We start from the raw sequence: 72089 nt of genomic DNA on the forward strand, positions 1-72089 counted from the left end.
GTAGTCGCGTGTTCACTATATTCCTTGAAAAGACAGTAAAAACGTAAGAAGTAATAATACGAAATATTTTCCAATAAGTTTGTGTAACGTTTTGAAGACCCTGCATATTTGAAAGTGAGACACGTTGACAGGACTTTTCAAACGCACCGAACAAATAAAATAATACGTTATATGGTTTTAAACAATCTGAATTTTTCCGCCGCAGAAATGAAAATCCAATAGTGGTTCTTCTTAAAGTCCATTAATCTTAGGCTTTGCTGAGTCTTTTTTATTTTATTCCCCACTTTGCTTTCTTACATCAACGTTTCCCCAAGCAACTTACTAACTTTCACTTTGCTTAGACATTATAGTTAATACCTCTGCCTCTAGCTTTTTTCGAAAAATGTTTCTAAGTTATTGTTACCTTCGTTGTACTAACTGGAACACCGTTCAAAGAAAGAAAATTGCTGCAAACTTATTTTTTCATAGACGCTATGGGACATTAAAATTATTAACCCTGTATTCTTAAACAAAAAACATGTTAGATAATTTCAGCAGCCTTTGCTACTTCCTTCAGTAACTTCTTGAAATGCTACACTAGACTTAGCAGTTCAAGAAGCTACCGAGAAAAATAGGAGAGATCACTGAAATCGTCTTACAAAAAACTTAGTATTTTTTTTTCACGAATATGAGATTGGTAACTTCAATTTTGTAAATTCACTTCGAATTGTCTCTTTTCAATATTAAAACCAGACTAACCCAGGAACTACGGAAGACGTTTTGTTTTCGTAACTATGGAAGACGTCTTTTCTAAACCAACCTGGATTTTAATTCGTACAAGATTTAGCTGTGATTTTTTTTTAGTAATAAAAGGCACTGAATTTTAATAGAAGCACCAAACTTAAATTAAACATATCATATACAGACACTCCTTTACTGTTCAGAAACGTTGGTACAAATTGCAGATTCATTTTGCCAACAAAAAATATTTTTTTAAAGCAATTCATTTGTTAATTTTATTATAGATATAGCTGTGAAAAAATCTTATTGTAGTCAACGATGTAGAACAGCAAATAAATAAGTATAGGCTATACGCTTTATTTTTTAAAAGAGTCTACCAAACATTTGCTCAATGAGACTGGGAAGAATATTAAGAAACTTCTGTTAGGATGATCGGACGCAGGACATCCCAATAGCAAAGCGAAATCTCAAATGTGTCTCCCGTGTACATCCAGTGGTGATTAATCAGTGAATTGTAACTTAAGAACTCGAAGACTACTACCTGAAGGTATACTGTTCACTACCACCAAATATTGGTGCACTTGAACTATTTCCAAAACATATAATTTTTTACTCTATCCAGAGATGAATATTGCAATTCTAGTTTCGCCAGTTTTATAATTAGTAAAAGTTATAGAGAGTGAACGGCATAGTAAAACATTATTATGTCATGCATCTTCTTTAGAAGATAACTTTAGAAGTAATTAAGCTATTTGAGTACAATGGTCGGGAGTGCTTTAGCATCGCAATGTCTCTTAATCAAGGCAAGGGGCACTTTTCGTTGTTAATAAGCACATATATAGTCTTTTTTGCAGGCAATTGTACACGATGTTTAAAATATATAGTTAGACATTTTTCATTTTAACACTCCTTTTAAATATAAATATTAGTTATTGTAAAGTAAATGGAATAGTACACTTACTACTAATTAGTGATGCACGCAATCGAGGTTTCGGGGTTTTAACCCATTCCCTTGAGCAAGATATGAATAAATATACATTCACTATATTAAGATATGTAATACACACACCTTAAATTATATGAACTTGGAAGTTAGAACCCCCTCTTTACGAACTTGTGCGTACGCCACTGCCTTTAACAATAATATGGAAGTGTAGAAATTAAAATTAAACTAATTTATGACTTGATTTATTAGATATAAAACTAAAAATTTATATAAAAATATACATTTAAGAATCAACATTTCCAAATATACTTTTTACAATTGTAATATTACTTGAGCTTTTCACAAATGAGATTCAAATAACTCGAAATTTTAGGTTAAATCTGCGACTACTTACTACTGACATTAATAGCTATTGAGTTAGGTAACTTTTGTATCAAAATTAATTGGACATTTCAACAGAATATGATCATATTATTTTTGGGTACAACAAAGTATAGAAATCGATTTATGAATATAGTCAACTCGTTTATGTATGTAGTAACAAAACATTTTGAAAGCAGGTGATAACTATGGAAATATTACTAGAAAAGTTTATTTTGGAGTATCAAAATATATAAAAGATAAATTGGCATCTAAAAGCCATTTGAGGAATCAATCTGTATACAATTCATTAAAAGTAATTTCTAAAACATATATATACATATCACAATTATATGAAACAGGAGTATGAAATGTTGGACAACTCTGTGTCACACATTTGGTTTTTACATATAATTACTCCTTGAAAGGTCATTTCTAATATATTTTGTTGCAACATAATTATACTAATGATTAAAATACTAAATTTAAAGTGCGTGTTTCCAAATTGATTCATAATGTTACATATTATACTAGTTAACATAAAATTTGATTATTTTTTATTTTGGATAAATTATAAGTTAATGATAATCATGACAAACATCAGGAAAAGACCTTTCATGTATTCGTGTGACTGCACACATTTTAAACGTTTCAAGGAATGAGAATTTCCCAGTAAGACAAACCACAATTTTAAGTAACTCTTTTACAAATATATTACATGTTAAATCTTTAACCAAATGTAATTTGTGACTTGTAACAGATTTGTAGTCAAATTTATCAATGTTTGCCTTTCTCAATATATAAGAAACAAAGTCAGAAGAATAGTAGACAATTATATCAATGTTAATATGATTTCGATATGATTACATGCTTTTAACCTAATTTTCACATAAATATCACAGTATATTCTTATAAGTATAAAATCTTTTATCACAGTACTAAAATAGGAAAGTCGAATTAGAAATCTATTGATTTGGTGCTAAAGTAACCACTGGATGTGAAAGAGTTTAATTACTAAGTTAAAGACTAAGGCACTATTGTCTGAGGTCCAACAAATAAATCGTCAATTAGTTCATTCGTTTTTAACATTAACATCATCTAGAATTTTGTAATAAAATTTAAGCTTAAAAAAAACCAGAAAACTGTTCTAGGGATCACAAATTAAACCCTAACTATTCGTGTGACTGCTTCTATAACCTAGAACATAGTGTATTAAAATTTGATTATATAGTAAAGCTATTCAATAGTAAGTAATTGTGAGTCGATTATGTCCGTAAACTAATGTTATATAATGATCAACTTCATTTACTTCAGTTGGCGATTATATTTAAGGCACTTCATATTTCAAAATAGATTTAACTTACGTAATTTTACATAATGCTTCAAATGTCTATATTTCCTGTACAGAGTTAGAAAACCAAACAAATGAATGCTTTCTTTATGGACTACAGTGAAAATTTTAATGTTACTATTACTACTACTGAATCGACAATAAACATGTAAGGATTATTAAATTCTGCAGGAAATTCCATAAATAAAGATAAAATAAGACAAATAAATTATTAGTTAAAAATCTGATCAAACTGAGGATATACCGCAAAATCAAATAGACAAGAACATGCACTTAAATTTAGATATCACCCAAATAGTTAGCTTTCAATTTACAAAAAATATTACTAACAATGTACTGTCTTTTATTTTAGTCTATTGATTTATAGCTATCACTAGATGATTCTGACAGTTCTTGTTGGACATATCCACCAAATAATTCCGCTTCTCTTCTGTTGTTTTCAGGAGGTAATTGCGATTCTGTTTTGATATTTTCATTACATGCTTGTGGTCGTCTTACTGTGACATTTTCAGCATATAATCCTTGTTCTCTTCTGATATTTTCATTACACGCTTGGGGTTGTCTCATTGTGATGCTTTCAGCACATAATTCTTGTTCTCTTCTGATATTTTCATTACGTGATTGGGGTCGTCTTGCTGTCATATTTCCAACGTATAATTCTTGATTTCCTCTAATTTCTTCTTCTTCACTAACTGATTGCATGTATTTTATTATACTTTCCATAGATATCTGTCCTCTTCTTCTGACAGTATCACCAGCCAATTGAGATTGTCCTGCTACGAAATTTGCAACGAACTCTGGTCCTCTTCGTTTATCAATTGATGGCTGTCGTCTATTATATTCAAAAGCTGATTTTGGTCTTCGCTTGAAAATTTCATCAGATAATTCTGACTCTCTTTGCCTGTTCATTTCATCAACTGATTGTTGTCGTCTTAGTGTGATACGAACATCTGGTTCCCTTTCCCTTTGCTTGTTATATTCAAAAGCTGATTTTGGTCTCTGTGTATTTTCATCAGACAATTCTGGTTCATTTTGTCTGTTCATATCACCGCATGATTGTTGTCGTCTTCGTGTGATATGTAAGTTTGATATCGTTTCCTCTCGTCTGCTAGATTCAAAAGCTAATTCTGATCTTCGTATATATTCATCAGATAAATCTGGTCTACTTTGTCTGTTCATTTCATCATATGATTGCTGTCGTCTTCGTACGATACGTACTCCCTTGAACTGAGTTTTCCCCCGTCTTCTAAACTCAAGAGTTGATTTTGATCGTGTGATATTTTCATAAGATAATTCTGGCTCTCTTTCTCTGTACATTTCACCAACTGATTGTTGTCGTCTTCGTGTGATACGTACGTCTGATTTTGTATTTTTTCTTCTGCTAGATTCAAACCCAAATTTTGGTCTCCATACATCTTCATAAGATAATTCTGGCCCACTTTGTCTTCTCATTCCATCATATGATTGTTGTCGTCTACGTATGATACGTACTCCTTTGAACTGAGTTTCCCCCCGGCTTCTAAACTCAAGAGTTGATTTTGATCTTCGTGTGATATTTTCATCAGATAATTCTGGCTCTCTTTGTCTGTTTATTTTATCAACTGATTGTTGTCGTCTTCGTGTGACACGTACATCTAAGTCTGTTCCATTTTCTCTGTTATATTCAAAAGCTGAGTTTGATCTTCGTGTGATATTTCCATCAGATAAATCTGGCTCTCTTTCTCTGTTCATTTCATCAACTGATTGTTGTCGTCTTCGTGTGACACGTACATCTGAGTCCGTTCCCTTTTCTCTGTTATATTCAAAAGCTGACCTTGATCTTCGTGCGATATTTCCATCAGATAAATCTGGCTGTCTTTCTCTGTTCATTTCATCAACTGATTGTTGTCGTCTTCGTGTGACACGTACATCTGAGTCTGTTCCCTTTTCTCTGTTATATTCAAAAGCTGACCTTGATCTTCGTGTGATATTTCCATCAGATAAATCTGGCTCTCTTTGTCTGTTCATTTCATCAACTGATTGTTGTCGTCTTCGTGTGACACGTACATCTGAGTCTGTTCCCTTTTCTCTGTTATATTCAAAAGCTGACCTTGATCTTCGTGTGATATTTCCATCAGATAATTCTGGCTCTCTCTGTCTGTTCATTTCATCAACTGATTGTTGTAGTCTTTGTGTGATAGGTACAAATGATTCTGTTCCCTTTTCTCTGTTATATTCAAAAGCTGACCTTGATCTTCGTGTGATATTTCCATCAGATAATTCTGGCTCTCTCTGTCTGTTCATTTCATCAACTGATTGTTGTAGTCTTTGTGTGATAGGTACAAATGATTCTGTTCCCTTTTCTCTGTTATATTCAAAAGCTGACCTTGATCTTCGTGTGATATTTCCATCAGATAATTCTGGCTCTCTCTGTCTGTTCATTTCATCAACTGATTGTTGTAGTCTTTGTGTGATAGGTACAAATGATTCTGTTCCCTTTTCTCTGTTATATTCAAAAGCTGACCTTGATCTTCGTGTGATATTTCCATCAGATAAATCTGGCTCTCTTTGTCTGTTCATTTCATCAACTGATTGTTGTCGTCTTCGTGTGACACGTACATCTGAGTCTGTTCCCTTTTCTCTGCTATATTCAAAAGCTGACCTTGATCTTCGTGTGATATTTCCATCAGATAAATCTGGCTCTCTTTGTCTGTTCATTTCATCAACTGATTGTTGTAGTCTTTGTGTGATAGGTACAAATGATTCTGTTCCCTTTTCTCTGTTATATTCAAAAGCTGACCTTGATCTTCGTGTGATATTTCCATCAGATAAATCTGGCTCTCTTTGTCTGTTCATTTCATCAACTGATTGTTGTAGTCTTCGTGTGACACGTACATCTGAGCCTGTTCCCTTTTCTCTGTTATATTCAAAAGCTGACCTTGATCTTCGTGTGATATTTCCATCAGATAATTCTGGCTCTCTCTGTCTGTTCATTTCATCAACTGATTGTTGTAGTCTTTGTGTGATAGGTACAAATGATTCTTTTCCCTTTTCTCTGTTATATTCAAAAGCTGACCTTGATCTTCGTGTGATATTTCCATCAGATAAATCTGGCTGTCTTTCTCTGTTCATTTCATCAATTGATTGTTGTCGTCTTCGTGTGACACGTTCATCTGAGTCTGTTCCCTTTTCTCTTTTATATTCAAAAGCTGACCTTGATCTTCGTGTGATATTTCCATCAGATAATTCTGGCTCTCTTTGTCTGTTCATTTCATCAGCTGAGAGTAATATTCTTACTATATCATCATTAGATGATTGTAGTTCTCTTCCACAGCTTTCACCATATGATTTGGGCAGACCTGTTACGATATTTTCATCAGGCATTTGTGTTTCTTGTCTTCTATTGTTTACGTTAGGAGATTGTATCTGTCTTCTTATGATATTTTTATTATCTAATTTTGTCTCTCTCCCCTCACTATTTTCATCAGGCGATTGCGATCGTCTTGTTATGAAAGTTTTAGTATATGATTCTGGTTCACTTTTATCAAAATATTGTGGTCTTATAAAGTTTTCAGTATTTAATTTTGGTTCTTTTCCCTTGGCAATTTCCCCAGGCAATAGAATTCGTCTTTGTACGATATTTTCGGTATATAACACCCGTTCTTTACTTCTGGTATATTCAACAGATGCTTGAGGTTCTTCCACTGTGCTAGTTTTAGCAGATACTTGTAGGTTTTCTCTCATTTCATTTCCACGAGGAGACGAAATTTTTGTTCTTCTGGAAATTTTATCCCATGACTGGTATTGTGTTTCCAAGCCATCTCCACTGAATTCTGGGTTTCGACGAAGATTCATTTTGATCTTTTGTATACACCTTATGACTTCATCAGCATGAGAAACATCTAATGAGTTTCGTCCGCAAACAGGTTTATTTTCAGCATTCTTTTTCTTAAGAGGAGCCAAAATTCTGGCACGTCTCTCGGCTGCCGCTTGGTGGTACTGAAGCACCTCTCTGTGTCTTCTCATTCCTTCTAACCTCGCAATGTTTGTTCTATCATCCATTTTCTTCAAAAATCCATCCGTATTGGACATTTTTACCTCTGGATTGCCTGTACTTGGTTCTTTCATTACCAGATACCGCTGCCTCTTCTTACCCATCAGTCTTAGAGTGCCATTTTTAAAAAACGGAAATTCGTGAATGGTCTCTAACTTGTCACAGCGTGGACGAGTGAAATCTTGCTCAAGATACACTGCTGCTGTCTCTGGATAGTTATATTCTTGGGGAATATCAATGTACTTGGTAGTACATTCACCACAGCTCAGACCCGACGGGCAAGCACAGGCTTCTTCCTTCTTGTGATCTCTGAAAGAAAGGACACAAAAAGATTATGGGATTTAATACATTTTCAGGCACAAACATATATAAGGAATTGCAAGATTTTAACTTTACAAATGAGAACAAGTCAAAACACTCTGTCAATGAGTTACTAGAATAATATTGAGGTAAAAGTTGCAAATATCAAGAATCTGTACAGTAAGATCTCTCGTAACTGACAATCAATTAACTGGGAATACCAAACAACAGCACTTTTGAATATTTGTATCTAAATTCAAACTTTCTGGTCTATGAAATATTAAAATTATGCAGTTAGTTCGCATTCTTGCAACACCGACGAATTCCTTATCAATTCGCTTTGGGAATCCAAGTCCCGAATGCTTCACACAACAGCTTTCTCTAAGAGAATTATTGTTAAGAAATAGATCACTTGAGCCCTTTGGCGCACTACTCGGATGGTACTCGCGCCAACAAACTTCACTCGCAAATAGATCCGCGTATGTCGTCATACTGAGTTTGCATAATGACATTTTAAAATCTTTGTTGACGTGATGCTGCTATGACTACTCCAGCAAAACATAAGAGAAATGTTCTCACACTTAAATTAAAACTTGAATTGCTGGAGAAAATGGAGAGGGGAGTCAGAAGATCCAAATTGATGGAGGAATAAAATATTGGAAGTTGAACTTTGTACGATATAAAGAAAGAGGATGGTCAACTCTCGCAATTCATTACGCAGAGAAAATCTACGAAAACTATAGAAAGTAAGAAAACTGACATCAATCTCAGTGTGAAGAAGTGGGTAATGCATTGCACGTGTAAAGGTGTCACGACATATAAGCAAGTAAGTTCTGGAAATATATTCTGTATATCAAATTATCTGGTAAAATTTTGTATCTAGAAACAGCCAAGTCCTGTTGTTACTTGTTACAAGAGATCTTACTTTATATGAAAAGTCATTGTGATGCTTTAATCTGGCAGCTCTACATCTCATTTCAAGTTAACGTGATCCAACTAACGGGGGATCTGTCCAGTCAGAGTTCTTCCTTGTCGCAGAACCATGCAGTTCTTTGAGTTTTAACTTACACCATGATAGATTTTAAGCCGATTAATAAAGAACAGAAGATCCGCTTAGAGTTAATGAATGTTCCCTCAAATTCATACTAATATACAGTAGAGTTCATAAATATTTGATAGGAAAATATAACAATGGTGGTTTTGAGCTCTACATTCCAAATTTCGCATTCAATACAAATTAATCATTAAACAGACCAGAGAGAGCTTAGAAGTGGAACTTTGGTTGTCGTTGTATTAGTAGCTAAAATCCGTGTAATTCGGTTTAATCAAAAAGAATTGATTCAGAACTAGTGACAAGTCTTAGAGACGCAGGAAACCATTTGGAACATTCGGAACATCACGTACAGCTACAAGTCCTTCTTTTTCGACTATGGCTTTAGAAAAGTTTCCAACCACTTTGGGCATCTTCAACAAGTGAAGGAAACTTGCATTGTGCTTTATTCGAGTCTGTATTAAACTCTTGCGATGTATAAGTAACTTGAGCACTTACAGAGTTTTCCTTCCTTACAGATCGTATACATTTATTTTTTTCAAGGAATATATATATACACAGTGGCGGATGGCGCTTGAATTGACACACACAAAAAGGCGGTGCACCAATACGTTACGAAACTGCGACTTGCCAGTTCCGTGCTCTGTGGCCGTACGGTTAGCGTATTGGTTTGTGGAGTCAGAGGTTCTGAATTCGATCCCCGTTCAAGGCAATTGTTTTTTCTTTTATTTCCCCAAATAAATTCCATATGTTTTAACTTCAATTAGTACTTTTTTGAAGTTACATAGAATACAACTTTCGATAATTGTTTTGCAAACTAGCTTTATGAAATAGTTCTTAGTAATAGGGCTATTAGGGTTATTTACAACAAAAATAAACCATTTTTGTTGCCGTTTGTATTTTTTTTTTTTTTTTTTGCAAATTAATAAATATGGACAAATACATTATTTTTATCGAAGTTAAAATGTATGAATTCATTATATGGGTATAAAAAATTCACACAAAAAATGTTACGCTGCGCTGGAATCGAACTCATGACCTCTTCTTCCGCAGTCCCGTACGCTAACCATTTGGCCGCATAGTTCGATACTGTGAGGCCACATTTTCATAATGTTTTGCCGCCTCCAATTTTTTTGTGTGTCGATTCAATTGCCATTCGTGAAGACACTGTTTTCAATTTTGGGTCAAATTACTGTTACTTTTTCTGGAGAATCCAAATGTGTAATAAAACATGGGGGTTTTCATTTAAAATTTTAAAGTTACCCCCCGTACCCCCAAAGAGGATGGGGTAGGGGGTTGCGTTTGGCATCATTGGATAGCTTTTTCAAAACTGTTTAACACGTGTTATTTTTGTTTTTCTGATCTGTATATTTCGCGAGATATTGGATCGTTCCGGGACTTTTTCCGCACCCTGTATATATATATTAAATTTATCATGTAAGTTTTCTGGTTTGGTCAGAATTTTATTTTTTACTTTACACATATATCAGGATCAGTGTTTTCTTAGATTTATGACTTTTGTGTAGCAAACTGCTAAACATTTAAATTTGTATAGCAATTTATAAGTTTTTTAATAGCATTTTCAGTAACGATGGATAATAATTATTTTGCGAGGGTCGTTCAACTCAACACGGCACTTTTTCTTTCCAGATTTAAATGGACGCCTAGGCTGGAGGTTTTGTATGCAGTAGAAACTGGCACCTGTATCCTATTACTGGTAGACGGCGCTCATTTCCCGCGCTTCTGGATAGACCATCATTCAAGATGGCAGACAACAGTATGAACGTCTACGTGGAACAGCGTGCTGTGATGAAGTTTTTAGTGAACGGGGTCATAAAACCTGCTGAAATTCTCCAAGACTTCAGGCTCAGTATGCTGATGAGATATTCAGTCGCAGTAAGACATTTGAATGGTGTAAGCGCTTCAAAGATGGCCGTTTCTCTATTACTGACGATCCCGGTCGTGGTGGATCACAGCCCATGGTAGTCATTCCTGAGAACATTCAGCGCGTGGAGCAGCTCATCCTGGATAAGCGCTGAGATAAGTGTGTAACTGTAACTGGAGGTTATGTGGAAAAATAAATCCACTTTCCTCACTTTGAAATTTGTTCTTCTATTTGTTTTTAAAAAAGTCCCGGATTGACGTGAACGACCCTTGTATACGGAAACGAAGTAATAAAAATAATTTTTTTTTTCTGTGTCATAAGCGAGTATGATAATGGAGGCATAATTATCTCAATCCAGAATAGGAAAGCGTAGCAAAATGACTATATATTTCTAGGCCAATGTTATGAAACAACTAAGAAAAGGTAAAGTCGCTCTAGCTCCGCTATAGCTATAATCACACATACAGAGGGAGACATGAGGGAAACATACACACAGTTAGTAAAAAAGGTTAACAAAATAGGACTGAAAACTAACATACAGAAAACAAAGTATATGATAATAACACCGCACCCAACAGAAAGAAACGAAAAATCAATAATAGAAGGTAAAGAATTGAAAAAAGCAGACAACTTACATATTTAGGCCTAACAATCACAGATAAGAACTCCATAAAAAACACAGTTAAGGAAAGAATTCAACTAGCAACAAAAGATACCATGAGAACATGAACCTGCTAAAACGTAAAAGCATAAGCAGAGGAACAAAAATGAGAATATAAAAAACGTTAATAAGACCGGTAGTAACATATGGCTCGGAAACACGGCCACTGGAAAAAGAAATTGAAAAAAATCTTAGAACTTTTGAAAGAAGAATAGTAAGGAAAATCAAGGACCAATTAAAGAACAAGAGACCTGGAGAATTAGAACTAACGAAGAGATAAACGACTTAATAAAGAATCAGAATATAGTTAGGTTTATAAAATCGAATCGACTAAGGTGGCTTGAGCATGTAATAAGAATGGAAAGCGATCGAATACCATACAAAATAATGAAAGAAAGTCTTTACTCCAGCAAAAGAAAAGGAAGGCCAAAAACCAGATGGCTGGATGGAGTAGAAAGTAATCTGGAAAAATTGAAGCTCCGAGGATGGAGAGGAAAATTAGAGATCGGAAAGAGTGGAGGCAAATAGTGGAAGAGCCCAAAGCCCACCCAGGGCTGTAGCACCAAGTGGTAAGGTAAGGTAAGGTAGGCTCCAACTCCGCAACAGCTCAAGCTGTGTAAATGGGTGCATTATCATCCTGCAAAATGGCACCATTGCGGGAAACATGTGATCATATTTAATTACAAGATAAGTAGTTTACGGAAATGAATGAGTACATTGCCAATGACACAGACACGCATATATATTGAGACAAACAAAAAAAAAAAAAAACTGCCACTCTTTGTTTAAAAAATTGAACTTCCACACTATTTAGATGCGGAGATTACCAAATAAGATAGTGGCAGACATTTTATCGGTAGAAAGTAAACCTTGTTTTACTAATAGTTCATGATTTAACTTTTCATCGTTTTATAACCTTCCTCTATCAGCCAGTTCACTACATACACACAAGATAAACGCTCTAGTTATTTGTGAAAAAAGGAAAGAAAAAAACACATATTTTAAATATTCTACAGTAAAGTTGTGTTATGTTGCAGATAAAATAGATATACTAGTTTCAATTTAATACTTATCACGTATAGTAATAAAATACTAAAAAATACAGTATAATAAAATAATAAAACACATATTGAATAAAAAGCCTTATAATACCATTAAAATGTTCTTTATTTTTAGATTTTAATTACCTGTGCTCCAGCATTTGATTGACCAGGGTTTCGTGGTTAAGGTTTGACTCCCTTATTAAATCTCAGAAAGAAGTAACTTGCCGTTATTGAGGTTTCTTTTTAATAATTGATTCAGTTCTGTGTATGGAATGGATTTATGATAGGGGTAAAACGTCAATCGCCAACAGATTTCAGCACATTTCCCTGAGTTTTCCCATGTATTTTTTACGGGATTATAGTATTTCCAACAGCTAATTTCAGAAAGTAGATGTTAAAATTTTACTAAAGAACGAACTGAATTAATAATTAATATATAATCTATGCACTTAATTTATTTTTAGTTTCATTCATTAAGAAGAAAATTTAATTATTAGAAGCATGTTACTAAGGAATCGAGCAAAGTTATTTCAATAATAAATTAGAAACATGCTACATCTGCTTGCTATTGACACTGCCTTGCACTCATCTCAAGACTCATATAGCACCGGTCTTTAGATTACCTGGTGTCAACCTTTGCAGACCGTGAAATTCAGAGATAAAGAAGTTTCGGATCAGAAATAAAAAAAAAGCTGCTTTAGATATTCAAACTTTTCTCTCGGAATTGTTAAATAGTCCTACAAGCAAATCAGTGCATGGTGGAAGAATGGAGGTTCTGTTTAATCGACACAGGATCTAATTAGCAGGATTGGTAAACCAGTCAAAACTGGCAGATAGAAACCAGTGATTAAGGTAACACTGTTACAGTCACATAATCGTCAATACGACACCGAAGCTTGGGCCACGGTGGCTCAGTGGTAGAGCGCTCACCTCTGGTGCGTGGGGTCTTTGGTTTAATCTCATCTCGCGTCAAGTGAACTTTGGTGGAGAAACACAGTTTGCGTGGTTTTCTCGGGGTTTTCCCACTTTCTTCATTACAGCATTTCGTTCATTCTTACCATCACCGTCTTCCCTAGCCTTGGTGCATATGTGAGACATTAAACTAGAAAATTCAGTCATTATTACGAAACTGAAATTAGTAATTAGCATAATGATGACAAGTATAAACTACAATAATTCTTGTAGACAAAAATTAAGGATTCGTAAGTTTTATGCTGGTTATGCTGGTTACGCTAAAGGAGATGGATTTTAATCATTAGGATACTTTTAAACATACTATATTTGATTTTCCTTTATACGTACAGACGACACTAGAAATTTACTCCTCCCCTCTTCTACGTGTACTTCACCTAATACTTAGGAATTGATTGACTAACTTTACTACAGTTCTCAGTTATACCTAAAGAATAGCACTCTTTGTTTCAAATTTAAATTGGTCAATTCATTTTGAAATTGTTAACAAAACAAGACATAGAACGCAAAACGTTCTTCATATGCCTTTACTATCAGTATCAGTGGAATAATGTATTTTTCGAAGCAACACTAAATTTTTTTGTGGGGACTAAACGACTATTCTTTCCCCGATAAAAGCTATTCCCTGTAAGTGCACTTACAGAACTAATACTTGTACTCAATAATTAATTTTTATTTTCCAGATTGTATGAGAATATTATTCTTGGCAATAATCTTGATATATCTCTACGAGGGATGTTAATTAAAGATTTTCCCTGATCTGCTTACCGAGATAAACGAAATTGATACAGACATAATCCTTCTGTATATAGGAACCTCCAATAGCCACACACTTTTCCCATTACCTTATATATTTGTGGAGATCTTGTTTGTAAAAGTTCGTACAATCTTAAATCAGATGGTGCAAGGTCAGGAGTGTACGTGGCATGGGGAACGATTTCACACCTGCAAGATTGTACTTCTGTCTGGTCAACATCGAGTTGTAAACTGGAGCGTTCTTAATGGATACAGACATCTTTGGTCAGCATTCCACGTCTCTTAGTTTTGATGGAATCTTGTAATTTCTGCAGCAGTAAAGCATAGTATGTCCCTTAATTGTGGTATCCTTCGCCAGGAAATCCATCATTACTACTCCATGCTGGTTTCAAAAAATTGTCACCATAACCTTGCCGCTGAGGGTTGGATACGAACTTCTTTGGAGTTGATGAGTAAGTATGCTTCTATTGCTTTGACTGGGCGGTAGTCTCTGGGTCACAGTGATAAATATTAACCTGTCCTCGTTTCCGTGGACAAGGGTCAAAAGTTTCTGCGAGGAAGTGATTCGTTTCAGATCTTTAAAAGGTGTCCTTAGCCGGGAACCAATCGGAAGACACTTATGCATTGGCAAGTATTTATAGATTTTTCCCACAGATCCCACCGTTATCTTGAGATCTTCGTTATACGGCGATCCTCCAAGATGGCGGCTTCCATTGACCAATGGTATCTTTTTCAATGGCAGACTAGGGTTGCACTGTATTGTGAGTCGTTTCTACGTAAGTTCGAGCACAGTTGAACTGATGATGCCAGTGATTCCAACTCCATATAATAGAGTTTCCTCTCCATAAATCTCTTTCATCTCATCAAATGTTTCCTTTGATGTGCGGCTTCACCGTTCAGGAATCAATTTTACTTTTCTTTACATTTTCTTTCACTTAAGTGTCTATAGCGTGAAGTTAAATGAAGAAATTTTTATCATGACTTAAGAAGATATGTATGAGTACACATGTAAAATTTCAACATTCTACATCAACTATAGCTAGGTGAGGGAAAATTTTTAATAAACATCTTACGTACACAAAACCAGTATAGAGCCCATGAAAGAATCAATTGCAAATCGTATTACCATACTTATAGTGATTTGTGTTTTTAATAATGGACAAAATTTATGAAAGAAAATTTTGGAGTAATGCAGAAATTAGTAATATCGTAAATGCTATTGATGTATATACAGCGCAGTAATAAAGTTATATTATATAAGAGTAACATTCAATTTTTGTTAATGAGAGTGTTGAAAATAGTATCCCATTCCTTGTCTAAAGTCTTCCTTTCAGTATTAAGTTTTGGTTTTTTTTTGTTCCAAAAACGTTTCTTTCAATCGTTTATCTTGCACAGTATAAATCCTTGCTATCCTAAACACTATTTTTGTTTTTCTTGTAAATATGTGGATAACCCCCAAAATACTTTTTTTTTCGTCATCTCACGAATTTGTTAGATGTTCTCTCAGTCTGGTACCGACACTCATTTCTTTTAGTGATGAGTTTGAATACTTACACAAAAACGTTGTTCGCTTGTGTTTCAGATTCGGTTGTTGACCGCAGTGGGTGGAGAAAATGTGGAACAGTGTGCTAGAAATGCTCTGAGGAAATTGATGACGGACGAAGCAGCTCTGAGAGTTAACATAACTGACAGTAACGCCAAGTTTTCCTTTGGAAAATCTTTGTTGGCTGAAATTCTTCGAGGTAAGCAAAAAAAAAAAAAAAAAGTCTTAAACCATTGTCACATTTTAGTATTAATTACGTCTAGTGTCTGTTAGCAGGTCCTACTGTTGATGGAAGGTAACAAAGAGATTTTTAACTAGCTTCTGCTCTGTCGTACAACAGAGGCGGGGGGGGGGGGTGAAACTCCCTGTAGAGGGGTAAAAATATAGAAAAACGAGCATTTTTATTAAAAACTACTTTAATGGATTGTTCTCTGTTATAAGAGCCTTATAAATGTGCAAATATAAATTGAAGATTCCGGGATATTGGTTGGGAAGGGGGGGGGGGGGGTTCGGACAAGATGAAGGCAGAAAATGAAAGGGAGTTGCTCGAACAATGGATTTTGATGAATCTTAACAACACTTTCAAAGGTTTATCGCGAGGTCTACTTTTCGAAGAACCTTAATACTAGTAATAGTAACTCGTGTAACGGAATGAGCTTAGAAGCCTGCTTCAATGCCAGCTGTTAGCAACTATAAGGTCAACACTGCGTGTCACTGTCTGATGGCAAGCGAGCGTACCCATGATAGTGTTTACAGTCGGGGGAAAATGGGAATTCTCCGAATATACAAGAAAGTTCGGGAGAATGGTTTATTACTGGTTTAGGCTATGAAAAATTACTTTTTGATGTTGAATGAAGAGTTCGTGGTTGGCAATATATAAATTATTTCCAGAAAAGGTGCATTGCATTTCCTAACACAATACCTGTAGATTGGTACCAATTCTCTTTCTTGTACGTTGTGTTTCGGATACCCTTTATTAGAATACATGGATGAAAGTTTGTAATTGTTTGTGTGTTTTCACATAGGACATAAAATAACTACTATAAAGGTTCTTCGAACAGTAGACCTCATGATAAACCTCTTATGACATAAAAAAATCCATTTAAATCGTTTTTAATATTTTTTTCTTTTTTTTTTTTTTACCCCCTTCTCCTTGTCCGATTTTCTTCTCCAACGAACTTGTACCTAACATAGTTTTGTGAGCATTGATGAAAATATCCTGCAGTATTTTCGAGATTTTACTTTAGCTTTAGTTCCCTTTCAGGGACATTTTCGAGGAGAAAAATAGTAATTGGTTTCTCGAGTTCAAGAAGTACAGCATGGGTAAAAGCATTAAAAGAGCTTTGAAATATGCTTCATCTACCTATTGTACCTATATTAAATCTCTCCTTGATAGTCATCGGTAAGTTCTTTGGACCACTTTTAGCCAATTGCATTTCTGGTATTATTTTGTCTGAAAAGCTCACTGGAAAGAGAACGAAAATAAAAATGAATACTAGAAAGTGATTATCTTTTACTGTTAGTTAGTCAATACTAATATTTTACAGTGCGCCATTTTTGCTCCACTTTTGTACTTCTAAATCAAATTCTCTGCATTTTCCAGATGTTGTCGCCGCAAACTTCCCAGGGTATAATGTCACAACACACCGAATTATACACATTAGCCAAAGGTGGTTAAAAGGTGCGGTGGACAGGAACGGAGGAAGGGAAAGAAGACGTCAGGTATACTTAAGCAGTATATTTTCTAACTCTTTAGGCTGTAAAACATGCATAGCTCAGAGCAGTAAAATTAGTTACTGGCCTAGTATTTTTAAAACTAGTAACATTTGTCTTATTTTATTCACCGTTTGGCTCTAAGCTTAGAGTTCTTGTTCACGCTGCATTACATTTAAGCTCTCTGTTCAAATGTTTGTATATAGGAAAAGAGTACTTACGAATATACACACGAAGATATTGGAGCAAGCTTTCGGTATAAGAAACCAGAATCATGCAGACGAAAACCCTTAGGACGTAGAGCCTCAGTTGAGAAGTTCCTTGTACTCTCACCGGGAATGGAACACATGTCGCTCGATTAGCTGTCGGTCACTTTACCGACTAGATTACTTGTTAGCCCAAGGTCAGAAAACAGAGATTATAAATTGCTTTATTATTATTTTTTTAAAATAAAGAAGCTTTTTTGGGGAAGAATTTAAATGTTGGTAACTTAATTTTTTCCTTTGCAAATTTACTGGCTTATAATGTCAATCTTTTTTTTTTTTTCAAAAACTGCTCTATTCAAAGAAAAAAAACAGCTTTTGGCACAAGACCGCAAAGGATAGGTAGATTTCTTTCTAGCATGTATTTTATTGATGCGCGACCTATTGCACGGACTTCTCTTGATAGATTGAAATATACAAATACTGAGAAAATATCTTCTTCCCTCGCGTCACAGTTTCCCGAGTGGAGAAACCTCGGTGGTCGTGTGGTTAGACGCGTTCGGTTGCTGTCCCCTGGCTGTGGGGCTCGTGGGTTCGATTCTCGCCTTGGGCTTGGGTGTTGCCTAGTGTCGTGGTTGTTCTTGTGGAATGTATTAAGCGGAAATCAGTAATCGGTAATCACAAATCAGTATATGTGGTATGAGTGTGTAAGAAAGGTCGGCGTGAATATTAAAAAAAAAAAAGTGGTCTAAGGCATAGGTTGAGTAATGCAAGGGTCACTAGTTCGATCCTCGTTCACGGGAAGATCGCTTTTTCTTTTTTTTATTTTGCTTCTTTGAACGGCCGCCACTTTGAAATTTTCTAACGGTTCGTTCTGATTTTCACACACATCTAGTATATTGTTAACCTCGACATTTTGTTCAAATATGGTGCAGATCGGTTCATAATTGTAAAAATTATGAATTTTTCGAAAGTTCAAATGGCCGCCGTTTTCAAATGTTTCATCCGATCATTGTGGCTAACGAACTCATTAATACGACCAATTTTTGTGCCAAGTTTGGTTTCAATCCGTGAAAAATTACGGCAGCTAGAGCATTTACAATAAACGTTATATATATGATCGGCAAAATATATAGAAATTTTCCGGAAGTGCCGACATGAGAGTCTCTGCAATAGGCAATTTATAAGAAACTACCTAAAAATCAGGGGAAGGGGAGGGGGTACAAAGAAAACTTTCCCTAGTACAAACTAAGAAATTCTTCAAATATCTTTTTTTATGTGTCTCAGACTTTCTAGAACATGCTTAAGGAAGCTCATGTGCACAATTTCTCCTAGTGTGTAGTAAGAAAAGCTTTCTTTTCATCTTCCTGAAAAGTTTCGTTTTTGGGCAATGGTTATTACTATTATTATTATTATTTTAATGCTACGTCCTGGAGGAAGGAGTTACGTAAAGGATTAAAATATTATGATGATGATATGATGCTGATACCGAAAGGTAGCTACATTTCCTTTGCGAGCATATTCATAACAGCTATTTCCCCTATTTGATTTACCAATTTGCCTTTAGACACCTTTCGTTTTTCTGTATGTACATATATGCAATTTTAGAAACAGTTTAAAATTTTCCTGTGGTAATAATTGTCCAGCAGTTAGTAAGCGCAGACAACAAAGAAGTATGTATTAAATGAGTCAACGAGACAGATACACGGGTTTGTATCTTTTTTTTCACAGAATACCTTCTAATTTTTCAATACCGTAGGGATAGTCTGAATCCTGGTTAGCCCTCGGTAGTTCAATGTATTGTTGGTATTCGTGACCAATCATGCAGGATGTAGAAGAAAGATAGATTAACTCTGTATCTGTCATCACTATTTATATGTACTGGGATATTTTCCTAAGAATAACATAATTTTAATATAATTTTAATTCGGTGTATAATAGTAAATCACAGCCATTTTCGATCCACTACTGGATGATGCCTCTCCCCAGAGGGAGGAATTGGTTTACTGCTCCCACGCTAACCAGACGGGTTGGGAGAGGAGAGCCGAAGCTTTCACTGTGATCGTCACTATCTTCATTCATAACAGCTCCCCAATTGCGTTACGATGCTGGGTGGGCACCGTTCCAGACCCACGCCTTGGAAACCATCGCAGCGCCTGGTATCGAACCCGGGAACCCTAAGTCCGTAGTCAGCGACGCTAACCACTAGACCACTTTCTGAGAGAAAAAGAGATTCTCACCATTCGGTTTATTTGATAATATATTTTTAGTAGTTTTACTGCTTAAGCACCAGGTTGTAATTGAAAACTAAAAATGTACTGTTTCCTGAGAAAATGGCTTCTAATCTTGCTAAATGTCTAAGTTTCTCAGAGCTTTACTTAGTTTCATCAAATCAGTGTTGAAACACTATCTTTACATTTTTTTCTTAATACTACATTCTTAATCATTGCAGAGGAAAAATAGCCTTTTCTGAAGTTCCCATGCACGATAGAACTGTACAAACCTCAGTCGTGTTCTTAAAGGTTGTAAAGCAATTTCAGAAATATCCAACAAACATTTAATAATACTATTTTAGCCCTAACTACTTTCCAACACTTAAAACTGTAACAATACATTTCTGATACAAAAATGACAATTTGATTGCGAAAATAAGACAAGTAAATTCAGCATTGTTAATAAAATTAACTTTTGCAGCAACTCCAGTAAAATCTTATGATTTAGCACCAGTGACACCATGATTTGAAAGGGCCCATGGTGTAACAAATGAGGGCACTTATCCAATTTGCCAACCCTTTTTAACATTATTTTTCATTTCTTCGTGATTGAGATTTTACAAGTGTTAGTTTTTATCCCGATGTGGACTCCCATCTTTCCGTATACGTATACGTCCATGTAACGGCATTCTATCCTATTTGTTCTAGAGTCTGCAGCACTTGCTGCCAGTGCTGCTGGCTTAAGTGTGGGTTTCAGACTTGTTTGGATCAACTTTTATTCCCTTAGATGATTTAAAGAAAAAGTTCTAATACACAGAAATTACAAATAACTGGTCTTGCACGAAATTTGTTGCTAAACTATCCTTAATGAAATCTAGAGTTAATGTGTAATAGAAGCATTTATATTTCTTTTACAAAAAAAAAAAAAACTCCTATTGAGTACAGATGCCTAAAAGTCACCACCGTGTTTTATCTTCAACTGCATACAAAAGAATAAAGAGAGAGGTCAACCGACAGTTTGAAGATATAGTGGCAAATGTTGAACTCTCTAGGAATAATGAATAAGACAGTACCATTGTTTGTGACAAAGATGATTTTCATTCCGTACAAGAAAACAGCACATGTACATCAGCACGTGAAGTCAGTGTTAGTGACATCGTGAAGTCGTCTTATTTTGGCATATTTAAAGTAAGAGAGCTTTCAAAACTTTCAGTGTTTCAGGTTGAGAATAATGTAAAGAAATGTGTTCTTTTGCCTACAGACTGCAACAGCTTTGTATGCATTCCAATGTGTCATGAAATGTAAATGTAAAGGTATTATTGACAATTGGACTTTAAGGTGTTGTCATCATTGCGTAACGCACACAAAAATAGCTTAATTGTACTGAAATACTATAGTGGATGGATGTACTTTGCTCACAATATGTACAGATTTACGTGTCTAGAATGCGCATTTTTTTTTCTAAGATAGCGAGATGCGTGCTATATACAGAGTGATTCGAACAGCGTTGTCCTAACGCGTTTTTTTTTCTACATTCCATATGTTTAACATGCAGATTTCGACATGTTTTACTACAGATGACATGTACCATTGGTTTAGATCTGCTTTTGTCTCGACGTTTGCTTAAAATTATGTTTAATTCCGGTTAATACTAAATCTTAACATTATTCAATTTCGTGTGGGGTTATTTCTCTTTCTCGCGTTCATACACTACTCTGAACATCGTTTTTAACATTTGGACTATAGTTTTGAATTTTGGCATTACACAGGAAATTACAAAAAGCATTATACGTTCTTAAAACAAATGGAAAGCACTGGTATTTTAAACAATGCTGCGCGATATATATTCAAGATACAATTTGTTTTTCCGACTTTACCGTAGCACAGCCAGATAGGCATATGCATGCATATGCACGTTCTGCACCCGTAAATCTTGTATTATTTTTTCAGTCGTAAAGGGCCCTGCCCTTTTCTTATGGAAAATGGATCTCGATCAATTTATTATTTCTAACTGTGCCACTGTTCCCACCCACCTGGAAAGCGGGAAAAGTCAGGGAATTCACCTTATTCGTGAAAAGTCCTGGAAAAGTCAGGGAATTCCATGAAAATCTGACAAAACCTGAAAAAGTCAGGGAATTTCAATATGAGTTTATAACTTTCAAATCTAATTTTTAACGTTTTATAATGCTAAGCAGGAATTCCTTCTGGTTCATCGCAAGACGAGCCAGTAGTTTAACATTTTTTTAAATGATGTTACGGCGTTTAAACGACGAATATAAATGTACATGCATAGTATACCTCTGGTCCGAAGAAATAAAGTTGCTTTTTTACATTATCTGTAACCCTGGAAATTTATAAATTGTGTCCTGGAAAACCTGCAAAAGTCAGGGAATTCGTGCTTGCCAAATCAGTGGAAACCCTGTATGCACAAACGAAAGGTCTTGATGTGTAGGTAAAAAGTCTCTATGGGCACAAATCTCTAACAATTATATTTCTCGAGTTATGTGGGTTTAAAGTCACGCGATGTCATGAAAACCGCGTGATACATTATTCGTCAAAAAACTACTTCGGAGGTTACAGAGCCAGTTAGTCAATGACATCAAAGCTAGCAGAAACTCATAATGGCATTGGCTAACTGGCTTTCGATCCCCTCGAAACTGCATTTTCGCGAATAATGCATCACGCGGATTGTCGAAGTAGCTTGTAGTTCACGATGCGATCACAGACGTTGCGCAGTCCCTCGTCTGTGGCCGTATTGTGAACTACAAGCACTTAGACAATGGTCAGTCCACTCATGGGCACATTACAGTTTTATTTCACGCGGTTTTCATGACATCACGTAACTGTAAACCCATATAACTCGAGAAATATAATATTTAGAAATTCGTGCCCATGGAGTCTTTTTATCTACACTTCAAGGCCTTTCGTTTGCGCATAGCTAGAAATAATTTGACCGAGAGCCATTTTCCATAAGAAAAGGACGGGATCCTTAGAATTATATTTTTCTTGTGATATAGCTTGAAAATATTGACCATTTGCACTTTTCTTTAGATTTCCTCTTGTTTTTGTGTTTATAAATAAGCGTTTGTTTGAACAAAGTGAGATTTTAGTTTTAATTACTTTCTTTGGTTCTTTCCAGATTTTATGCCTTCGTATATTTAATTTAAAGTTCATTATTAACTTCTGTAACACTCGTAGTGATGCACAATCAATGCATTATTTTCTAATAAGGCTAGTTCAATTTGCCACACAAATGGAGGTGAGAACTCGTGGTTCGTAAGTGCAGGATCTCTCATAATTTATATTTACAGTTTGTGCACTTTAGTCTCTACAGTCAAACATTCCAGCAAGTAATAGCTTACCAACATGTATATCTTAAATCTAAAATCGAATGATGTGTGTCACGATTGAAAAGGGTTTATTTTTTAACTCTGCTTGGCAACACGTCTTAATTCTTATCTCCTTGATGTATTTTTTACACTTATTTGTTGCTTCAACCAAGATCAGTTCAAGAAGTTTAATTGTTGAAACTTTGCATTCAAAAATAAGAGAGCAGAAGTAAAAGAAAAAAAAATAAATAAAAGCAAAATATAACCTTGTGGAATTCACCATGTTTGACAATTTTAGCATTCTCGGTTGACATTTTTATCGACAGCGACGAATTATATTTTAGAGTAAAAAATACATTCGGGAGATAGAAAGATGCCGGAGCGACGGAGGAACTCCTATATAGGTTCATTTTTGTCTTTATTGGATCTTTTTAATTGGTGTCCATCAATTCCCCAATATCCTGAATAGCATAAATAATAATTGAATTATATTTTGCTTCAAATTATGTGAAATTCTTTGTTTATCGTTAATAATTGTCAAAACTCCTTCGTCAGTTTGTTGTTCACGTCCTCGTCCCACTTGCCATTTGTCCGCCTCCTTAATTTTCCACCAATTAGCAGATCCTTTTTCTGCCAACATGGAACACCGTATTTAGCCCAAAAATTGCCTGATGTGATTGAATTATTGTAACCATATTAATTACTTAGAATAAAAATAAGTAATTGCTTGTTCTTGAAGTAATGGGTATTCAAATGCACTTTCTCCCATTTTTATTCATAGAGATTTTGACTCAAAATCTGCAGAAACGGAATGAAGCAATTGATATTCCTGCAGATTTTGAGCCAAGGCTGTGAAACCTCTATAAATAAAAATGAGAGAAAGTGCATTTGAATACCCATTACTTCAAGAACAAGCAATTAGTTCTTTTTATTCTAAGCTATGGTTACAATAATTCAATCACATCAGGCAATTTTTGGGCTACTAAATACGGTGTTCCATGTTGGCAGAAAAAGGATCTGCTAATTGGTGGAACACAGACGTTTCGTCGCGGCGGGACCGCCGATTTCTGTCACTGATGGGCCACCCAACAGTAAAATTGGAAAAACGGAAACCGGGCCGCCCGCGAGCGTCGCCACTGACCCACCAATTTCTAGCGACGCGTCGCTGGTGGGCCATCCAACTGTAACATAACAAAAATATATAAGCGGGCCGCTGGCGATTATCGCGGCGGGACCACCGATTTCTGTAGCTGGTGGGCCACCCACCAGTAAAATTGGAAAAACGGCCACTGGGTAGTACGCGAGCGTCGCTTCCGGGCCACCACTTCTTAGCGACGTGTCGCAGGCAGCCCGTCAGTGGCCCACCTGCGTTTACGGCATGGGGATACTAAAGGGCATAATCGTGAGACGTTAAACAAATATTTCACTTTTTCATTTAATGGAAAACTCAGGATAAAATATGGTAAAAATAACAACAAAAAAAAAAAATAACATTACTACCTTATAAACCTACTCAAATGAAGCCATGAACATTGTATACAACTTACACGCACTTAACTGTAAAATTCTGAGCTAATCTAGTGAAACGCGAGACTATGCTTTCGGCTCTCTACATCTCTGTAGTAGAAGTGTTGCAGAGGTGTGCTTCACGCAAGGCATGTGCTTTTATACCATATTACTTGTTTCTCCACCATCTTCGTTAATGCGTATACGCGCCGTCGCTGGCGCGCCTGCTCCCTACGGACGCAACCCCTCGCTATCACACGTGTCACCAAGCTGCGCTCCTGTCCAAACTCGGTGTGATAGCATTCGTACTTTTTACTGCCCGCTTAGCACAAGTTGGTGTTTTAAAGCAGGTTGTGTTTATACTGAGCCCTCCTAATCATATTCTGCACCCAGTAATGCAATAGATATCTTACGAAATCTTTTCTAAGATACTAAGAGTGAATTTCATACTCAGAGTTCATGAACGTAAGTGTGCTCACCCAAAATAGGATAATACCTTAAACAAAATTTAACATAACGTCACCTAACATATCAGCCAAAAATAGCAATGACTTTGGCAGGCGATTTGTAATTTCTGATCAGTTATTTCCTCTTATTAGCTGACGTGGCTTAACGGAATAAATGCCTAGTAAATACTTCTTCCTATACTACTTTGCCACACAAGGGGATATTTATATTAATGAAATATGAACTTTTCTTAGCAGAAAATGCACTTTTACTGTTATAAAAAGTGTTTTTCAACGGAAGAATTGCATTAATCGGGGTAGATTGGCTTTAGGAGAGCCGTGTATAACTACGGCATAAAAACTGCAGTGCATAAAACACGAATTAACTTTAAAATACAAAGCAAATTATGATAGATGACCGCTAAAAATGATGAATGCTATCTAACCAAGTCAGGGCAGGAGCGCAGCTGGGATGACTTGGCAGTAGCCCGGCTGTGCGTTCGTAGGGAGGAGGTGCGTCAGCCAACGGCAATTACACACAAAAAGGAGAATAATGGAAAACCACTTTATATGACATAGAAACAGATGCCTTGAGTGTGGCGCAGCTTTGCGATACTTCCATGATCATTTTGTACATTGGCTACACATAATACTTGGTGCCGATTAAGAATAATCCAACAATTTTTTTTTTTTAAAAAAAGCGTCTTACTTTCACTTTTCTTGCCTAAATAACTCCCTGAGACTTTCGACTGATATTTTCCTAGCGCATACCCACATAATTTCGTACAGGTTAATAATATGCGCGTAAGCTGATAAACCATGGAAATGGACACCTGCTATATTATTATGCGCAATTATTTCATCGCGAAATTCACTCAGTGTCTTAGAAGTGGTTTCTTAGGATAAGAGTTGCATCCATGGCGCAGATTTACTTTAAGTGCACTTCCCATTATGATATAAATACGCTTCTGGACGTAGGCCATAACGACTGTCTAAAAACAACCACCTTGTGCTAGGTAGCCATTAAATGCGAGAATTGCATCTAACCGAATCAGGGCAGGAGCGTAACAGGGGATCCCACGATAAGTGCGGGAATGCGTTCTCGGGAAGGAGGTGCGCCAGCGACAAAGGGTATGCGCATAACTAGCATAGTGCAAAAAAAAAAAAAAAAAATTAATATCTCATAAAATCACATAGAGAAATTCAAATACTTCCACACTTGTAGCTCTATATTGTAAACATAAAACATACTTTTCCTGCATCGTGCAGCAATACCACGCCGGTGAAAATTAGTATGTTACACAATTATACTTGATATGCATTCATTTTTTTTAACCCTAGTATAGCCCTCGTAATGCTTTCACACTTGTAAACATGGAGTTAAATTCTAAAGTTGGTTGTCCCGTTCTAGGTAAATTTTGAAAATGTACCGGGAAGAAATGGATAATTTGCTCTTTTGTGCGTTTGATAATAGGTTTATGTAAGGAGAGTGAAACTTGTGTTTATTTTTCTTATAAGCAGCTATAAACATGAAACTATTTGGCAAGCGGAGGGAACTACTTCTCACAAGGTTACAGCATAGTTGGATTATTTTTAACATGGCTGCAGGTGTAGGGAGACTCTCCAGTTAGTATTCTTACGCAGAGACAAGAAATTACAGTCTATTAATTTTAACAAATAGCTCCAAAGTTTCCTAACCCTAAGCTAACCCGATCCTACCCTACCCTACTTATCCTTATCTTAGTCTACTCTAACTTACCCAACTTCATTATACCCTACTAAAGCGCTCATAATAATTCAAGATTTTTAAATTTTCGTAGCTGTTATTATGTTTATTGTCGAAAAGCAGGCGGGCACCAACTTCGGAATAAATGAATAAACATGAATTTTATTCCTATATTATGAAAAATTCCTCCGACAGTGGAATTAAATATTTTACGCAATCCTACTTCATGTACATACCGATATTTTAACCATAAAACTATCACTTTTTATGACGGACTAATCTTAATCAGTCCCCTTATTATACAGGTAAGAAGTAATACCTCGATATATTTTGATTACTTCTACGATGCCATTGTGAAATAGTGTAACAATTCTTCCATGGATTTTACATATTTATGTCCCAATAAAATGGGACAGCATCCAACATTTTGCCCAATTTCACCACATTTCGTTTAGATGCAACTTCCCTTTTATTGCTTTCTACTCTACATTTCTGTATTTCCCTCCATTACTGCAGCGTATACGTCCTAGGTTAGTTAGTAACACATTGGTTTGAAACACTGCCAGATTATGCTCCACTGCCTGTTTACCTAATATCGCATAAGTATACGAACTCATAAATAGTGCACAATTTGACTTCGTTTTTTGCTAATTAGTCACCCTACACTGATAAACTTTATTGTCTTTTGTATTACTCTTATTCTGTTTCGTCTTATTCCGTTCATTTATCCGCAAATTTTGAATTTTGAGGCCGCCATCTGCGGCATTTAACCCCTTGATTCATATCAACTATGAACACTTATTTTCAATACATATTAAAATTACTGAAAATTATTCATTTGAGATTGATATTTGGTAATTCCTAGTTTTACGTCACACGTTTATGCGTTGTACGGTAAAGAAGACGGATGATTAATTATTGTGAATGGATTGGTGGAATAAGAATGTGGGGGAAGCGTAAGAACATCGTGAAAATCGTCAATATGTTGTCTTCTGTTTACCACAAACTCACTAGTGTGAGATTCAACCGGTACTGCACTAGAAGTGAGTGCTGTAACATTTAGTCACACTGCCTACAAACTAATGTTTTGAACACAAGCATGACAAAAGAGGAAAATAAATTTAAAACATCGCACAAAGTAAATCTCAGGTTAACTTTACAATGCCCTCCCCAGTTCATATCTTTAAGTATACGCAGGGACGAAAAATTACACTATTAATTTTAACAAAATGGGTTCAAATTTCCCTAACCCTAAGCTAATCCGACCGACCCTACTCTAATATACCGTACCTTTTCAAGGGGTCCTACTTATCGATGCGCAGCTGGAGTGTGTATTGTAAAGTTTCCCCTAAATTTCTAAACGTAAACAATAAAATAACAAGTAGAACAGAAAAAATTGTACACTAGCTTCGTACTCACATAACGCTATGAAAAATAATATAGCCTAAGAGCTTAAATCGACATTTATATTGTTGCCACAACGACTAAAAATACCTTTGCCTCTTGTCAAATATTCAAATAAACTTTCTATCATGGCTTTCAGGTAGATTTAATTAGAATGCTAAACTTCGATTAAGCATACCTCATAAATTTTGCAAATCAGTAATATTTTCAAAATGGCTACCTACGATTTGAGTACATATATAATATTTTAAATTTTGTTCATATATTTATATTCTCCTAAGCATATATTTTTCATCTGCATAAAACAAAACTCAAAAAATATTTTGGAATTATTTAATGTTATCACGACGTTCCAATATTGTCCATAATTATAAAACAAATGGGTTGCCATCGTCAAATCACAGTCATCTTCCCTAATGAATTTTACCGATATTTCAAAATGACCTATCTAAGTGTATTTTGTAATAATCTCTTTTAAAAATTCATAAAAATGATCACAACAACATTATTTAATAATTGTTTGCAAATAAATTTACCTTCCGCTCATTTTACTCAATAAATCTGCAAATTAAAGTCTGCTTTTATTCCATACGTCATGCGCCTAGCATTCCAACACTCAAACCCAAAATCAAAATAAACAAGCGTTGCCATGGCAACCAATATGTCAAAGTTCAAAGATTCATGGGTTCGAGATTTTGTTAGCTGTATATGTTTTAGTAATAAATAATGAAACTAGGCTTTGAGAAAAGCTATGAAGGGAGGAAATTGATCTAATTTCATTATTTATATTGAATTTACGTCAATAACTACGCCATTTTTGTAGAATTACAGAAAATATTACACTTTATTTTTTTTTAAAACGTAACAGTCATTTTAATGAGGGAATGTTGGGTTAAATTCCACTGGTGAGAGCCAAAAAATAAAATTGACATAATTATACGAACCTGAAATACAGTGGCGGTTCTAGGACAGAGCCGGGGGGCCTGGTCCCCCAGTTTTTTGAGTGAAAATAATAATTGAAGTTATTATTTATATATTTTTAAAAGTTTATAGTAAACTCATGCTATACCTATCATCAGTGGCGTATTTAGGGGAGGGCTATCGGGCTCAAGACTACCGAAATAAATTTGTTTTATGAATAACTTCGTTAAAGTTTGTCGGCACCTAAGAGGAAAAATATAAGTGTTTATTCACGTGTTGTGCATAGCCCCCCGAAATAAAATCCTAAATACACCACTGCGTATCATAGTCTGTGTTCTAGGCCCCCCACAGTTTTTTATTGGAAATATTTTACTATTGAAAGACACTACTTTTGTCCAGTAATACATTATGAATGCAAACGTACTTAATGAAAATGATTGGATTGGTTTGAATTTTGAGTTTAGCATCCCCTTCAGCAACGAGGCTATATGAGACGTGGACCTAGAGCTTAATGTGGGATCCGAACAGTGCCGGATCTAGAAGGTAAAAACTGGGGGGCAACCAGAATCTAGATTATCATAAGTATATCATTATAAATAATAGCTTAAATTATTTGTTTCACTCAAAAATCTGGGGGCCCCGAGCTACAATCGCCTCTGCATTCGAACCACATGAATTCCCGTCGCGAATCAAATCCGGGTCTCAGCGATCTGCAAATTTTGCTAAGACCAATACAAAATGAGGCTCCAGAAACATGCAGAAAGAAAACACGAGTGTCGGCCCCTACGAGGAGTACGACGCTAAAGTAGGAAAGAGGGGAGCTTTCCCGGTGGCATAATTTCCCCTCCCCGAACGCCCCGATATATGTTATTTTCGATATACAAAAAAAAAAAAAAAAAAAAAAAAATGATGATCCCCAAAAATGTATCTACTCTTCCATTTGCCCTCACAAAATTAAAGATGTCGTCAATGGCTTAGGTGCATGCTTTAATTGAGAAAAGTTTCTCACTATACCAAACTAAAAGTGAAATTATCTGTTGACCGAAAACTAAAGTGTGTCAGAAAGAACATTCCAGTACGCTTTAAGTGAGTATAGTAAAATTATGAGATGTTCTGCTTGTTTTATTGTAGATTCTCTTAAAATCAATTCAGTCCTAATTTTATTTATGCCATTTTCAGTTCAATTCTGTATGTAATTGAGCTACTTTCTCAAAGCATTTGCTGGCAACATTGTAAGAACATTAGTGGCAACGTTGCCAGGTTCATTGATTTGTCTCTAAATTCACAAAATGCTGTAAAAAGGAATTATTAACTTGCTCTATTTTGAACATTGGGTGTTAAATATGCATATTGCATTTAAGAATTAGTGGAAAGCTGATTCAAGTAGAAAACCATTGGCCTCATTCAATAACGATTTTCGTCAACGCAACGCAAAATAGTTTTACTTTACAGTAATAAACATAGCAATAATCAATGATATCTTCACATATTGCGCTGCGCTACGCACTATAACATTTGCGAAGGTTTATGCGGAGTAAGGTCCCATAATAATAATAATAATAATAATAATAATAATAATAATAATAATAATAATAATAATAATAATAATAATAATAATAATAATAATATAGAATTTTATTGTAAGTATAAATGGATAATAATCTATACCGTACTTTGCACAAGATTTAAGCAATTTTAAAGAAAATCGCATGTAACTTACAAACGTAATAATTTAGAATACTGTATTTTAAACATATAAGGCCTTATGCAGAGTCGTTCTGACGTGTGATTAGTAACATACTAAAGAGGGCTACTAACATATGTTTCCTGCAGTAGTCAAGCCTTTAGTATGACGCTAATCATACGTCAAAACGACTCTGCATAGGCCCAATAATAGCTGGATATATAAGAAAACATTAGTGCAAGTTCATTAGTAAATATTCAGTATGACTATAGTTATTGAAATATAAACTTTGGTGCAAAGTAACCCCATAGGGGTTACTTTGCACAACATACAAAAACGCATGTTCAACATACGAACATAACGTTTATGTGCAATGTTTTCTCTTCAGTATTTATACACTTTACTTCCTACATAAAACTTTATACAGTCTACAAATATTGATATTAGAATGAGGGTACTTGTATCGATACTTAGTACGAATTACCAATATTTGTAAAGAAAATTATGTATTTACTGGTACCGGCACGGAAACTATATTCTAATAGTTTAGCATATGTCCCACAAAAATGCCAACTCAGGAACAGAAAAAAAAAAAAAATCCGCGTTCATTGATTTGCCTTGGTTATTCCTTAAGTCCAAGAATATTATCCCTAACGTAATCAGTGGCAGATTTACTGTGTTAGGGACTTTCAGGTTGAAGCTGACCCAAATTGTATGATTTTTTTTTTAATCTAATGTTAGTCATTCTTGTGCATATAATCTGCAAGTCTCCCCTCCCAAAAGTCTAAAGAAGCGAAGCTTTAGTGACTGAAGTCCCTCTCAAACTACTTTTCTGGATCCGCCGCTGTTCATAATTTATTTTTCAACAAGAAATTTATTGCGGCATCTACCTAAATAGGGAATTTAGAATGCAGGATGTTGCAGTAATAATAATTTCCTATCTAAGCGGTATTTTGGACCGGTGCAAAGTAACACCGAGTAGAGGCTGAAACCGCCTTTTCCAGTTTTACTTTTTTTCTTGATTTTAAAACGTTTCACATTTCAACTATTGCATCGAAGTCCCATTATACACAGTAGTATTCTACGAAATTGACTTAACTTTGACGGAAATTCTTGTACGTGATATCTTTCAAATTTTGGCGGTCTCTACAATGACTGCTTTCCATACCTCTACAAGAACGAACCCTCCCGGAAATTAGAACTGACCGATTCTAACCGCCAACATTATAGCCAAAATACAGTTAGATGTTCTATTTTATGGTGGCAGTTTCAACTTCCTCTTTACAGTTCATGCTTTAGCCGACAGATTACTGTGAGACTCTTTTCATATATTGTGCAAAGTAACCCCTGATGTGCAAAGTCTTACTGTAACTAAAGCAGGCCAATAGCTAGCCTGATTTATTAGAGGAGACAGAAGTGAAGACTGAGATGGGAGTGACAAAGACATCAAAGAACATCATAAAATTACACATTTATTTATTATTTAAAGAATCTGTATTTATTTTTGAATTATCGAAACCGTAAATGTTTGTGTGTTCTTTGCGAGGTACTTTGTTTCATATTAATAATTAAAATTGAAGTATTTATTTTTTAAACATTAGAACAAAATCATATCACAGCAATTTTAGATTATATCAATACCAGTGGCGTATTTTATGGGCAACTGGGGCTACCGGCGGTAGCCCTCCAACATTAATAAAGAAAGTTAATAGACCTACAACACGTATAAATTAATTTAAAATAATACGTGTGTAGTTTATTATCTTGTTTTCATTGTACTAATTTCTCGATATTTTCGCAAACGTGAATACGTACTAAGGCAGCCGTTAAAGCTTAGAATGCAATCTCTCTCGCTTTCGTAGACACTGATGATTTGACAACGCCTGAGTAACAACTTTCTATTGCAAGCAGAGAGAAACATATAACTAGAGCTGTGGTCGAGGTACACGGCGGTACACGCCGTATACCCTCTGCTTAATCTTAGCCATTAGAGTACCTTCTGCTTCAAAGCGTATAGTTTCGTTTATATTTATTTTATCGGGCCAAGACTCCAATGACAAAGTGACTATATCACAATTTTTCTCTTATTCTTAGCAAGTGTTCAAATATGAGTCTTGAAAAAAATCCGGCGCGATTTTTTCTGTTGCTTCTCGGAGTGTGTTGGCTCCTTCTCCATACCAACACCCATTTATGTTATTAATGATGTGATTTAATTAAGGAGTGTCATCAAGAAAATAGAATGAAATGGGTTTAGACTATAAAACAGTAACATATTCTTTATATTGAATTAACACATACGATTTACATTGTTCATTAAAAAGTGCTTTCAATATCTTTTATGATAATGATAGATGATCAGAAATCAGCGTATATCCTCTGAAAGTTTCAGGATTACTGCACTGCATATAACTGCTTTCGCGCTCACGTACGTTCCCCCGTAATGGTGTGCTAGCGAGAATTCCATTTTGGGGCTATGAGAATTTCAGGGCATCATTTCGTACCGCTTTGCGTCAACGCAATGCAAAATTCGTGTTTTACATTCCGATTCTTGTTATTGTACTTATAATTACTTATTACATTATTTTAATTGAGTTGAATCCGCTGTATAGCGCCAACCGTTACAAAATGAGGCCTGCAGACAGATTAAAGAATGTGTTATCTTCTATTACTATGGTGAGCATTGTGAGTAATATCTAGATGGAAAATGAAATGCTAGGAAGAAAGTTATCAATTTTTATTTTTGTTACAAAGTAAATTGATTATAGAACAATCTTTTCTGGGAGACTAAAATCAACACAATAATGGATTTAAGACCAAATAGCAAAACCACTATATATATTTCGTGATGCAAAGTGATGAACGAAAAATATTGTGTAATAACAATTGTGTAGTGCATATTCCGTAACCGTCTGCGTCAACATAACGCAAAATTTGCGATTTAGATAGCGATAATCGACATAACAATTATAATGACTGTCTGCATAGAGGCGACTCTTGAAGGAAGTGACATTGGTAAAAATTAACATTTTACAGTGAAATCACATTAATGGTCTCAAAGCAAAACTTTAAACAAAACACACCAACTACTTTTTGTTCATTGTTAAGCATATTTTGTATAATAATAATAATAATAATAATAATAATAATAATAATAATAATAATAATAATAATAATATATATAATAATGATGATGATGATATACACGGTCAGTGGTAGCCCATGCCGTCAAACCAGTATACGCCACTGATCAATACAAAATAGAGATATATGTTTTATTCAACTTTTTCACTGAATTTTCTACCTTTCAAAATAAGCGAGACACTACAGTTTATTAATGTTCACAAGTAACGTTATGGACTATAATACTGTTGTATGGAAGTGCACCTGATATCCTTGGATGCTTGTCACGCTTGCAATAATAGGGTACGGTTTGTAATTCTTGAAATGGGTAAATGCAATGGAAGATGTTTATTGCATCTGGCAAGAAACATATACTTTTACACAGAAATGAGTAGAATTCGCAAAGTTGAATTAATTTGGTAAACATAATTCCAAAATTTCACTGGTTTTGTGTCAGTTTGAAAATTCTGTTCAGCGTTATTTTTAGAGGGGAGCAAATTAATTTAGGGGGCAGTGCTCCCTCTAGCCCTTTCCAGCCTACGGGCCTGAACTAAAGTAATGATGAAATGACATTATAAAATGAATGACAATAACTATATGCTTAGATTAAATACCAGCTCAACACGAAATTAGGAAATACGTTACAATTGTATTGAACATTTAAAACACTCTTGTAAAGAGTAAAAGGGCGTTTCAACTAACCAATTGTGCAACTTACTTTTAAATATATATATATATATATATATATATATATATATATATATATATATATATATATATATATATATATATATATCGGGTGATCCCGTTAGTCCGTACCAGGCCTTTAAATCGAAAACGGTCCGAGATATGTACAAACTGAAAAACACGTATCCCATTAGTTGCAAAAGACAACAGAGCAAAGTAAAAAGTTTCGTCCCAGGTTCCCCCGCAGGGACCCAGACGGGGTCCAACTCAAAATTGTCAAATGGAAAGAGGGCTCAAGTGGTATATCACTTGAAAGCTCTTGTAAAAAGAAAGAAGCTACAACAAGTCCCGATTCGCTACGATCACCCTATGCAACATGGCGGCGGGTCAAAATGTCATCAAAATTTGCATTGAAAACAATATGGGCACCCCTATAAATCTGAAACGGGCAGCCAGACGGAAAAACTGAAGAACAAGTATCTCATTATTTCAAAAGTACAACATATCACGGTAACCAGTTCTAGATATCCAGGCAGGGTCCACCTCCAAATTAGCAGTTGTTTGATTGTGCTGGAGGGAAGACCCTGAATATTTTGAACAGCTATATTTCCTTGGTAACATACGTTTTCCGGGTACAATACTACAGAGACTGTTCAGTCCTCTTTCGTGACACTACTGAAAAGTGTTGTGTTGTCTCGTCTCGTAGTCAACACTGGTAACATACACAGTATGGAAATGGAAGCGTTATGGTGGACAGGTAAGCATATTATATTGAAACGTCTAACGTTGTTCTAAGAATTAATTTACCATCGCATAACGTACAAAGGATATATTATATTTACCTTGGAGACGGCTGCTGTCCGTTATGTAACAGATGTGCACTTCACACAGCACGTTTTATATCACGTTTTACCGAAACTGTCATCCATGTACAGCAAGACAACGGTCCAGACGGCGATAATAATTATAGCCCACAGCTTCAAGCTCTGCCTCTCCTATGCTTCGAAATGTGGTCATTATACGTTGCCTCATATCTTTTGCTGTAGTTGGTCTATTCGTGTAAACAAGCTCCTTGAGCCGACCCCAGAAATAATAGTCCATGCTAGTAAGGTCTGGAGAACGAGGAGGGAAAGGAGTATTAGACCCTCTTCCTAAGCAACGGTGCGGAAATAAAGTATTTAATGCACCTCTGCATATACGAACAGCATGTGCTGGACAACCATCCAATTGCATCAACATATTACGCCGCACATGAAGTGGGATGTTTTCCAGCAGTTGCGGTAGATGTTCTGTCAAGAATTGATGGAACAGAGCCGACGTTAAATTTCCATCAATAAACCAGGGCCCAATTACATGTGTTCCAATGATATCACCCCAAACATTGATGCTCCGTCTTTGTCGGTCGATCTGTAGTGTCCAGTGCGGATTCTCCGCAGCCCAATAATGCGCATTGTGTAGGCTGACATGACCATCACTTGTAAATATTGCTTCGTCTGCCCACAGCACGTACATACTGAAAAACGTTGGGTTTGTCCTCAATTTCTGACGGGCCCAATTACAAAACTGGAGGCGCTTATTACGGTCGGCATCTGTTAGCACCTGGCACAAGGAGATATGATACGGGTGGCGTTTATGCTTCCACAGTATACGCAGTACACTTGTTTGACCAATTCCGCGATCCCGGGCAATATCTCTTGAGGATGCATTAGGACGTACACCGTATTTCGACAGCAGCCAAAACATTAATAATGATATCGTTGTCATCTACAATCGGAGCATGTTTGTGACCCCTATATTGAGGAGGTATGCGCCCTGTTTGTTTCAGACGATTTGCTAACCGTCGAAGTACATTATGGGAAATTGATTGTCGCTGTGGGAACCTTGCGTTATAAATTCGGGCTGCAGTCTATAGTTTTGCCTACATTCCCCTAACACCATTAACATGTCAAATGCCTCCCCGTTCGTATATGGAATTGTTTCAATACAATGTTATCTTTAGCCGACACTGCACTAACACACGATATTAGGGTAGTAGGTGCCACCTTCTACAGTGAAATGGAAGAATTCACACACACACACACACACACACACACACAAAAAAAAACTCAATTCGTAGCGTGTATTAGTTTTGCACAGCACAAGTACTTCACTACAATTCGTACTAACGACTCTTCAGCAAAACCTGCTCAACTTACTGTGGAACAAACTGTGTTCCAGCGTACCTCACGTTCGTGCCTTTCAATTCAAGGTTGTCTGGGACTGTTTACCTCGAAAGGCGCATGTTTTGTACAACAAACATAAACCAGCAAACAGCACAATCCAGTTGCAGTAATCGTTATCAAAGATTCATTCATTTCGGTATTTCATTTGAAGTTATATGTACGTTTCACGACATTAATGTCTCATGAATTTCACTTTTACACGACGCATAGAGAAGAAAAGGGCAGGTAAGGACAGGGCTGGAACCTTGCGTCAATCCCATTATTCGCCTGTTGTTACTGAGGAACACTGAGCTTAAGATAGGTATACAGACGAACCAGGATGTGACATCATTCAAACCTAGGTCGGGAATTGGGGGGAAAATGCATTCTCGAACGGAAATACCACAATAACGCGGAGAGGGTCGCAACGTGACACTCGGGGATTGGCAAGATTTATACGTCATTGGATAGCACACGGCAAGTCTAGAATACAGATCTATTTATACCGCCGTTTTGGGTTCTGGGCTGAATGCGGGCAAATGGTGCAAAACAACATGTCCCAGGGGAATGTTCCGTCAAAACAACATGTCCCAGGGGAATGTTCCGTCAAAACAACATGTCCCAGGGGAATGTTCCGTATAATTGCTGTACCCTGGAGAGTTATGGTGTGCATCATGGAAACAAATCATCACGTAGTGCACACAGCCGAAATATTTCGTCCGTTGCACTAGCCAGTCGGGAGGATACAGTGTTCAATTTCCTTGATCCCATAGTGTCGGAGGTCTGGGAGAGGAGAGGCCACCCTATGAAGCAACATCACAACTACCGACAAAGGGATTTCAAACACACATCCTGTGCGGACACCAAGGTCAAGATCTGGGAAGAGCCCCAGACCTCTTACAAAACAGATGCAGGAAACATTGGTAGAGCATGCTTGCCTCGTTCCACATCTCGAAGAATTCTGTGCAAGCAAAGTGAAAACAGTTGTTTTCTCCCGACCGACTAGTGTCATTGACTCAATATTTCGGCTGTGTGCACCACTCGCTGATGTGTTTTTATGATGAACACCACAACTCTCCAGGGTTACCGGGCACTGTCCAGCAATTTTACCGCCAATTCCACTGGAATATGTGATTTTTCACATTCATTTCAATGCCTTTTGATGACATTTCGACCCGCCGCCATGTTGCATAGGGTGATCGTAGCGAATCGCGACTTGTTGTAGCTTCTTTCTTTATACAAGAGCTTTCAAGCGATATACCACTTGACCCCTCTTTCCATTTGACAATTTTGAGTTGGACCCCGTCTGGGACCCTGGGACGAAACGTTGTACTTCGCTCTGTTGTCCTTTGCAACTAATGGGATACGTGTTTTTCAGTTTGTACATATCTCGGACCAATTTCGATTTAAAGGCCTGGTACGGACTAACGGAATCACCCGATATATATATATATATATATATATATATATATATATATATATATATATATATATATATATATATATATATATATATATATATACATACATAGATACATACACATACATACATACATTCATACACACACACACACACACACACACATATATATATATATATATACAAAATGTTTCTTCATAGAATTTTAAATGGGAAACTTAGAACTGAAGAACTAATTTCTAAATTTAATATTCGGGTACCTGCAAGAAGAACTAGAAATACTGAACTACTTCATTGCAACACGCCTCGATTATCAATTATTCAGCGTTCTTTGTTCCATAGACTGGCTTCTGAATTTAACTCCATTGCTTCTGACGTGGATATTTTTAAATCTGAGAATGTATTCCGACTGGAAATTATTGCTACACTTACAGAACCTTAGTTTTCTTTTAATTTGTTATTACTACACTTATGTGCCTTTATATAGCTTTCTGTTTATACTTATTATTGTTAATTTTATATTCTATGTTATATAGTTTCAGTGTAAAATGGCTACCTTGCTGTATCTGGAACTTTGGCAAATAAATAAATAAAATAAATAATAAAAAAAAAACATCGAGCTGCCGGTTTCTAACACTTCCGGCTTCCCTCCGAAGCATTGGATGCCCATTGTTGTCCAGGCTTACCTCCTGCCTACTTTTAACCCTCCTTGAAATCAGGGTACATCTAAAAATTCTATTGAGAGCATATCTGAGAATTGCACCCTGTAGGGAATACCCTGTACACTTATTGAAAATTGATGAAATATTATGCACTTTTGGATTGAGTATGCGTGGCTTCCTTTACGCTGATAAGGACCACCATCCACAGTTTCTGGAATATATATATATATATATATAAAATCACGACGAAAAAATATAGGGGGTTTCGTGAAGCTGTGAAAAAGGAACATTTCAATTGTCCAGTAAGTATGAACAGAACAGAAAACGCAGAAATGACAATGGAATACTGGAAACGGTACGGGGTAGACGCAGAAATACCGTTTCACCCTTTCTGGAACAACTATCTGCAATGTAAAATAAAATCTAAAATGTAAACATTCTGCAGCTAGCGCTTTTAAAGTAAGATATGACTATGTGTAACATATTCTACAATTATTTGCCTACAGCTAGTGCAAAAGGTATTGATACACCTCAATAAATGATTTATAAGTCTTTAAAATCACTACTCCATAGAACTTTATAATCAACATGACGAAACTAGTTTATTTTTTGTTCCATTTTATAGGTGTATGAGTACTTTTTGCGCTAACTGTATACTGTTAGGTATAATTATCTTTAAACAATAAGCAGGAAAGAACAAAACCCAGAAGAGTCTCCATTCAACCACCTTACTGTTTGGACAAAAGGCCCTCCAACCACCCACACCTTATTTCCTTATGTTATTTTCACAAGTGGAAGTAACAATGACTTGATTTTAGTACCGGCAACAAAACAAAAAACAAAAAACAAACAAAAAAAATGCAAAACAAATTTGGTGAGAAACCGTATGGTGCAAACTGTCAACGGTGTGTCCAAAGGGCACAAAAGTTGTGTATTGAGAAAACAAACTCTATATATCTATTTGTGATTTTTTAAATTACAATAAGAACAATTACACTTAGGAAATTTTGCTTCTTTACGTATATCCTCAAAAGAACCGAAACAATACCTTCAAAAATAAACGTTTCGAAACTTTGACTACTCACACATATATATCTTCTTTTTAATACAGCTTATATATTGACCTATTTTACAATTTTATTTCCATACATCATAAAGAACTATGAATATCTTAAAACAAGCAGAAAGAAATATTCTTACAAGTGATTCCATTTCAAATCGTCCAGGGTGGTCCACACTACTGTCTCAGATTTAGTTCATTTTTAAAATAAGAAACTACATACAAAATTATTAGACCCATATTTTTTCTTTTTGCTGAAAAAAAATTTTTCTTCGATATACAGCCTTCCAAAATGGCCGCCCTCCTCTCGGATTGCTCGAAAAACTGAAAAACATGTCAAATTAAAAATTTTATTGTAGAGAAACGAGTGTACTTAGTAACGTAATCGCAATAGCAGGAAGAGTATAAAGTTGTATGTTTCGTTGGAGGGCCAAAATTCGTCTATTGGTCAAATAGGAATCGCGCAATTCACTCGCAATGTTGCCAACTTTGATGAAATTTTTGCTAACTTCAAACCTTTTTTTTTTCTGTCCTCACGAGCAATATCAACCATCTGCTTCTAGCATCGAAATCTACTCCATAAGGTCTCTTGAAAATGTAAAGGACTTACATTTCTGATTATTACATCCCACGTTATAGCATGATGAAAAGCTGAAAATTGCATTAAGACGCCATGTTTGGACGCCATTTTCTCAAAAACCCCACCTTTTAAAAATCTGAATTTTTTACATGTATTGGAGAAGTACCTAAGTATTTAAAATCCGCTAACCGTTCATGCGGCTGCAGCCCCTAACATTCGCAATTAATTATTAAAATTTCAATTTTTGTACTTGCAATGTAAATATTTCCTATGGGCATTTAGGTCCTATACCCAAGGCGATTTGAAAGGGAGTATGAAAATTTTGAGAGTAGAATCCTGACATCAAATCCAGTAGAAAAGTTCCTATAAACATGAGTCGAATTCCGCTTCGTTTTCGAGTTACAGGGTTTCCAACTCGGGATCCAAAATCGGTTCGGGACAATAGAAAATGAAATATATATTTCGCGTTAAATCAGAAACTGTGTGTTAAAGCTTTGATAAAGTTCAGAAAGTTGATTTGTATCAATATGATGATTTTTACGTGCGTTGCAATTCAGTTGGCAGTGTTGCCAACTTGCTTGAACTTTTATTTGTTTCCAAAAGACACTACGTGGATTTTATTTTATATTTGGTATTCATTAATGATTGCCAACATCATACGAAGCAGAATTTTCCCTCACATCACCACAGTTTTCGAAAACTTACATGTATTTCATTAAAAGGTTTATGTCATGCGTTATTGATAGTTTGTGATATTCGGTGTCGTGAACATCGTCCTAGTGTTCTCTGAAACCATGAAAAATTGTTTACACTGGTAGCATGACATGTAGTGCACTGTAACATTGTAGTGCACTAGTTAAGTGTTTGTGTGAATAACAATGGGGAAGTCCTATTACAGTAAGGACCGTATTAAATGTGTTGATTATGCTAAAGGCCGTAAGGTGATTGTGCACAGAAAGAATTCTAGACAAAAAAAATATCTTGCGGTAAAATATATGGATTGCGTACAGCGTGTCAGCCCAAACGTACTATTAGGGGAGGATGATTATTTGTGTCTTGTACACAAGGCGATTTGAAAGGCAGTATGAAAAATTTTGAGATGTGAATCCTTCACCGTAGTCTAGGTTTCACCGATAACGGCCGTTTTAATGGGGACACATTCATGTTTAGCATGTTATGGTTAATGGTTTCCAAATCTACATTCAGAGGAACAAATTCTTTATCTTGCTGGTGCATAATTTCATATTTACATCTTCTTTCGTGATCACCAATATATCACACACATTCACGTTGTTCACGGTAAATATTCAAAGCACCCTTTACACGAATAATCATCCTCTCCTAATACTACGTTTTGGCAGACGCGCTGTACGCAATACATATATTTTACCGCAAGATAAAATGTTTGTCAAGAATTCTTTCTGTACACAATTATCTTATGCCTTTTAGAATCATCAACACATTTAATACGGTCCTTACTGTAATACACTGAGAAAAAAATTGTAGGTGGTAACTTAAAAAGATAGGTTACATGCGTAATTCCTGTATTTTTTGGACAACGTACAGCAGACGTATAACTGAAAGTGCATGTTTTATAATACTTTCTGTATAAGTGTTCCATCTATACGTACTTTCTGTATGAAACAATGTAGGCGGTCAGGATTTCAGATACAAATGGACGTATATAACATATAGCTGGCGAAAGTAACATAAGTATATACATGTGATATACGGAAAACTGTTAGATGTCAGACATCCTGCAACAGCATGATGTAACATCTAAGGGCAGTGCCTATGTAGCATACGGATAACGTATACTCCGTACTGATTTCTATAGTAAGCAAGAGGATACTGTATATTTGTACAATATACTGCTGTACGGAGAACGGATTTTTCTCTTTGTTGTTATTCACATTGTTATTCACATAAACACTGTAACTAGTGCACTACAATGTCATGTTACCAGTGAAAACAATTTTCATGGTTCCAGAGAACACTAGGACGATGTTCACGACACCGAATCCCGTAATAAACTGTTTCGTGGTTGCAGCAGAACTTCTTGATTAAGTTCGAACTTGATGCGTGGAGTTACGAGAGGTTTTGCGATAATAAAAAATATTTTACTTCTTCATCTTATTATTATTATTATTATTATTATTATTATTATTATTATTATTATTATTATTATTATTATTATTATTACAACTTACACAGACGTAGTTTTTATTCGACTTTTGGTTTTACTAATGATGGCATACATCAAGTGAAATTCACACGTAATGTTGCAAACTATCAATAACGCATGACATAAACCTTTTAATGAAATACATGTAAGTTTTCGAAAACTGTGGTAATGTGGGGAAAATTATGCTTCATGTGATGCTGGCAATCATTAATGAATACCAAATATAAAATAAAATCCACGTAGTGTCTTTTGGAAACAAATAAAAGTTCAAGCAAGTTGGCAACACTGCCAACTGAATTGCAACGCACGTAAAAATCATCATATTGATACAAATCAACTTTCTGAACTTTATCAAAGCTTTAACACACAGTTTCTGATTTAACGCGAAATATATATTTCATTTTCTATTGTCCCGAACCGATTTTGGATCCCGAGTTGGAAACCCTGTAACTCGAAAACGAAGCGGAATTCGACTCATGTTTATAGGAACTTTTCTACTGGATTTGATGTCAGGATTCTACTCTCAAAATTTTCATACTCCCTTTCAAATCGCCTTGGGTATAGGACCTAAATGCCCATAGGAAATATTTACATTGCAAGTACAAAAATCGAAATTCCAATAATTAATTGCGAATGTTAGGGGCTGTAGCTGCATGAACGGTTAACGGATTTTAAATACTTAGGTACTTCTCCAATACATGCAAAAAATTCAGATTTTTAAAAGGTGGGGTTTTTGAGAAAATGGCGTCCAAACATGGCGTCTTAATGCAATTTTCAGCTTTTCATCATGCTATAACGTGGGATGTAATAATCAGAAACGTAAGTCCTTTACATTTTCAAGAGACCTTATAGAGTAGATTTTGATGCTAGAAGCAGATGGTTGATATTGCTCGTGAGGACAGAAAAAAAAGGTTTGAAGTTAGCAAAAATTTCATCAAAGTTGGCAACATTGCGAGTGAATTGCGCGATTCCTATTGGACCAATAGACGAATTTTGGCCCTCCAACTAAACATACAACTTTATACTCTTCCTGCTATTGCGATTACGTTACTAAGTACACTCGTTTCTCTACAACAAAACTTTTAATTTGACACGTTTTTCAGTTTTTCGAGCAATCCGAGAGGAGGGCGGCCATTTTGGAAGGCTGTATATCGAAGGAAAAATTTTTTTCAGCAAAAAGAAAAAAAATATGGGTCTAATATTATTGCATGTAGATCCCATATTAAAAAAATAAATGAAATCTGAGACTATGATGGGGACCAATTGTGGTTTGCCTGGACGATTTGAAATGGAATTGGTCTTACTGCGAATTTGATTTTTTATTTTTTTGCAAAAGAACAGAGAACACAAGACTTAAAACTATATCACTGAATATGTTGAAAAGTTCTTCAATGCACGTAGTTAGGTTATAACACTGGCTACGAATACTTTTCTTACATAAATTTATCCAACAACCCTTATACTGATACAATAAACCAAAGCACATTTTTTCACCTCTTAATGATTCAGGTACCTATCCTGAGTCAATTTATCTGTCTAGAGCTACTGAAACATTCTTCACAGGCACGCATATAATTTTCACTATTGAACCAAACCGTAGACTAAAAAAATTATGCTGTGATGTGACGTTGCTTTAGTGTCGTTCGTCTTGTTCTTCTTCGCTTTCATCGACATCAGCATCATTCGGAATATCAGGAAGGTGTATGTTATTCAAAAGATCCCTCATTGCATCAAGCAATGACGTCACACTTCGTCGGAGATCAACTCCACTCGCTCCTTCAGCGTCTCCTGCTGCTAGGTCCCTGAAAGTTAATTGACAATTAGATTTATTTTACAAGTTTGACACATTAAAATTACAAACAAAAGAAATTCACGCTAACTGAGTACTGAACAGAGAAAAGGCTAAGCTACACACCAGTATAGAATGAATTATATGGTGCAATACATATGCCTTCTTTCCATTGACATGTTCCCCCAGATGGAATGTTTAATTCTAATGTCACTCTACAGTGTGTCCATAAACTGGGTACAAAGGGAATTCTAATAATTTGTTTTTGTTTTTCCAGATTGAATGACGGCTCTGTCTAAAGAAGAACGAGTCGAGTTTGTACTCTTGGTTAAGTGGACGAGAAGGATGGTCGTATCGCAAAATTACGGAAGAATTTAACCTTCGATACCCTCATCATTAACCTATTTGTTTTACTGCCATCGGGAAATTAATCACCAAATTTCAAGAAACAGGCAGTGTGTTGGACAAACCCCTTTCCGGACGACCAAAGACGCAACGAAACGTCTTGGCTAAGGTCTACGCTACGAGGAGAAGTTTCATCCGTACACGTTACAGATATTGTATAATTAAATGAAGATTACCCCGACAGATGCATGCAGATGTCTGAATGGTTTGCAGATAAATTGGATGAAAATTTCAATTTTACTAGAGACTGTGTGCTGTTCAGTGATGAAGCTATGTTTTATGTCAATGGTCAAAAACAGACAAAATCTTCGATACTGGCAATCCACATTGGATGAGTCCATCCAAACAGCAGGGCTGCCAAAATGAGATAGTGTGGTGTAGTTTGTGGAAAGCTCATGTGCTAGGACCTTTCTTCTTTGAGGAACACGTAACGGGTGAGACTTATCTGAACATGCTGAGAGAGAAATTGATGCCTCATATGGTTTCAGCAGGATGGGCTCCTGCCCATTTTGCTGCAGCTGTTAGAGATTGATTGAATGACAAATTTCCTCATTGGATTGGGAGATTATGTGGAGTGGTCTCCTCGTTCGCCAGACCTTTTCCTCTTTGATTTCTTTTTCTGGGGTATGCTGAAAGAGAAAGTTTACTCAATGAAGATTAGAAATTTAAACCACCTGACAGAAAGCATTACCAGTCAGTGTGCTGAAATAAACGGCAATTCAGACCTATTCCATTGAGTTCACCTTAATCTTACAAAGCGCATCAAATTATGCATTGAACAGCACAGAAATCATGTTGAAAATATTATTCATTAACATTAAATTGACTAAAATGTGCTTTTTCTCATGTACCCAGACTTTATGGACGTCCCTGTATAATAATAAAATAACTTTCTAAAAAGATTACTGCAATGTAAGAACTATTAACTCCTCAATTGAAAAAAAACAACTTAAAATTGAGCGTATAAAGATTTTAAAAATGAGACTAGAAAAATGTAATTGAATACAATCAAAAGTTAATGAAAAAAAATGAATAATTAAAATATGGCAATTTACAGTGCTGTGCAAGGATAATGTCCTATAGTTCAGAAACAACATAAAATTTAATTGACGAAGTTACGAGAATGGACAAAGTAACTGGTAGTTATAGAAACCCCTTTTTTCAAAAAGCTGTAAATAAATAAATAAAAAAAAGCTGTTAATTCATACAATTCGAGCCAAAGGTCTTTGGACACCCTTTTATTGTTAAAATCTGAGAGAAAAATATAAAATCTTTTAATAGGAGATGGTAGTAAAGGGGGAGGACCGCAACTTGTAGAGTAGGTGGCGACCATGGCCGTCATCTTGAATGCAAGCTCAACATTTCAAATGGGAGTGGAAGGGGAAGGGCATGTTCCATATCAAGTAACACCGGCATGAGCCTCACGAATCCGAAATTGTAATTATTTCTTTCATATCTTACATGGTTTGCATATTATGAATACTGAAAGTTTGAGAAGTCACACTGTAACTGACAGAATCTATTATTGTTGCAGCTGATCTCAATTGCCTTTGAGAAAGGAACAGACGACAGAAATCATCCTAATATCACGGGAACGCAGTTCCGAAGACAATGCAGAGAACTACAACACACGGCACCCAGACAGACATCCAGTTTCGCAAAGCACGGTCGCGTACGTGATCGTCAAATTCCGAGAAATTGGCACTGCGGTAGATAGGGTAAACAGTGTGCAATTGAAGATTGCCACCAGTGAGGAGACAGCAACAACAGTTCCAGCATCGTTTGTGAATAGTTCCAAACGAAGTACTCGTCGTCTTTCACTGGAAAGTGATATCAGTTAGTCCTCCATTGCCCGAATATTGCATATGAATCGCTATTATTCTTATAAGTTGCACATGCAACATAAACTAAATGACAATGACTCAGACTGACGAACAGAATCCTAACGTGGGCTATGAACCAAAACGAACTGGATCTTCCGTTTACACGTGGCATACTGTTCAGCGACGAGGCCTATTTCTGTTTGAATGAGGAGGTTAAACGGCATAATTATCAGTACTGATGTAACAGTAATGCAAACTGGATTGATCCGAGTACGGACCATAGCCCTGGAAAGGTAATGGTGTGGTGTGGCATATGTGATGCCTGCATTATTGGTCTATTTTCATGACATTACCTTAACGACGCAATAGTACCTGATATCCTGCAAGAACAATGATTTCCTTCTTTCAATTTTGAACCCAGAAGGCAACTTTCTTATTTTCAACACGATGGGGCTCCTCCCCACTATGGCATTGGTGTAGACCAATGCTACGATGTACACACCGCAGCAAAAAACCTGCAACATGGGCATATAAGTTTATTGTGAAACTACGCCTAACAGCAAAGGGAACCAACATAACGTCTAAATGACACAAATCACGCCAGGAAAAAATCTCAGCGTCCTCCCCTGCACACTTATTTTGGAGCAAAAGACTTTGTCGTTTCACAATCAACTTACATGCTCATGTTGCAGGTTTTTTGCTGCGGACTGTACAACTCGCAGGGAAATGATTGGTCGCCGTGGAACCGCAAGTTTACCTGACTTTACATGTCTTGATTTCAATCTGTGAGGCGATCTGAAGCGCTTTATGCTGAGGAGCCCCGCGATATAAGGCATCTAGAACACATTCAGCACATTTCACCGGACAGTCTCTTGCATGTGTAGTCGGAGTGGATAGGGTGCCTATGTACACTCATGTCCAAAATTATTGTCGCATGTCTATAAATATGTTTTTGTAGAAATATAATTTGATAACGAATTCGCCCGGTATTTGTTATAATGTTAGTATGTGTATAATCGGCAAAGACATGTATGTGACAAATTTCATGTCAAAAGAACAGTAAATAAGAAAAATAAAACGAAAATGAAACTTTCTTGTCCATTTAGCAACATTTTGTTTTACTCACCCTAATTTTCGCATTTATAATTCTTTTCTGCGAAATTTACCACTAATATACATTTCCAGATTATACACATAGTATCAGTATTAAAAGTACCCTCCTAAATTATATTCTTACAAGAAGACAGTTATAGATATGCGACAATCACTTTGGACATGAGTGTACATTAGACGGGAAGGCCACAAAATAAAACATGTGTTGTAGCGTGCCACTGATAGGTAATTTTCAAATTTTCAGCATTCATAACGTGCAAACCTTACAAGATATGAAAGAAACAATTATGCATTTAGATTTCTTAGCTCACTTGATTTGCAACATCTCCTTCCTTTCCGTTTGATATTACGAACATAAATTCAAGATAGCGGTCCGGATCGATATATACCCTATAAGTTGCAGGTTAATCTCTACTACCATCTCCTTTTAAAAGATTTCACATTTTCTTCTCAGGTTTCAAAATAAAAGGGTGTCCAAAGATTTTAACTCACCCTGTTTATATATATCATAAAATACAAAAACAATCTTCTAAATGAAAATTATGTATTTTGTAAAATTATCTAAACCTTCTGAAGCATTTCTATTACAATTCGTATTTCTAGCAGAAATGAGTGTAGCACTATATTGATAGATAATAATGTGATTAGTATACCTGATGTCAGCGTTATACCAAAAAGGCAAATATAGTAATAATCCGCTTTGGTGAATCTATTATTATAGAGACCACCATGAAGGAAAAGAAAAGAAAAAAACTCACTAGATCCTTGTAGTACATACGAGGTGTGATCAAAAAATACGGTGAATAATTTTATTAGATACAAAGTAACAAGCTTACATGGAATTTGATTTAATCTCCTTCAAAGTACGGTCCATAGCTAGCAGTGGACTTATCCCAAGGTTGAATCCATGACTGGAAGCATTTCTGGAAGGGTGTTCAGATGCGATGGCGCGCCCTCACAATGTCAGGAATCGTCTCAAAACGTTTTCCTTTAAGCACGGTTTTAATGTTTGGGAAGAGCCAGAAGTTGCATGGTACTATATTTGGAGGGTATAGAGAATGTGGATGGATATGAATATTTTTTTCGGCCAAAAACTCGCGGATCAAAAGCAAAGTGTGGAATGGTGCGTTTTCGTGGTGAAAAAGGAAACAATCTGTCCATTTAATCGTCGGTTAAAAAGCTTTTCACAGACCCATACGAGATGTTTAGTTCTTCAGAAAGCTCTCGAATAGTCATTCGCCTGTTTTAACAAATCATTTCTGCCACTTGTACGTTTTCATCCGTTTTTGACGTCGAAGAACGTCTCGATCGTTGCTCATTATCAGCCGATTCCTTGTCACTTTTGAATCACTCATACTAATTGTAAACAGCCTTCAATGCCACCGCTTCATCGCCATTTACTGATTTTGACATTTCGTAGCTTCTTTGGTTCTTTTCTGCAGCTTAGAACAAAACTAAATGTAGGCGTGCAACAGACACTCTTAACACGTCCTCACTCTTCTGCCTCTAGAAGCCAACTAACATGTCAGAACTCGTTCACATTCGACAGTAACTGTACCAAAGGTTTAGGCTAACGTAGTTACTAGTTGAAATGAATACAACATCGATAGATGGCACTGTGCAATTACATTCACTGTACTTTTTGATCATACCTTGTATAGCGTAGTAATTTCCACCAAACATTAAGACAACTGCCGTAAAATAAGAAAATAACCATTTACAGAAAACAACTGTAACGAACACGGAAAACTACGTAACTAGGTATTAAATTAAGTTCAGGATTGTGAAATCTGGAAGCAGGACACACCTGGTACTTTGAACCATCACTGTAAGTGATGAATCAGTTGTGAACTTAAAACTACTTTAGTTATTACTAACTATTTACTGAGACTTATTGACCATATAGAATACATATTCCAGAAATAGAATAGTGCTCAGCTAACTGTATCCTTAACCCGAGATTACTAACCCTATTTTTTACCTCTTATTACTAACTATGCGTAAAACTGACGCATATATCCAAAATTGTGTTAAATATAAGGCAAAATGGAATAAAATAAAAAGATATTAATATTGAAGGTATTTTATTGCAGTACAATACTAACATAAACAACTTACTGTGAGATATGCATAAGCGCTGCAGACAGTATGAGTATTCCTATTAAGGTTTTAATTTCGTCCCTAGGGGTGTTTTTAATGGTAGCATTACAAACTCGGTACTTCCTTCTTTATATTTCAATTTCTTCATTTGTTCTTGTCACTATCTCATTAATTATATCTTCTGTGAAAAACAAATTAAAACACTCCTTAGAGTCGGGATATACTTTCTTCGTAGGTCCAGAACAAATGTGAACTATATTTTTACTTGGAATTTTCCCATCGGATTTGGTGTGAGAAGTTTTCCATCGAAAACCACTTTTACCTATTGATTCCTCTTCCTGAAGGCATAGAACCGTTGAAGGACTAACTCCAATCAATTGTGTTGAACTTGAAGACTCGTCTTTAGAAATTTACTTATTCTTTACATTGCCACAAGTTTCTACACTTTGCTTCATGGATCGCTCTCCCTCACGAATATTCTCCACAGTTATGTTTTCAGTTTCTGATTCACTCGGTACGTAAGTCGGATCCACATCACTATCGTCAGACCAAAATTGTTCTTCAAGACAATCCTCCTCGCTTCCATCACCGTCATCTATTTCATCAAGCATACGGATTATTCGTCCTTCCTCACTCATAGTCATTCGCTAATTTAAAAATTGAAAAATGGAAAGGCCTCATAATTATAGCATTCTTTTCAATTTATGTGAGGATGTTGCGCCTGTTTTACGCAGAAAGATTCACTATTAATCATATACTTGCATAAACATTACGTATTATTTATAACCCCTTAATACTAACCATGAGTAAACCATACGTATAACATTTTTCTATAAATACTAACCATGCGTAAAATCGACGCACTAACTTATAAATAAGCACCTGTTGCTAGCTGTCCCGCTGCAAAAATGAACCATCACTTGCACGAACAGACAGCCAAATGAACGGAGGTAGCACTGCTAAGAGGTTAGTAAATTGTGACATCAGGGTGGGAGACAACACTAAAATTTTAGTGACTATGCGTAAAATTTACGCAGTGTTAGTAATCTCGGGTTAAAATGCAAACGTGTCCAATATTTTGGGTACATCATCGAGTATCTTAGTAAGAGCACCAAAGGGAATTAAAACATGTTATGCAAGAAGTTCTTCACATGCTTGTGTCCGAGGCACGTCCACAAAATAAGTGTACTAGGGTCCTCGCGGGCAGGGGGAATTTGTTGTTGCTACGTTGGTCACATTGCCGTGCAGCTTAGCTCCTACCCTTTCCAGTGAGCCAAATCACGCGTCAGTACGACCAGAACTGTGGCTACAGTAACATCTGTGAAAGATGTCGATGAATTCTGCCGCCAAGTGCGAGATTCGCAGCGTTATCGGTTATCTCGTTGTGAAAGGAAAATTTTCGTCTAGTTTTTAAACGAGATCAAGACAATTGGGAAGGGCAATTCAGAACAAGAGGAAGGGCTGCTGACGAAGGGAGTCTGCTTTCTGAACGACAATGCCAGACCGAATACGGCCAATGCAACAAAGCAAATTTTGGAGTCATTCGGATGGGATGTTTTGAGCCACCCCGCCTTTTCCCCCGACCTAGCGCCTTCAGACTATCGTCTGTTCACCTCCCTGAAGATGCACATGGGTGGGGAAAAAAATTCAACTGAAGAGGAAGTGAAGGTGGAGATGAAGAATTGGGCAAAAGAGGTGGCGGCCGACTTCTTTGACCAAGGCATAAGAAAAATTACTCCCTCGTCTCACTAAGTGCATCGAGAGGAATGGCGACTATGTGGAAAAATAGTTCGCACATGTACTGATGAAACCAGGAAAAAGATTTATTTTAAATATTTTTTTTTTTAAACCTACAAAAATCTTGTTCACTTATTTTATGGACGTGAATCGTACTTTCAGTATCAGTGGACATTTTAAATTTCTATAACGTACTTTTCGAACTTAAGATTATTTTAAGAAACTAACTTTTATCTGAGGGCTTAACCATACACATATTCATAATCCCACAAAATTAAGGTATACGTAAGTGCACTTACAAACTACTATCTATATTCAAAAATTATTTTGTTTTTCAGTTGTAAGCAAGTTATTAATTTCTTCTTCGCACTATTCTTGATGTATATTAAGTCTCCTATACAAAAGCAGTATGTAGACCATACAAGGATTCTTGTAGCCAAATCGTATTAGCAAACAAAAGGTGATTTTGTATTTTCTAACGGAAATAAAACTTGTCAAAAGAAATTTCGGAGTAATGTAAAAATATGAAACTGTAACATTGGGAATGGTTGTTATCTATTATTAATATTTATAACAGCTAATTTCTTAAAATAGTCATTGTTTCTAGGAATTCAATTTAGTGAGCATTATTCTGTTTTTATTTACTGAGACTTTTTTCCAATTATTTCGTTTATTCAGCATGTTATAGGCAAGCATAGCTGTACCTGTAAAAAGGTTTTCTCAATACCATTGAAGCACTAAGAAATGACTGAAACAGAAACAAGAGTGAACTTGAAGCTATTATCGGAGACGTCGGTGGCTCAGTGGTAGAGCGCTTACCTCTAGTGTGGGGGTCCGTGGTTCGATCCCTGCCAAGTACGTTTGTGGTGGACAACATTGTGTCTGTGGGTTTTCTCGGGGTATTTCCGTTTGTCCCACTTTTTCATTCCACCAATTCTGCCATAATCATTCACTTGCTTTAATCACTGTCTCCCTTAGCCTAAAATAAATAATCGTGGGACGCTAAAGATTTCATTTCACTTTGAAGCTATTGTATCTATCACTGTGTGGTTTACGGATTTTCAGGATGTTACAGGTAAGCTTAACCATATATAAAATTATCTTTCGTTATAGAATGGAAGCCACGAGACATGAATAAAACAAGTGTATTTACGTAAATGAATAAACCGCTGACGAAGGAGTGGGTTACAATTGAAAATTTCAGCATTAATCAAAATGTACACGCATTCCTGAGTTTAATTTAAGTTATATTCATGCGTAAGTTTAGTTCCTTCAATAGTTACGTAATTAGGTTCTAATTTCACACTGTAACTTAGCTTATTTATCTTCATTCTACATATTTCTTCTAAAAAATATAAATCTTTAAGGCAACTCATTATGTGAAAACAAGCACAAGCGTTCGCCAAATTATTAGCAACTAAAACTTGGTTATATTTTAACATTTCACAGTGAAACCCACCCCATGTCTCAGGCAGAAAGTATGAAGTCGTCCAAAAATAACTTACATATATATGGGATAAATATTCCATGAGTAGGTCAACGGATATGATATTTTTTTTCGCGCAGCTTAAGCCGTGTTTCTGTGCAAATGCTGTAGGTATAAAGTTTATCAATAAAAACATACGGACTTTGAAATCGTCCACTGACGGATTGGCGAGATTAAATTGTGATAGCTGTGAGCGGTAGTCTGTGGCAAATTAGACTTCCTGCACGAAGAATTCCTCGAAGGCGTTCTGTCGGGAAATGATGTGATTTGACCGCCCAGGTGATGTGACCTTTCACTTCGAATTATTTTCTATTGGGTCTAAGGTCCATCAGAATTAGTCATGAACAATTCGTGAACTGAAAGGAACCAATGTGTGTGCAAAATTGGACCTTGAGAATCCATTCCACTCACTGATATAATAATAATAATAATAATAATAATAATAATAATAATAATAATAATAATAATAATAATAATAATAATAATAATAATAATAATAATATCACAATCGAGTCTCGATCCTCTTATTCCATAGAGCGAATAGATTCTGGAAAGAACCAAAGATAGTCTCTCCAGGATTCTATTATCCTACTTGGGGAGTTTAAAGCCCGGCTAGGCAAGAAGAGAAAATGTAGTAGAAATGTCAATGGAAGTTATCGGGTTCATCACAGAACAAATCGCAATGGGAGTTATGTAAGGTATTCAATCTGGTTATGAAGTAAACTGCATTTCAAACATCTACCCAAGAAACAGAAGACCTGGAAGCTCCCGGACTCCAACCTGAATAAGTTCCAGATTGATCACGTTACAATTGCACGGAAGACTGAAAAAAAGATACAGAATGTAAACATTCTGAGAAACTCCAAAGCTAGACTCAAGATTACTATCTATCCAAGATCAAAGTGAAACTGATCCCAAGGAACACCGAGAGGTTTCACTCCACAAAGACTGAAAGTTTCGATAGCCAAGAGTTCATTCAGAAGCTAAAATCTGTGGATTCTGAGAACTGGGAACAACCACAGAAAATCCTGATCGAAACGGCTAGAGCCTTTCTATTTGAACTGTGCCCCTTCCGGCGCTGCTGTCGATATGTGTTTTCTCGTACCTACCTCTAAAGAGGAGGGACAAGTTGCTGCGGCCGAGATCTTTTAACTGTTGGATGCAGAAGCGTTGCCACAATGAATTATTTCACGGACTTCGCTGTGCTCTGTCTTGTTAGCCATTTAGCCATACTAAGTGGACTACGAACTTCACTTGTCTAAACCAAACGACTGAATGACAATTTGGCAACACAGCTGAGGTCATTTACTTCTTTTCCCTAAGCAAAGGGAGGGTTTCCTCCATCAGAGGGCGGCGGGGTGGGGCTGAAGTATACTTGGCATATTTTCCGAGGGCACACCAGAATTAGACATGCTCTAAGGAGCTTCCAGCGATTATCAAGCTTGGTGTATTGATGAATGTGAGACAGCGATAAGACCAATTGTCTGGCAGAAATTTAACTCATAGAAGAACCAAATCCAACGGAAAAACTTCCTGAGTGAGAAATAACACACTGCAAACGCCACCCACAGTGTGGAACGTGCCTTAAGCAGACACCAACTGGCACAGATTGAGCAAGACTTGAAGAACAACATTCGTACCTTCTACAGAACGTTCAAACGTAATTTAAACAAGTATAACCCTTCAGGCCTGGAATTCAAAGATCCCTACGGGAAACTAGCTCACAATGACAAAGAAAATCGTCGGGTCCTAGCGAATTATTTATGGTCTCTCTTGATCTGTGAAGCTCCAAGATTTAATTTCACACTTGAAGAGAGTACACAAGTCGACCGTGTTTCATCCAACTCCACACACAAAAGAAATCAAATCAGACAGACAATCACTGAAAAACAATAAGGTGTCAGGTGAGGTCTCCGTTGTAGGCGAACTGTGGAAATACGTAGGTGACAAGACAATTAACAAGCTAACGGACATCGTCTACGGCATTTGGAAAACCGAGAAACTCCCTAGTGGCTTAAAATCTGCCCTGATCTACCCTCTCCATAAGAACGGTGACAAAAAGGATATCAATCACTACCAAGGTATTTCCTTCTTCGCAATAACTTGCAAAATTTATCAAAAGCTTTTCAGGCCAGGGCAGAACAACAACTAGATTCGAAGTTGGGAGAGCACCAGAGAGAATTCAGAAAACGACGTTCATGTGCACAGCAAATTATGAATTTGAAGTGTGCCATATCGTATTTGAAGCTCAAAAATAAAGAATTCACTGTGACATTTATCGATTCCAAAACGTCCTACGACTCAATTGACAGAAGTGCCCTTGTTCAAATCCTTGAAGGGATTTAGCTTACAAAACAAAATAAGAGCGATTATAAGTGAAGCTTAGAGGTGAGATTTCAAATCCCTTTGAAGACAGAACCGGAGTTAGACAGGGAGACTGGAGTTCTGGCCTCTGCTCTTTAACTGTGTTCTTGAGAAAGTCATCCGTGAATAGTGCAAAGAAATGAATCACGAAGAAGTCGGAAATGAGTTCAGACTAGGACACAAGAACAGAAATCTCTCGATTGACTGTCTAACATTCGCACATGACTTCACATCTTCCCGGATCCTTTCGCTACCGCTACAAAGCAAATCTACCAGTTTGTGGCACAAGAGCACAAAACAGGCTTACAAATCTCTTTTGAGAAAACTAAGTTCATTACGAACATCGGAACGGCACCAAGAAAGCTAGAAGTGAATTAGAATAAACTGAGGGGAACAGAAAAATTTGAATACCTTTGTGAATGGATAGGACTTAATATATCTGAACAAGAAGCCTTCGCGTCACGCATGAATAAAATCGAAGTGGTCTACTATCTGATTAAAGATGTCTACAACAAAAAATTCATATCTCTGAACGCCAAGCTCAGACACTACTGCACTGTCATCTACCCAGAAGATCTGTATGCATCGAAATGCCTTACAATGAAGAAGAAAGGTATAACTGAGAAATTGGAAGCTAAAAGATTACAAGAAAGAAAGAAAAAAATGGGACTAATCAAAGAGAAGGGAGAATTTAGAAGATGATACAAGTAGTTATACGTATATGTGCAAAAGATAACTAATGTGACGCGGAAAATGAGGATTATTTTTTTTTCTCGACATGTGTGTCGAATGAGACCAAAAAGGCTGGCCAACCAGACGTTCTCTTTCTTCACAGAAATAAAGAAAAAAAAAAGACGAAAGGAGCCTGATTCAACAAAATACAGAAAAACCTAATGGAGATTGGAATCACATGCGAAGGAGCCGGAACAGCTGAATTTAAATACTCTAAGAACACCAAAGCTTGTAGAAGCTGAAAACGGGAAAGACATGGACTGAAAAGAGGAAGAAGCATCAGCAACGACGAATGAAGGAATACTGGGCAAATATCAAATAAAAAAAGTCCGTAGTTGGCTGAAACGAAAGAGAGAAAAAGAGAGAGAGAAATGATTATAAATTGTAGTTTAAATTCTATTTCATTTCAAAACTTTTGACATTAATATAGTTTATAAGATCTGAATCATCTACAGTTATAAGCGATCAAAAAAACTATAAAATAGTGAAGAAACCCGAGACAAAACTTTGATTTGATTTTGGTTTAGCGTCCCTTTCAGCAGCGATGCTGTATGAGCTTAACGTGGGATCCGAATCACATGAGCTCCTGCCGGGAATCGAACCTGGGTTCCCCACGCCAAAGGCGCGTACGCTAACCGTTTAGCCACGATGGAGCTCTCCGAGATCAAATTGAACAGACAGTGAGCTCGCTACCGTAACTACACAAGATCTTTAGAAATACGGGAAATCAATGCTACTTGACGTCGGATTTTATTGTTTGTCTCAAACTTCTTCAGAAAACTTTCAAAATATCTAAACAGGATTGCAAAGTATGAATTGGATACGAATACACTCAGCCTCTTTTCAGTAAAGTTTGATCTACTTTTACTGCTTATTACAGGGATGCTATATTTCAAAAGTTAAAATCAAGGACGCTATGCTTTCATCTTTAAAATGCGCGAAATAAAAGATGCAAAGTTGCATCCACTTCCCTGCACTGTTGTAGTAAATATAAAAACTATAACAAAATACTTAATCCCTCCCCCCTCCCCCAGTAAGAAATACTCCTAACATAAATGTAAATTAGAACTTTCTCCTTTGCATTGTCGGACACACCGGATCCAGATATACAAAGAAAATTAGTGGAAATCAATATTGTAACATACAACATGTTTTAAACATCAACTTTTGATCTCTAGACAGATACAAAGAGAAACACCGACAGTATTACAATAAATGTTGCTATGGGTTTGTCAGTCTATGTTTAACTCCTCTGTGCTTTCAGCAGCTATACCCAGAAACTGAAGAGAATTTTTAAAAAAGTTGAGAAAAAAATATTTTGTTTACCGAAAGCCGGGAAATTTATGCGGCCCAATTTATTTATTTTAAGGACGCTGGGACACACACATTGATTCCGGCACGATCCCGAAATTCTGGGGCGCATAGCAATCCTAGTTTATCACGACTAACAGGAATATCTATGTACATATACAGCATATCGGTACATAAAGCATATCTTCTATTATTTACAAGTAAATTAAGCATAGCCGTAAAAAGAATCGTTGTCTACTTGATGATTTTCATGTAATAATTTGAAAGAGGCAAAATATGAAATTTCATGTTTTAAACCATGTCTCGCATGGTAATGAGAATAAAGATCTTAATGTTTCAAGTTATCTTAAGTCGAAATAGCACATATTAAATTTTCATATTTTATAATATTTTGACAAAATATTCATATTTAGCAAAAATCAACATATTTTGTTTATGTTGTAAGCCCCTATGCCTAATCTGATCTCAACTTCGTTGAACATCGCATTACCTTAAAGGATATGCGGATTTCCCCTGTCTCATATAGAAGAGGACGTTATTCCATCTTTTAGTTATATCTACTGGTGGAAGGAACTCTTCTTAACTAGTGGGAGTCAACCAGCATCTGCAGTTTTAGCGCGAGCTAACATTCCCCTTTTGATGCCAGGAGGCGCTCCGATGTTGGAAGATAACGATTCCCACGGTGTGGTAGGTTACTGACCTAATGTTTCATCTTAAATGAGGTTTTACTATTTTATTTATTTAACAATCACCAGATAAAGCTCAGAGGCCATTTTATCCTGAATATCTAACAACAAAAACAACAATGGAAAGGATTTGGGAAGGTATCGGCCAGGGCCTGTTTTTAGTAGGTATCACCCCGGTATTTGCCTGGGTGTACGGAAAACCCTGGAAAACCCCAGTCAGGATGGTCGGCAGCGGGAATCGAACCCACGACCTCCCGAATACGAAGCCAACGCTCTACCACTTGAGCTACATATGGTTATATGGTTGAGTCCAGGGGTCAATTTGCTTTTCATAGGAAATAGGTATATTGATGCAATCCTCTTAAATTTTGAAAGGGGTAAATTGGCTCTCTTCTTAAATCTGGAAATTGTGATAATACAAAATTTGGTAAATGTTCTCTAGGACTCGAGTATACACTGATCACCAGCTGAATTAGAGACACCTACCTAATACCGTATAGCACCACCTTTCGCTCTGATAACAGCGGCTATCCGCCGCGGCATAGACTCCAGGAGGCGCCTGAAGTGTTGTTGTGGCATCTCAATCCACATCTGCTGCAAAGTCTCCTACAGAGCCCGCAGGTTGATCGGAAGAGGGTCCATTGCGTCCCAGATGTATTCGATGGGGTTGAGGTCCGGTGACCGTGATGGCCAGGGAAGTGTTGCCACACCAAAGGAGTACTCATCAAACCAGTCTGCTGCCATCCTAGAGTGATGGGCCGGCGCATTGTCCTGCTGAAAGATGAGGTCACCATCTATTAGTTGCAGCTGAGCAAATGACAGGATATGGTCATCCAGAAGATCGCGGTAGCATTTACCTCTGAGGGACTGTATCACACGTGTTGGGGAACCCATTTCAGTCCACGTAAACATGCACCAGATGAGAATACCACCACCACCGGCTGTACAGTTCTCTGCTGGCACGATGGATCCATTACCTTGTGCGGCTGGCAACGCACTCGTACCCGTCCATCCACATGTACCATGTGAAACGTGACTCATCTGTCCAGACAATCTTTTTCCACTTTTCCACTGTGGCTCGGTTACCCTCAGGGGGAGATAGGTTGGCAGCTGTGCCCGGACCCATCTACCGGTACTTTGACTACCATATGGTAGTGGGTTAGCACGTGGTGTCGACAACCTACCGGCAGAGGTGAGCCTTCGGGGGGCATCCTCTGAAATGGGCGACTAACTCGTGCCATTGGATCTGGGAGAGTACGTGTGACCCCATCACGTCCTCAGTGGGGTAGGTAGCTTAGCTGCCGCACCTACCGGCGGGGGTGAGCCCTAGGGTATCCCCCGAAATGGGCAACTAAGCCGTGCCCTTGGGTCCGGGAGATAAGGCTGCGTGGTACCCCAACACGCTAAAAAGAGTGGGTAGTTGGTGTGCCCAAGTGGGTGGGCGGATCCAACGCCCTACCGGGAGGATGATGTAGGTACTGCCCTCAAAGAGAGTGTAATGCGTTCTCTTGGGTCCGGGATGGGATACCTAGTATCCTAACGCATACTCGTACCTCAGGAGCGCTGAGGAAGTGGGTCCCTCCTTCGTCCCAGTTGTGTGAGCTGGGTGCAGGAGCCACGACCCTACCAGGGGAGCCGCCGCTCCCAAATGGCCCTTGTCTTTAAAGGTAGACAGTCTACATCAGCCATTGGGTCTGGTAATGTACGGTTCACCTCTCTCGTAAGAAGAGGTAGTCCCGTATTGTTTGGACGACCCTACCGAAGGAAGGGTGTGGGTGTCCCTTCTAATGGTGGCTTACACGTACCATTGGGATTCGGACAGGTAGCCTTGCTACAACGTGTACGTGGTACCTAAACACGTTAAAGATAGGTAGCCCCGTATTGTTTGGGCGAGCCTACCAGGGGAGACACGGCTCCCTCGGGAGACACGGCTCCCAAATGACAATGTCTGCCTTGAGCAAACGGTCTACATCAGTCATTGGCTCTGGTAATGTACGGTGTACCTCTACCGTAACTAGAGGAAGTCCCGTATTGTTTGGACGACCCTACCGGGGGGGGGGAGTGTCGGATTCCAGCCTACGGGAGGACCAACCGGAGGTGGGTGAGGGGCCAATCCCAGGAATCTGGGTAACGGCTCTGATCCTGCTGAAGGGAGGAAGCACCGTGGGACATGGGCCGGCACCAAACTCAAATGGTGACTTAACACGTACCATTGGGTCCGGGATGAGATACGGGAGTATCTCGACGTGTGCATGGTACCTCTACATGACAAGGCGGTTGCCAGTTGAACGATAGAGGTAGGCAGGGCCGGGATTGAACAAGCCCCCTCGGGCATTTGCCTGGGGCCCCGGATTGGGTTGGACTCTGCCGGGCTGTGGTCATACCGTGGGATTCGGTAGCTTGTGGGAGCCAATCCCAGGAATCTGGGTAACGGTGAACACGGGCGGGAGGTGAGCTTGCCTTATAACGCTCGGGCGCCATGCCTGCAGAGCATGGTAGGACTGACTCGCTAGCAGTCTGCCTCAACCAGTAGGTCTACTGGTAGGCACTCAGGACTTCGGTCTGGCCGCGCAGTGGGCGTATCCCACTCCCTCAGAGAATGGGGGTGACACACTAAGGTGTCAAGGTTAGGGGGCAAATCTTGACGGTGCACTTCGTGCACGTGCAATATAGCGTATATTGAGCAACTACGGGCGGGGTGCATTGTAGGCGGAACCCGTCCATTAAATAGACCGAACGGTCGCGGGCATGCTCCCCATGCATGCAACTAAGCGTGGCAAAGTAGACCACTAGCTAAACAATGTCCAGTGGCGGTATTCCTTTGTCCGTGCTAGACGTTGTTTCCTATGTTGTGCGGTTAGAAGGGGTACTTGCGTGGGCCGATGGCTTCTGTACCCCATGGCGAATAGGTGGTTGTGGGTTCTGTGACTGCTAACACGGTGTTGTTATCCTACATTGAACCACTCCGCGATCTAATGCACTGTGGCCCGTCGATCGGCTGTTACAGTGCGGGCCCGTTGGCGCCTACACCTGTCGACGACACGCCCCTGACCACGGCAGTTTTCCGGTGCGGGTGCGGTTTTACCGGAAGCCAGGTACTCACGATACACTCTTGACCCAGTTAAGTTTGAAAATTCGAGTGAACCAGCCACTTCCGAAATCGAGCCACCCATTCGTCTGACCCCTACGATTTGATCACGCTTAAGTGCACTCACATCTTCGTCTTGCCCATCACACACTGCTCTACCACGGATACTGAGAGAGGAAGCACATGGGAGCAATAGACACGCGATACGTTTCATCCACATGTACTGGTGGAGCCTCTGCAGGGCGGTTTCAGCAACTTTCCTGCTGTCTCTAATTCAACTAGTGATCAGTGTATATTTTTGTACACTTGGTTAGTACTGCTTGCTCTCTTTTATGAATGCAAAATTGTCAAAAATTCAAAATTTGGAGGTTTTGACCCATTATACCCTCTTCGATGATGCTTTAGCATATTATATGCTTATATACATGAGTGTAGAGGTCAATTCTCTTTCATAGGATATGGATACATTGATGCTTCCCTTTTAATTTGAGAGAGGTATATTTGCTCACCACTTAAATTTGGGAATTATTAAAAATATATGTTGGTAAATGTTTTCTAAGACTTGAACATATACTTCTTTAAATTTGGTTGGTCCTCCTTATTCCCCTTTAATAAGTACAAAATTGTCAACATTTACATTTTATATTTGGTTGGAAAATCGAATTAGCATGAAACGCGAATTTTGAATGTTGTGCTTAATGCTCAGTAAGATCTAACATATAATTATATGGATGAAAAAAAGGTTCCATTATCTTTCACTGAACATGAGTACCTTGAGACGAGGAGAAGTAAGTGTGACCCATCCTTAAGTTTTGGATTTATCAAAACATAACAAGTTCGTAATTGTTCTCTAGGAGGCTGGTAACTCTGAATGATCTAACTTGTGTTCTTTCATGAAAAAAAAATGCCAAAATTCAAATTTAAAGATACCAAATATATCATCTTGACACTTTTAAACTTACGGACAACAAAGTCTAAGGTTATTGGTGTACAATTTGGGGACTTTGAATCTGATAATTAACTATTAAAACCGACTGATATGAAACAATAACCATTTCACACTTTGAACTTCAGTCACAATTTCATAGTCTATTGTCATTGGTGGAAAGTTATTCTATTTTTGTAGTCGTCTTCTCTTTCGTGAAGAAAAAGTGATCCCTTTTGACACACTTTTTTTTTTTACTTTTTTTCACTATAAATGTATCTTGAAAGAAACAGTAAGATACTTTACCAAAATATTCACCGTAAACGGCAGCGATAAAGAACATGGCTACACGACTGGCTAAACTGCGATTTGACTTCCACAAGAAATGTATTACCTGTTTCGGAAGATCTACTATCCAACGTCTTACACAAGAAATGTTAGAACCCTTTAATCACGAAATGCTGACTAAAACCAAGACATGAAAAACCCTACATGGCAGTAATTACAATGAAAGACTTCATTATTCACCATATCCACCGAACCTTAAGCTCTCTGACTGCAACTCGCTTCAAAGTTTACAATACCATTTAGCAGAAGAAGGAAAAGAAAAAAGGGAACTGTGACAAATGAACGATCCGCCATGTTCTAGGTTTTTCGGTTGGACATCAGTGGGACTTATTCAAGTCAGGTTAGCAGTTCGAAAACTTGCTGAAAGTTAAAAGAAAGTTTCTAAGTCGACATGAAAAATGGACACCTCATCTCCATATTCTCTTATCAATCACCGGATAAAGTGGATCAACTTGAGCATGATTTTCAAGAAGTTACTAATGGTGCGGACAAAAACAGGTTTTTCGGTTTCTAGAAAACCCCGAAATTATAAGTACAAGAAAGGCTACTAACTTCGTCAGTTCTTCCAGAAATCAGCTTTGCCTATCCCTAAAAGTTACAGACAATTACGGTCTTTTTACGTCAAAGAAAACTATTCAAATTCGCCCCCACAGATATTGGCGCAAGTTGAAAGTATTCACTCTTCCTGCCGACTGTACATGCCACATGAGCTTTTACGATTAAAATGTTTTACGTAAACAGTTGCCTGTTTTATCTGAACGCCAACTCACAGCATTACTAATGAGCTGACCTGATACTCTGTAAGCCCAAGCTGGCTGCCTTTGCTAAAACCTGGACTCAATTTCAATAGTGATAACCAACACCTCGAAGGTACAGATCAGTAAAATTAAGACTCGAAGAATCTCAAATTCCAATACCAAAAATTCATATATTCTTCGAATATTCGAAGAAAAGAATTATTGGAATAGTTGTTCAATATATCTATCTACCTATATCTATATATATATATATCTGTATCTATCTATCTATTTATCTATATCTATATCTATATATATATATATATATATATATATATATATATATATATATATATACATATATATATATATATATATATATATATATATATATATATATATATATATATATATATATAGGATGGCCCAAAAGTATACACCCCTGCATTGATCAAGTATAACATTCTAGCTTATAGGTTTATTTGCTTCGGCTGTTTCGAGCTTAAGATGTAACTAAAAAGACATTAAGAACAAATAATAAAGAAACTAAGCCTACCTATAAGAAATGATATAAAAAGCAATGAGTTGATCAGTACGGGACTGTATACCTACTTTTGGGCCACTGAATTTGAATGAATATTTACATAGTAAATGGAATATTTTTAAAACTAGCACAATGCTACTCATTCTAACCTTAAAAACTACACTTAAATAAAACTAAAGTATGACCAAAACATTTATTACTAATCTGTATTACCGTTTCAGTAATACATGATTACCTTCATCAGACAAATTATGGAAGTACAATCTAACGCTACAGCTATTCTATGTTTCACAAAGTGAGAGAAGGCCACGTCTAACAACCAATAAGATTGTTCCTTTCGTTTTTACATTCCAAAATTTTTGACTAGGTAAAGTCCCAAACTTTTAATCAGATTCAAATTTCAATTCTTATACTACACAGTGTAGTATATGATATAAGAACAAGATAACATAGGATGTGTGCTTAAACCAAAACTTTTCTTTCTTTCTTTTAAGTTGAAGTTCGAACCTAATTAAAAGTTAAGGTCTGAACCCTATTAAAATATAAAACTGTAAGAATTAAAGGAAGAATCTTATTGGTTGATAGAAATGACCTCCTCTCATTTTCTGAAATACAGAAGCTGTACCCTTAGATTGTACTTGAATAATGTGTCTGAAGAAGGCAATTATACCGAGTATACCAAAAAGAAGTCCGGGGTCACAGCCCAACTTCGTTATGAGTCAAGATACGAAAAAATGGAAAGAAAAAAATGAAATGAAATCTTTGAGTTTTACGTCCCACGGTTATGCCGGTTAGGCTAAAGGAGACGGTGAAGATGAGTAATGAATGAAATGGTGCAATGAAGAAAGTGGGAGGAAACGGGAGAACCCCGAGAAAACCCACACACACGGTGTTTGTCCACCACAAAGTTCACTTGGAGGGGCCTGGGATCGAACCCGGGACCCCAAGCACCAGAGGTGAACGCTCTACCACTGAGCCACCGCGGCCCCCAAAATGGAAAGAAAGGAACGTTGAAACAGGCAGTTTTTAATCTAAAATTATGGAATTCTTCCAATTGGACCAGCCGCTTTTGTTCCATACTGATAAGGTGCTCTGTGTTAAATATAAATGTAAATTTGTCAGTTCAGCAGGTTGTTGTTCCCTTGGGTCCTCACCATACCAATACAACGCTGTTGAGAAATGGATTCCAGATATTCTAGGTTCCCGTATGCAACAACGTGCACGTCTCCCGTGTCATCGGATTCTAGGAGTTCTATGTTCCCACTCAGCATAGGACGCCTTACCAGTGTTGACCCCAAACGGCTAGTGCGATTGTGTCCATTGGGGCATTACGCATATCACTTTACATTGAAAACCCCCTACGAGGCGTGTTCGTTAAGTACGTACCGTTTTGAAAACAAAAATATACTAAAACTGGTTTGTTCAAGCCAAATTTATTTTTACATAAAAGAGCACACCTTAAACTATTTCTGACATAGTTTCCACCAATGTTCAAGCACTTTTCAGAGCGGATAACCAACTTGTCCAAACTCAACGAAACATTCCGCCAATGTCCGGCAAGTACGCACCGTTTCGTTTAAACACAACCGCAGCGCTAGTACCGGCGCTCCGCGTATGCGTGCTAATTTCACTGGTTCATTGACTCTCCATTGACGCCAGTACGGTTCAGTTGTTGCTAGTGTACTGTGTCTTGTGATCGTTCACAATCTTTAAAACAATTTGTGAACCCGCCGACTGTGAGATTCGTTCTGTTATCCGACAGTTCGGTTGGGAGCAGTTTGACTACCTGCAGTACAGCCCCAACTTGACGCCGTCTACCTGAAGCGCGAGCTCGATGGTAAGCGCTTTGAAAGTGACGACGACGCAAAAAAAAAAAAAAAAAAAAAACGCTGTGGACTTGTGGTTGTCTTCACTGGCGGGATGGACAAGCTGGCCACCCACTATGAGAAGTGTTTGGACATTAGTGGAATCTTATGTCGCAAAATAATTTATGCTGTGTTCTTTCATGTAAAAAAAAAATTGGTTTGAACAAACTTGTTTCAGTATTTGTTTTTTAAATAGGTACTTACTTTCTGCCGCACACGCCTGGTATTTCCAACAACTTTCTTTCAATTCTTTCGTGTCTTTACTTATAACACAGTTAGGCTATGGCTCCAGACATTTGATACACCCTGTATATTGCCAAAACTGTAACAGATTGATAACAAGTGTTCTCTTTGATCAGATTTTAACAACTAGCATTACTCAAATTGTTACATAGCGTAGCACTATGTACTTACCAGGACAACTTAAAAATAAGGCACTCATTTAGTTTATACTCATTGAGAAAAAATGTAAAACGAAAAAAATTAGAGAACAGTATATCTTGGAAATTATAGCAATTTCACAAATAATATGATGCAGCCGCATCTATAGTACTAATGTACTTAAAAACGAAGAAAAAATATATAGAACCTACGAAAACACTCCTCTTACAGCTATAAGTGCACAAGACCACTCAATGTGAATTACCACACCATACACTTACATTAATAAATCTCTACCAGGGTCGTTGATGCTGAAGCTCGGTAGAAACGATCTGAAGAACAAGGATAAAGTGTTGGCATCATCATATACAACTGGTCTAGGAGGCCTTGTGTACAAATTTATCGAGTCAACAGGTGGTAATGGATCAAAACTTAGAATTGGACCCTGTATATCCTGTTAAAACAAAGAGTAAATTCATTTTTACAACACAAAGAGCTGAAACACTTTCCGGACGGGGATGGGGTGGAGTTACGTTTTTTTATTTATAATTGTTCCCGACGATCGTTTTGTTAGTTTTCTACCAGTTAGTTACGTGTTACTCAGTTAAAAAGTACGAAAACCTTTACTGTAGAAAAAAACAAAACAAAAAAAAAAACATACAGTGAAAGTTTGCGGGGCATTAATATACTCCTGAGGAAGCTATACAGTTGCTGACGAAAGAAGAAACTTCGTGAGGTTCCATTTATGTTCTAGCACTGTCAGTCAACGCAATAATGTATAACACACTCTTCTTATGGTAACAGTGCAACTTGCATTAACATTTCATTTGTCGAAAACAGAATCTTTCCAAATGAGATATTTCTGATGTTAAACGATGTCTGTTCTTTCGTTTACAGGTGTGTAGTAGAGTAACCAGTGAAACCATCGTTAGGAACAATTATGAATAAAAATAAACGTGACGTAAAAGGAAGCCCATTACTCATTCAAGTCTGTGGCGAAGTGACAAATATTGGTAGCTCCAAAAGATAGGTGTTCCAGAAAAACTTCAAGCAAACGTGAACTTAAGCTCCTCCCTTAGACATGCTTCATCTCTCAGTCCATATAAAAATCAAGTTTCCATCCAACTCAGGTTTGATTATATAAATTAGAGATTAACATGTTATTTTTGCATGAGATCGAACAGTGGATCCAAATTTTCTTTAAAACAAATCCTATTTCTCATCCATATTTTCCTTATAAACATCTGCTCAGAACAGAACAAATGAAAAGCATTTGCAAGGGCCTTTGTTCTACCGGTTTGCCGTAAGGACCAGACTGTCACGTGATCAAGTCACGTTGCGTGCTAAATTGAGTCTGGAGATTCCAAATCCAGATGTGAGATATTTCAAGCACGTAACCTCCGCGTAGGGCGCCCTGGGTAACTGGAAGAAGATGTATATACTTTATCATTATTATTGATTTTACTCAAACAACTTGACTTTTGACAATGTTCTATCCATATTTACCTTACGTGCTATACATTGCTTTTAAGCTCTTTATTGCGTCTTTGCAATAAGCTTTCAATTAACCATCTCCTTATTATAGTTTTCGAGATATGTGGACGACTTCATTTTCTTTCATTGTTTTCCATTGACATTAATGTTAATGTTTCGTGATTTTTTTACTATGTTCTATAAATTTTAAGACAATTTGCTTTCGGAATATAGAATTCACATAGACTCTTCTACATTTGAGCTGGATTTCAGCCATCTCTCTCTCTCTTCGTTTTTGAGATAAGTGGAGGAATTATTGGTTTTCCATTCACATTAATCTTAATGATTCGTGCTTTTTGACTATGTTCCATCCATTTTAGGACAATTTGCTTTTGGAATATAGAATCTACATAGTCTCTTCTATATTTAAGCTGAATTTCAATCATCTCCCCCAACGTCTGTTCACATCATTGCAACCGGATAGGCAGGGTAACTATAACTTGTTATTGCACTCACTCCCTTTTGCACATTTTGTGTCTTACAGGAGTAGCTACTGATCCTTCTAATTTTTCAATCTTTTCATTGTTTGCTTTGATCTCTCTTTTCGACATCGAAACGCCTTAACAGATTGAGATGGGATACATTTTTGTGATTGGCATCGTTATAAGCAACACGAATGCTGATAGAATCCAAAATCGTAACTTTGTCTGGGAAAAATATTAAAAGGATTCAGCTAAATACCACAGTGCTTAAAAACATACGGTGAATGTTTTTATGTTATTATAAACATATCAAAATAGGACATTAATTTTTTCAGGTAATTTTACCCTACACACAACCCATGCAAGCACGAAAACTAACAAGCATCGGCATTAATTTTTCAACTTTACACTGATATGTCTAAGCAAGTTGTTGGGGTATATATTCTGGGTATCAGAACTGTTTGTTTTATAATTATATACACTATGTGATCAAAAGTATCCGGACACCCCCAAAACATACGTTTTTCATATTAGGTGCATTGTGCTGTCACCTACTGCCAGGTACTCATTATCAGCGACCTTAGTAGTCATTAGACATCGTGAGAAAGCAGAATGGGGCGCTCCGCGGAACTCACGGACTTCGAACGTGGTCAGGTGATTGGGTGTCACTTGTGTCAGAAGTTTGTACGCGAGATTTCCACACTCTTAAATATCCCTAGGTCCATTCTGTCTGATGTGATAGTGAAGTGGAAACGTGAAGGGACACGTACAGCACAAAAGCGTACAGGCTGACCTCGTCTATTGACTGACAGAGACCTCCTACAGTTGAAGAGGGTCGTAAAGTGTAATAGGCAGACATATACCCAGACCATCATACAGGAATTCCAAACTGCATCAGGATCCCTCCAAGTACTATGACAGTTAGGCGTGAGGTGAGAAAATTTGGATTTCATGCTCGAGCGGCTGCTCATAAGCCACACATCACGCAGGTAAATGCCAAACGACACCTCGCTTGGTGTAAGGAGCGTAAACATTGGACGATTGAACAGTGGAAAAACGTTGTGTGGAGTGACGAATCACGGTACACAATGTGGCGATCCGATGGCAGGATGTGGGTATGGCGAATGCCTGTTGAACATCATCTGTCAGCGTGTGTAGTGCCAACAGTAAAATTCGGAGGTGGTGGTGTTATGATGTGGTCGTGTTTTTCTTGGAGGGGGCTTGCACCCCTTGTTGTTTTGCGTGGTACTCTCACAGCGCAGGAATACATTGATGTTTTAAGCACCTTCTTGCCTCCCACTGTTGAAGAGCAATTCGGGGATGGCGATTGCATCTTTCAACACGATCGAGCACCTGTTCATACTGCACGGCCTTTGGCGGAGTGGTTACATAACCATAACATCCCTGTAATGGACTGGCCTGTACAGAGTCCTGACTTGAATCCTATAGAACACCTTTGGGATGTTTTAGAACGCTGACTTCGTGCCAGGCCTCACCGACCTACATCGATACCTCTCCTCAGTTCAGCACTCCGTGAAGAATGGGCTGGCATTCCCCAAGAAACCTTCCAGGACTTAATTGAAAGTATGCTTGCGAGAGTGGAAGCTGTCATCAAGGCTAAGGGTGGGCCAACACCATATTGAATTCCAGAAGTACCGATGGAGGGCGCCACGAACTTGTAAGTCATTTTCAGCCAGGTGACCGGATACTTTTGATCACATAGTATATATATATATATTTGTTAAGATTATTGTTATTTTTAAATTCTAGGGATTTTGTCGAATTATTTTGTAAAGTTTACTGACGCAATTTGTCTGTATGGAACAGCAACTCACGTTAGTACAAAATATAGAAAACAATGTCCTTGTAGTGTTTTCAGAAATGGGACTCTGAACCAACCATTCTCTTAACGCTGCTTAATTGCAATATCTATCATTGTTGCATTAATATCGGTGCCACATATTCTACTTTCTCTAAGTGTAAACCATACGTGGTAGTCTAAAAAGCGAACAAAAATGTGTCAAGCTTTAAACTCATGTGTACAATACTCTGAAAATGGAACTGGAAGAATATTTCATTCCAGTAGTTGGATGGAAAGTGACTGAGCCTTGCATTCTTCAAACCAAAACAAACAGCTAGCACGCTCGGGACCAGTAAAGGCAGTCATCTTTGCTGCAACTGCCGGCAGCGCTTGCGGTGGCTTGTTTGTGAACTAGTGTACTACGTGAGTCAAAACTTAATGTATTTTGCCACAAAACAACACCAAAACCATGTCTGTAAGATAAATGAATAAATCAATATGAGTTTTCAAAGTTGTTAAATTCTTTTTGATACAACCTGTACACTACGCATTTACATGTCCCGGGATCGACCGAGGGACATGGAAAGTGTAATGTGGACAGATAGTCCGGAGTACTAAATATCATACCAAAAACAACAATAGATGACTTATTAGGTGCGTGCACATTCAAAATCATCAGCATCCAAGTTGACCAATCTCTGTACAACCCAGCAAGAGACCATGGAAGGCGTTACCAGTTTGCTTCCTTACCCAGCATTGACATTCTTCTGATTCCAACTATTATGTAACACGCTGAGAACATACATTCCAATATAGTCATACAACCCTTGAAAAGTTTTAAAAAATAATAAGGAATCACATTTTGGAGATACCACAATTCAGTCACCACAAAAATATATAGCTATGCAATAAATCTACTGAATTTTGTGGAGATACTTTCTACATACTAAGTACGTCTAGCAGGGGTAGGACAAATCGGTGTACGAATCTTTCGTTGCAATTATTTGCATCTCCCTCTTTCTTGCTTACTTTTTACATTTTTCTCCGCATATTTCTTCCCAGTTTTCATATCTTCATTTTTGAAAATTTACGTACACCGAGTTGACCTACTTCAAATTCTAGCACAGACATAGCATATTGTCAGTGCCGGATTTACGTATAAGCTAAACAAGCTATAGCTTAGGGCCCCAAAATTCAAGGAAAAAATTGAATGTAAATTTCCAAAATATAAGAAAAACAATAAATAAAGTAGCATCTACATGTAGCAACAGTGCTTCGTTTATGAAGGCCCTTATGATGTAAGTAATGGGGCACCTTCTGCTAGTCTGCTTCCTAAAATAACACTGGTTTCTTCATTTCTGTGTGTAGGGCCCTACGTTCATCTGAGCACATAAAGGGCCTTACTATCTTCAGTAGCTTAGGGCCCCACTAAACCTAAATCCAGCTCTGCATATTGCAGAACATCCTAGCAAACAAATTCCTAACTATATTCTAGCAAACTACTAGACACGAAGGAGGAAAACATCGAAATCAAGTGTTCCACGGTTAGAACACAAGAATTCCAGTCAAGCATCTGACACGTAAAAATACCAAACGTTCCAAGTGTCTCCACAATGGGCACTATAAATTATCTTAGCACAGTTATTTCAAGTTACCCAACCAACAGACATGACATTGCTGGAGATAACTATTCATCATATAATTAAACAGATTACGAATAAGTTTATTGTTTGTGTTGTACACTATGTGCGTTACTTCCGTGAAGAATATCCACTACTTAGTTTTGGCAATTACTTATAAGATAGCAGTATTATTAAAGAACTGTTATTAAACCTATCAAAACTAAGTTTCATATGAGCTACAGAAATATGTAACGCCTTAATAGGCATAACGCTTAAAAAAACAGTATATTAAAGGATATGGTTTATGGGATTTTAAGTACATTACACACAAACATTGTGACATCCTGTTTGTGAACATATTGAAATACTGTTTCATACAAAGCCACAGTTAAAACTTTTTAGATTATACCTTTACTAGCGTTGATTATCTGTTTCACTTGCTTGAATTAAAAACTTTAAATGCACAACTCCTTTATATATATATATCCCCCCACTGACTGAATTTGCATTTAAATGCCATCAGAAGTGTCACTGTTCATCTCAGCGACCCCGAAAACTATGGATTCAACACTAATATCGCGAATTTTTAATCATTT

General features: G+C 37.0%; 1 protein-coding gene across 1 annotated transcript; it reads right to left on the bottom strand.

Annotated features, from left to right (window-relative positions):
• Nucleotides 1-1754: 1754 nt before the first annotated feature.
• LOC145674394 (uncharacterized) lies at nucleotides 1755-28776 on the bottom strand. Its single transcript, XM_081744388.1, has 2 exons — nucleotides 28698-28776; nucleotides 1755-7719 (listed from the first exon to the last, which is right to left on the bottom strand). Exons 1-2 carry the CDS (start codon nucleotides 28706-28708, stop codon nucleotides 3726-3728), a joined length of 4005 nt encoding a protein of 1334 aa, XP_081600514.1. The 5' UTR covers nucleotides 28709-28776; the 3' UTR covers nucleotides 1755-3725.
• Between the last annotated feature and the right edge of the window lie 43313 nt (nucleotides 28777-72089).

The sequence above is a fragment of the Thermobia domestica genome, chromosome 17, assembly GCF_964235325.1.
Source record: "Thermobia domestica chromosome 17, izTheDome1.hap1.1, whole genome shotgun sequence".
NCBI classification, from domain to species: Eukaryota; Metazoa; Arthropoda; class Insecta; order Zygentoma; family Lepismatidae; genus Thermobia; species Thermobia domestica.